Here is a 72089-nt window from a genome sequence, read left to right on the forward strand (position 1 = left end):
AAAAAAAAATATGCACAAAGTGAGAGTTTTGAGTTAAGTTTTATTTGGGGCAAAATGAGGACTGCAGCCCAGGAGACAGCCTTTCCGGTATCTCTGAGAAACTGCTCTGAGGATGCTAGGGGAGGAGCCAGGATATATAGGAGTGTTGCAAAAAAGGACAAGAAGTCGGGAACATCAAAAGATTATTGTTAATTAAAGAAAACCAGATATCTTAAGGAATTTAGCACTTTTCTAAGTATGGGAAGATACGAGAGTCTGGGCTCAATGAAATCCTTCCTTTGATATGCACTTTAGCTATCTGGAGCCAGTATCTGGACACATCCTGGATTTCCTCAAGGCTCACTGCAGGGAGTGGCTGCAGTCTGATGGCTGCTAGCTGGCAGGTATTATTTTCAGCCCTGAGTTTCCGGTGCTCACGTTGGAGGGCTGCAATCATTGATGACTGTGTCATCCTTTGTTTATTGATATGGCAGGAAATATTTCATTTCTCAGTTGTGACTGAATGTTCCCTCTCCTTCCATAGCTTCAACTCCCGTTTTGGCTGTCTCATTGCTTATGTCAATGATCTTTTTCTTACAGCAAAATATTTCAATGTATTGCAAAGACATGTTACTGCATGTGATGTCCTGTAAGAGAAGTTTGGGTGAAGATTTTTAAAAGAGTGAGTCAGAGGTGGAAAGAAAGTTAGAGGACTAAAAAAAGGAAAGGAAAAGAGTGATTAAAGGCATAGAGAAGAGAGGGAATGAATGAGAAAAGGGAATGAAAAGAAGGAAAAGGAAAGAGAGAAAAGTCTTCGAGAGGAGAAAATGCTGAAAGGAAAGAAAACGAATTGGAAATGAATACTGAGAGTGAAACTTGCACATTTCAACATGCTTAGAACTGCCTGGTGAAAAAAAAAAGGTATGCAAATCTATAAGACATGATTAAAATCTTATGCTGTTTTGCCCCAGGGCTGAAACCAAGTCCTAGGCTCATCATCCCCAGGTCTCCACTGACTTAAAGAGAAAAAAAAAAAAATTGTTTTTTAAACTGGCAATAGAACAAAAGTTCTGAATCTCAAAGCAAAAAGTGAAAACACACACACTAACTCTTCAGAGTTTTCCTCTTCCCTAGGGCTCATTTTTTTATTAGAAGGATAAAAAATGTGAGAATTCAGCTGAGATTTGAATTTTCCCCCAACTCTAAAGAGAAGAAGTAGAACATAGCTGGCTCCAAACTTCAAATACAAGGAGACCAAAATGGCACTTCAATAAGTGGAGGAATTCTTGACTATATTCTTTAGTTGCAGAGTTTTATTCTCTAGTCGTCTCTTTATCTCTCCAATGGGTGGTGTTTTAGGTGTCTGTGTGTGTGCACACATGTGTGAGAGAGAGAGGGGTTGAGGGAATTTGTGGTGTGTTGTAGTCTGCTCACACATACTCACACAAGGCAAAGTAACCATGAAAGGAGTATTTACACCATGGAAATAAGCTATGCCAGAAATACAATACATGATTGTTTGTTCTCCAGAGAAATAGTTGCTGTATTATAAGCCCACCCCCAGGAGAGATAGACTATAAAATTTAAAAGACAGGGAAAAAAAGTATGTGAAGAAAGAGAAAAGAAAGAAACTCCAAAGAGAGAGAAAAGAAAAAGGAGTGGATTTGGATTTGGAAGAGGAATTTTAAAAGTTGAGCTGTCCTAAATTCCAGCCCACAGAAGCCTTCCTTTTTGTAAGTAAAGGGGTTTTGTTTGTGTGTTTGGTCTGAAAGTTTTGAGCTCCTCATTTTGTTTTTTTGGGACCAGTAATAGTCAAGTAAGAGTCAAAAAACTAAACATGTGCTTCCTGGGAGGCAGAGGCAGCCTTCTGCTGGCAGAGTGAATCCAGAAGGGTGAAAACCATGGGCAAATGCTCTCCTCCTGATACAGGTTCCTGGTCTGACTGAGCTTTAGAAGCATTTATCCTTCCACCTGAAAGATAAGCAAATCACCCACATCATTTGGTTTCAGAAACACTGGAGCCCAAATTCAGTGGTGTTTATAATAGCACCATGGAAACTTCTATGCTTTAAGGATTTGATCTCTGTGTTTAAAATGCAAAATCTCTGACTCATTAACACTTTAAACATTTACATCTAAGTTTGAATGAGCAGCTGATTTTTTTTAGATATGGAGAAAAGATGACTGAAACATCCAAATGCCAAATTTGCTCATTTTATTTTTTTTCTTGGGTCATTCAGATACCCCCAATTATTAATATCAAAAGATAACAAAATGAGCTAGAGACTCTTTGGTGGGACTAATGGTTGACTCCAGGAGTGCTCACGCCAAGGAGTACTTCCCAGAACTTCTGCTGCCACTGAATTTGTCCCCATGGTGAGCCACAGCCTCCCCCTGTCTCTGCAGGAGACCTTCCACCACTAGCAGAATAATCTTGGACAAGTTTATGTCTCTAAACTTCAATTTCCTTACCTTTAAAATTGGGGTATTAACAATACCTGCTTCAAGATAGCCTCATCCACCAGACGGTAGACAAGCAGAAGCAAGAAGAACTACAGTCTTGCAGCCTGTGGAACAAAAACCACATTCACAGAAAGATAGACAAGATGAAAAGGCAGAGGGCTATGTACCAGATGAAAGAACAAGATAAAATCCCAGAAAAAACAAATAAACGAAGTGGAGATAGGCAACCTTCCAGAAAAAGAATACAGAATAATGATAGTGAAGACGATCCAGGACCTTGGAAAAAGAATGGAGGCAAAGATCAAGAAGATGCAATAAATGTTTGACAAAGGCCTAGAAGGACTAAAGAACAAAAAAACAGAGATGAACAATACAATAACTAAAATGAAAACTACACTAGAAGGAATCAATAGCAGAATAACTGAGGCAGAAAAATGGATAAGTGACCTGGAAGAATGGTGGAATTCACTGTGGTGGAACAGAATAAAGAAAAAATAATGAAAAGACACGAAGACAGACTAAGAGACCTCTGGGACAACATTAAATACAACAACATTCACATTATAGGGGTCCCAGAAGGAGAAGAGAGAGAGAAAGGACCCGAGAAAATATTTGAAGAGATTGTAGTCAAAAACTTCCCTAACATGGGAAAGGAAATAGCCACCCAAGTCCAGGAAGCACAGAGAGTACCATACAGGATAAACGCAAGGGGAAACATGCCAAGACACATAGTAAGCAAATTGGCAAAAATTAAAGACAAAGAAAAATTACTAAAAGCAGCAAGGGAAAAATGACAAATAACATACAAGGGAACTCCCATAAGGTTAACAGCTGATTTTTCAGCAGAAACTCTACAAGCCGGAAGGGAATGGCATGATATATTTAAAGTGATGAAAGGGAAGAACCTGCAACCAAGATTACTCTACCCCGCAAGAATCTCATTCAGATTCGACGGAGAAATCAAAAGATTTACAGAGAAGCAAAAGCTAAGAGAATTCAGCACCACCAAACCAGCTCTACAACAAATGCTAAAGAAACTTCTCTAAGTGGGAAACACAACAGAAGAAAAGGACCTACAAAAACAAACCCAAAACTATTAAGGAAATGGTCATAGGAACATATGTATCGATAATTACCTTAAACGTGAACGGATTAAATGCTCCAACCAAAAGACACAGGCTTGCTGAATGGATACAAAAACAAGACCCATATATATGCTGTCTACAAGAGAGCCACTTCAGACTTAGGGACACATACAGACTGAAAGTACGGGATGGAAAAAGATATTCCATGCACATGGAAATCAAAGGAAAGCTGGAGTAGCTATACTCATATCAGATAAAGTAGGCTTTAAAATAAAGAATGTTACAAGAGACAAGGAAGGACGCTACATAATGATCAAGGGATCAGTCCAAGAAGAAGATATAACAATTCTAAATATATATGCACCCAACATAGGAGCACCTCAATACATAAGACAACTGCTAACAGCTATAAAAGAGGAAATCGACAATAACACAATAATACTGGGGGAATTTAACACCTCACTTACACCAATGGACAGATCATCCAAAATGAAAATAAATAAGGAAACAGAAGCTTTAAATGACACAATAGACCAGATAGAGTTAGTTGATATTTAAAGGACATTCCATCCCAAAACAGCAGATTACACTTTCTTCTGAAGTGTGCACAGAAAATTCTCCAGGATAGATCACATCTTGGGTCACAAATGAAGCATCAGTAAATTTAAGAAAATTGAAATCATATCAAGCATCTTTTCTGACCCCAACACTATGAGGTAAGAAAGAATTACAGGGAAAAAACGTAGGAAAAAAAAAAAAAAAGGCTAAACAATATGTTCTAAATAACCAAGAGATCACTGAAGAAATCAAAGAGGAAATAAAAAAAAAAAAAAACCTAGAGACAAATGACAATGAAAACACGATGACCCAAAACCTATGGGATGCAGCAAAAGCAGTTCTAAGAGGGAGGTTTATAGCTATACAAGCTGACCTCAGGAAACAAGAAAAATCTCAAATAAACAATCTAAACTTACACCTAAAGTAACTAGAGAAACAACAAACAAAACCCAAAGTTAGCAGAAGGAAAGAAATCATAAAGATCAGAGCAGAAATAAATGAAATAGAAATAAAGAAAACATTAACAAAGGTCAATAAAACTAAAAGGTGGTTCTTTGAACAGATAAACAAAATTGATAAACCATTAGCCAGACTCATCAAGAAAAAGAGGGAGAGGACTCAAATCAATAAAATTAAAATGTAAAAGGAGAAGTTACAACAGACATTGCAGAAATACAAAGCATCCTAAGAGACTACTACAAGCAACTCTATGCCAATAAAATGCACAAGCTGGAAAGAATGGACAAATTCTTAGAAAGGTATAACCTTCCAAGACTGAACCAGGAAGAAATAGAAAATATGAACAGACCAATCACAAGTAATGAAATTGAAACTGTGATTAAAAATCTTCCAACAAACAAAAGTCCAGGACCAGATGGCTTCACAGGTGAATTCTACCAAACATTTAGAGAAGAGCTAACACCCATCCTTCTCAAACTCTTCCAAAAACTTGCAAAGTAAGGAACACTCCAAAACTCATTCTATTAGGCCACCATCACCTTTATTCCAAAACCAGACAAAGATACTACAAAAAAAGAAAATTACAGACCAATATCACTGATGAATATAGATACAAAAATCCTCAACAAAATACTAGCAAACAGAATCCAACAGCATATTAAAAGCATCATACACCCTGATCAAGTGGGATTTATCCCTGGAATGCAAGGATTTCTCAATATACACAAATCAATCAATGTGATACACCATACTAACAAATTGAAGAATAAAAACCATATGATCATCTCAATAGACCAGAAAAAGTTTTTGACAAAATTCAACACGCATTTATGATAAAAACTCTCCAGAAATTGGACATAGAGGGAACCTACCTCAACATAATAAAGGCCATATACGACAAACACACAGCAAACATCATTCTCAATGGTGAAAAACTTAAAGCATTTCCTCTAAAATCAGGAACAAGACAAGGATGCTCACTCTCACCACTATTATTCAACACAGTTTTGGAAGTCCTAGCCATGGCAATCAGAGAAGAAAAAGAAATAAAAGGAATACAAATTAGAAAGAATAAGTAAAACTGTCAGTGTTTGCAGATGACATGATACTATATATAGAGAATCTTAAAAATGCCACCAGAAAACTACTAGAGTTAATCAATGAACTTGGGAATGTAGCAGGATACAAAATTAATGCACAGAAATCTCTTGCATTCCTATACACTAATGATGAAAAATTTGAAAGAGAAATTATGGAAACACTCCCATTTACCATTGCAACAAAAAGAATAAAATACCTAGGAATAAACCTACCTAGGGAGACAAAAGACCTGTATGCAGAAAACTATAAGACACTGATGAAAGAAATTAAAGATGACTCAAATAGATGGAGAGATATACCATGTTCTTGTATTGGAAGAATCAACATTGTGAAAATGACTATACTACCCAAAGCAATCTACAGGTTCAATGCAATCCCTATCAAATTACCAATAGCATTTTTTATGGAACTAGAATAAAATATCTTAAAATTTGTATGGAGACAGAAAAGACCCCGAATAGCCAAAGCAGTCTTGAGGGAAAAAAACGAAGCTGGAGCAATCAGGCTCCCTGACTTCAGACTATACTACAAAGCTACAGTAATCAAGACAATATGGTACAGGCACAAAAACAGAAACATACATCAATGGAACAAGATAGAAAGCCCAGAGATAAACCCACGCACCTATGGTCAACTAATCTATGACAAAAGAGGCAAGGATATACAATGGAGAAAAGACAGTCTTTTCAATAAGTGGTGCTGGGAAAACTGGACAGCTACATGTAAAAGAATGAAATTAGAACACTCCCTAACACCATACACAAAAATAAACTCAAAATGGATTATAGACCTAAGTGTAAGACCGGACACTATAAAACTCTTAGAGGAAAACATAGGAAGAACACTCTTTGACATAACTCACAGCAAGATCTTTTTTGATCCACCTCCTAGAGTAATGGAAATAAAAACAAAAATATACAAATGGGACCTAATAAAACTTCCAAGCTTTTGCACAGCAAAGGAAACCATAAACAAGACCAAAAGACAACCCTCAGAATAGGAGAAAATATTTGCAAATGAATCAACGGACAAAGGATTAATCTCCAAAATATATAAACAGCTTATGCAGCTCAATATTAAAGAAACAAACACCCCAATCCAAAAATGGGCAGAAGACCTAAATAGACATTTCTCCAAAGAAGATATACAGATTGCCAAGAAGCACATGAAAAGCTGCTCAGAATCACTAATATTAGAGAAATGCAAATCAAAACTACAATGAGGTATCACCTCACACCAGTTAGAATGGGCATCACCAGGAAATCTACAAACAACAAATGCTGGAGAAGGTGTGGAGAAAAGGGAATCCACTTGCATTATTGGTGGAAATGTAAATTGATCCAGCCACTATGGAGAACAGTATGGAGGTTCCTTAAAAAACTGAAAATAGAATTACCATATGATTGAGCAATCCCACTACTGGGCATATACCCAGAGAAAACCAGAATTCAAAAAGACACATGCACCCCAATGTTCATTTCAGAACTATTTACAATAGCCAGGACATGGAAGCAACCTAAATGCCCATCGACAGATGAATGGTTAAAGAAGTTGTGGTACATATGTACAATGGAATATTACTCAGCCATAAAGAGGAACGAAATTGAGTCATTTGTTGAGATGTGGATGGATCTAGAGACTGTCATACAGAGTGAAGTAAGTCAGAAAGAGAAAAACAAATATCGTATATTAACGCATGTATGTGGAACCTAGAAAAATCGTGCAGATGAACCGGGTTTTAGGGCAGAAGTTGAGATACAGATGTAGAGAACAAACTTATGGATGCCAAGGGGGGAAAACTGCGGGGGGGTGGGGATGGTGGTGTGCTGAATGGGCGATTGGGATTGACATGTATACACTGATGTGTATAAAATTGATGACTAATAAGATCCTGCTGCATATAAAAATAAATAAAATAAAATTCAAAAATTAAAAAAATAATAATAAAAATTTTAAAAAAGATAAAATGAGAGGAAATACAAGTCAACACACAGGAAGGTGTTGATTTTAGTATTAAAATTAAATGAGTAAAAAATAAAGAACAAATTGTAGGTTATTCCTTTATTTTGTTCTGTTCTGTTTTTTCCTCAAACAAGCTGAGGAATTTTATCAAGGCATGTATTTAAGATGGAGAGTAGCCTAACCTTCTCAAGGATGTATATGTTTCCCAAATCCTTTCTAGTTTCTTCTCCTTGAAATCAGAATTTTTTTTTTAATTAATTTATTTATTTATGGCTGTGTTGGGTCTTCATTTCTGTGCGAGGGCTTTCTCTAGTTGCGGCGAGCGGGAGCCACTCTTCATCACAGTGCGCGCAGGCCTCTCACTATCGCGGCCTCTCTTGTTGTGGAGCACAGGCTCCAGATGTGCAGGCTCAGTAATTGTGGCTCACGGGCCCAGTTGCTCCGCGGCATGTGGGATCCTCCCTGACCAGGGCTCAAACCCGTGTCCCCTGCATTGGCAGGCAGATTCTCAACCACTGCACCACCAGGGAAGCCCTTGAAATCAGAATTATTAACAAAGTAAGGAAATTTGAAAATTTCTACAGCCAGATCCCCAGTCTCCAAGGGGGCCAGAAGCCTTCCAGAACTCCCAAATGCAGAGGTTTTTTCTCTACTTTGTAGAACAAGTTGGAAGATGATCCAGGTTCCTAAATGGGTCTGTGTTCCCAGCCTGAGAGGGGAGCACCAAGGAGGCCTGGGTGCTGAAGCTGCACATTTGGGTTAGAACAAAGGATCAGCACACATTGCCAGGAATTCAAATGAGAGGATATAAAGTCTCCAAGCCAAAGAGTACCTCTCTGGTTCTAAGATTCTTACAAAGTGAACTTACCGCAAATCTCAGTTTCAACCCTAGCATTCTGAGTTCTCAAAGGATGCTAAGTCAGAGAAATTGGTGTTTGACGATCTACCAGAAAGTCTGAGGTTGAAAGTTATGGCTGTTTGGTTGCAATGCCTTAGAATTATATGAATGGACTTTGAAAGTCCCATTTCCTTGCCTTCCTGTTAGGGGCAGGTAGGCATCAACCGCTACCCCCCCCAAAAAAAAAGACTTTATATTTTCCTCTTCTAACACATATTGATATTTAGATGTTTAATAACTTCCATATACATTTTTATATTTTCTTTCCTGTTTTTACTTATTAGAGAAGCATAATACTCATGTTTTCCTTGTCATTTGGGAAAGTGTAGGGACCTGGGAATTCTCAATATACATTGGATTTTTTTCTTTCTTTGCTTGTTTTTCAGTGAATGTATATGGAAGAATGGTAAACAACACAAAGCCTAGTATAATACTGGACCCATACTAGACCATTGAACCTGAACCCTTTGTGCTTGGCAGACAGTTGCTCTGCTTGTTTTGATGGTTTCTTGCTCATTCTGAGGTTGGCTGCCACCCTCTACAACTCCCGTCCCTGTCCAGCTCCCTCTGCATAACCTCCTTCCTTATAGGTGCAGACACACAAACAAGCTTGCCTCTCTCAATCTTAACTGTTCCTAAAGGCTCCTTTCAGCCCCCACTCCATAATCGAAGAAACACTGTCCACAGGTATTCTGTCTTCCTGCGAACCTCCCTAGAACTAATTAATTGGGCCCCTATATTATATCTTGAGCTACAATTTGACTCTGTCTCCATGTAGATCCTCATTAATATTATGAGAACCTCAGGAATATACACCACAGTTTATTCATCTTTGTACCCCCAGTCCCTAGCATAACCCTGTGCGCAGAGTAGGTTTGTGATGAAATTTTAATGAAAGAAGAAAGGAAAGAATCCATTCATCAGTCAGATAATCTGGTCTTTAACTAAGAGACAGAGGGTTACTCTCTCAAAGATAAAATAATAATTGTTTTTTACAGAGTCTTTTGTGGAGAGAATATACAATCTCCTTGTGATTAGGGAAGTATTTCTCCCACTTGATTACCTATTTTGAGTGAAATTTACATCATTTCTTGAGGTCTTCTGCTCACATGAGATCAAATTCAATTGGCACTATGATTTACATGCCTATTAGGCTCTTCCTCAGTGCTGGATATTATGTATACAAAGAAAAATGCCAAAGTCTTTACCCTTAATGAACTCAGGTTGTAATGTGGAGGATAGGAAATAAATTATTGCAGTACTACAAAGATGCTTCTAAAAAGGCATGTGAAACAAGCTGTTGGGAACAGAAAAAGGAACACTTCCTAGGCTACACCTTGGACTGGTCAATGGAGGGACTCGGGGAGAAGGGGTTAATCATTTAGTTTATATTATTTCCTTACACATAAATGGCACCTAGAAAAAAAAAAACAATCAATCACTATCAAATAAATAAATGTATTGTTTAATAAAAAGAACAAAAATTCTGTAGTCTTGACAGGTGGTTATCTAATTTTTATTTTTCAGATATGTCACCTAATGTGTAAAGCAGTGAAAGTGAGAATACATTATGAAGGATTAGATTAGGAAGAAAGGACTCTTTCCCCCTCCTTTCCTCTTTTTTTCCTTGACTCTGGAAAGGGATCTAGAAGCACAATTTAAAACCCATTGATCAAACAAAAATGTAGAGTGGATATTTTAAAATTATATTAAATCATGAAGACTAAGTAGTTGAAGTTACAGCATGACCATGTAATAATGAAATACATAATTTTGGAAATAAAATCCCCCTCAGTTGTTATGAGACAAAAATAATTAAAAATTAATAAAATATGTGAAGGAAATTTATTTGATCATTAGGAAACAGGGGGATAAATCTCATAATCCCAAGAAGTGATATGGGGTAAATAGTGAATATCATCAGAAAGGAAGAACTTTTTCTCTACCCTTACAGTTCTTCTGGCTGGTCTAAGAATTAAATTGACACGGGACAGATTAACAGGCAAAAACCAAACCAAAGTTTAATAACATATATATGGTCAGGCCACCCAAGATGGCTGTTCTCTTGCTCTCTGTACATCTCCTGCTGGACCAATCCCTGCTTCACCTACATGCTACTCACATGACTGACCTTCCCTCTGAATCATAGAGCCTAATCAGTAAATACCTATATACTTGCCCCAGCCCCAGCTAGGGATTGTTCTAATCTTTAGATTAGAATGTCTCCAGGGTGATAGTTTATCAAAGGGGTGGTGAGGGGCACATTCCTCTGCTGATTTCCCTAGTAATCAATGAACCAACCTGACTCAATTCCTTCTATAACTGGTAACCTCCTTCTCTCCCCGGGAGTGAAGACTGCTACCCTGTCCTGCTTGTCATCTGCCATCCGTCCACAGGGTAGAGAGTCTCTCCAGGACTCTTTTGCTTCAGACATGTAAGATTCCCCCATCCATTAAGCCACTGATGTCTCTGTCACTGACTCTAGGCTCTTTCTTCAGTCTTGAGGAGGCTTGTAGGCCTGTAGGGTGCAGCCCAAAATATGTAACCATGGGAGAGACCCAGGAAAACAGAGTAACTCACCAAAATAGCTGAAGCCCTCACCTTAAAAACCTTCTTCAGCTAAAGACAAAAGAAGATGTTGGGGTAGTGGTTTGGGACCTCAAAGGAAAGGAAGGCAATTCACATGGAGATGAAAAAGCAGATCTTTGGTAAATAAATATTTTCTGAGTCATGCAGAAATAGTGAGACACAGAGTGGACTTGATCTCTAAGCCCTGAATAGTTTCCCCCACCACACCTAACCCATTTTCTTTGTAGATATCTCTGGGTGAGAATGATATTCCAGGAACAAAACCTCTATGTAAATTATTTTAGGCACTTAGGGGGAAGGTCAAAATTTCTTCCTGGACCTTTTGGGCCTTGATTGTTTTCAGCTTGAAATAATCTACATGCCAAAGAGACATTTTAGAGTGGCAAGTTTTGCTTCCCTACAGTATCCCATAAATGTGAATAGTTTAAGATATCTGCAGATGCTAACAATAAAATGGATCAACAAAGAACACCTCCATAAGAACACACCTCCAAACATTGAGGTTGATGCCAAGAACAAAAATCATTTCCCAAAACAGAGGCATGACATTGATCAGAGTCATAGCCTAAGACTGAATGAACCATGTGGCTGACTTGGGAACATTTTCTCTGTTTCTGATTGTTCACAAATAGATAAATTAATGAGTAGAAACATTGCACAGTTTTTTACCCCCAACTGGTATTTCCTCTTTTTCTACATGCTACTAATTTTAAGTGAAGTTACCTTTTCCTGTTGAGGTTCCTATAAGCATACATCTAATTCACACCTCTGTTTCAGTTCCTATCCCCTCAAACCCTTCCTAGCTCACCACAATTTCAAAGTTTCAGATGAAGAGTCCAAATTGGATTGAGTTGTATACACAGTCCATAAAGCTCAAAAAGAATGAGAGTTGGCCCTGTCCTTTCTTCAAACTGTGAAACTAGTCGTATTCATCTGAAGGAGGTGTGTGTGTGTGTAAGATTATGTTCCATTAGGCTGCAACTAATGACTCAGGAAAAAAGGCAACAAGATATCAGCCTGAAACTGCAAATTACTAGGAACGATGGCTTATTTTGTATTCTGCTGTTTACAATTTTTTTGAGGGGGTGGGGCAGGGAAACAACAACCACCTACAATGGAATCTTGAAAAAAGAAACAGTGAATGAGGAGAGCGTTTTTCTCTGTATTACAGATCTTCCAAAGGCTCTGGAAGAGAAAGGACTTGGATTCTTTTTCTGTTTTGTTTGTTTTTTGTGTTTTTCCCTTTGGGCCATCTGCAAGTGAACCAGTCTAAATTGGTTTAATCAATCAATAGGAATTTGCAATTCTATGCTAAGTGCAATGAAAAATAGTAAGAGACTGTAAAATACAAAGAGGTATTCTGTGAAATTGGGGCATATAAGAGGCAGGTTTCAACTGATCCTTTGATAAAGCTCTCAGATGCCTCCTAAGGGGCTGAAATTCAGACATGTCCCTACTTCCAAATACTCTTTCAACATTAACTGCCAAAGAGGAAAGGTCACACCCCTGGTCAGTTATTATACTCTGGGTCTTTAAACTTATAAAGCTAAATAATAAAGGTCCACATAAAGTGATGAAGGGCCACAAAAGTCATCTGTAATATACAAAAAAAAAGCCATTTTTTAGTAACTAAGAAAGTTGCCCCCACTTAGATCAAGTATCTGGTTTCTTTGCCTTGTGTAAAATAACATCCAGTCACTACAATAACCCTGGTTGAAGCAAGTTATCTTGTGCTGATCAGAAACTTTGTCAAGTATCTACCTATGATCAGTAAAAATGCCAGGAAGCACATTGCTAAATAAAATTATTTAAAACAGCGGGGCATCAGGGAAAAAAATATAGTGTGTGTGTTTATGTCTCTGTGTGCATGTTTGCGTGTGTGTATACCAGAACCATAACCCTAAGTGATTTATCCTCCATATGAAACTCTTCATATTTCCCAAGACTCTCTAGCTCAGATTTGAATTTAAATTATCTACCCTGTCCCAAGTTTGTATTTGTAGTGCTTATCCCTAGATTTAGTATGACTGTTTAATAAAGGTCACTCAGACTCATTTCATAAGAATTTATATAAGTGGATAAAAACATCTATCTGTGAAAATCTATTGAGGAAATAGTTTATTATAAGTGATAATAGTCTATTATATGGCAAATATTAAGATGTTTTTATCTTTTTATCTGGGAGATCATGGGTATCTCACAAATATGAATATTACATTAATATTAACCAACTTTTTTTTTTTTTAAACTGCAAGATGAGCTCTTCTCTACATCCAAGCATCCCTTTACAATGCATGACATCCCAGGTGGTATGGAGCAGAATTCTTGATGGTGTGTAAAACCACAGAGATTTTTCTTAAAGTCTCAATATGTACCATTATTTGATGGAGAATAATTCTATATCAACAAAACAGATTGCTATGAGAGGAAATTAAAATGCACAAAATGTTTGAAATTTCAACACAAGACTTCAAAGAAACTAAATGCTTGTATCTAGCTGCTTAAGTCCAAATTCTTAAATCCCTGAGTACATGTTGCCTCTTTAATGTTAACAAAATAATCAATAGCATTGATTGAATATAATGTATCAGTCACGTGCTTAATCCCTTCGCCCATTCATTATTTTACTTAATTCTCAGAACAGTCCTAGAAGGAAGGTAAAATTACTCCCATTTTTGAGGTATGGAAACTCATAAAAATGTTAAGTAAGTTTCCTAAATTCAGTAGTTATTTATAGTATTGGGATTCAAAACCAGGTTTGTTTGAATCTGAGGTCTTTTTTCTTGGTAAAATAAATTAAAGAAACTGAGAATTACTCTTAACTCATTGCAAAAAGAATTAGATGGTTATATGCCATCTAACTCTTGATTTAGATCTACCATAAACCAATTTTAACATCTTGACCTACTTGTGCCTTGATGGATAACTAGTTGAGGATGTTATACCAGGATAAGCTCCCATTACCAAGTAACAAACAAGAATTCTGGTTGTTAAAATATTTCCTTATAAGTTTGATGAACGTCAATCAATATACCAGGATACACTTAACTATAAACTAAACAAAATGATGAGTTTAATCATGTAAGCCTAGCAACTAAGGACAGGACCTGTATTCATGTTTACACCAGGAGAAATGCCAGAAAGATAACTTTAGGTTTGACTTAACTAACCTGTTTGCATGTTCTCAGGTTGAAGGATCTTGTTGCTTTCATAAGTTATTGCAGATCCCCATCCCTTTCTTATGTACACTCCCCCACCTCTCAATTTCATCTAGTCCAATTTCTTTAAAAAATCTACATAATGTAATTCCTAAATCCAATATTTTATTTTGCCCTCTTTCCAAAACACCAGATATGGGCATCTCACTGCATCCTTGACCTCGCCACATGTAAATCTAATAAGCATCTGTTATGGACCGATTTTTGTTCCTCCCTCCACTCAAATTCATGTTTGATGTGATACTATTTGGAGGTAGGGTCTTTGGGAGTATGGACAAAGCATGTTGCCTGCCATATCAGCAAACAAAAGATATTGCAGCCATCAAGCCATCAGCCACTGCAGCTGCAGTGGGATACAGGATGGATAAAACAGCATACTAGCCTTAGATAGAGTGCATATCAAAGGAGTCATTTCAATAAGCCCAGACACTTGCATCTTCCCTTATGTAGAAAAGTGCTAAATTAATTAACTTGAGATGTCTGCCTTCCTTTAATTAACAGTAATCTTTTGGTCTTCCGACTACCTGTTTTTTTGTTTTTTTGTTTTTTTTCAAAAACTCCTATATATCCTGGCTCCTCCCTTATTTCTTTGGAACAGTCCCTCAGAGCTATCTGACAGGCTGTCTCTCAGGCTTATGTCCTCAGTATGTCTGCCAAATAAAACATAATTTCAACGTATAGGTTGTGCATTATTTTTCCAATTGACAGTAGGTAATTAAGTTTAAATGAAGTCATAAGGGCAGAGCTCCCAAGATAGGATTAGTCTCTTTGTAAGAAGAGAATGGAGCTTGATCTCTCTGACATGTGAGGATAGGGCAAGAAGATAGCCATCTGTAAGCCAAGAAGAGAGTCCTCACCAGAATGCCACCATGCACCCTTATCTCAGACTTCCATCCTCCAGAACGGTGATATAAATTTATTTTGTTCAAATCCCCCAGTCTATGATATTTTGTTATGGCAGCCAAGTTGACTAATAAAGCATCCATGCTTAATGTGGTCAAAACAAGACTCCTGACAATACCTCTCCCCAACCCAACCAAATCTGCTTTCTCCCCAGTCTTCTACAGCTCAGTTCAAACTATTCTAACCCAAGGTGTTTCATCTGTCCAGAATGGTTTTCCTCCTGATATTTGCATAGATGATTTCTTCTTAATACTGTCAAAGAATGTCTCTGAGACAGTTTTAATGTAGTTGAATATTTACTCATATCTGAGGGAGATCAATCCTGTATAGGTTGTCTCCCCAAACAAAGAAAAAGTTTACATTTATAAAAGTAAAAACTACAGACTGTGGAACAGGGTCCTGTGTTTGTAGGTCTGTTTTTGTTTTTGTCCACTTAGATAGTTGATTGAATGAAGGCCATTAACAGAGTAGTTTGCCTTTGAGTAGGCTAAGTTGTCAGGGAAGGAAGATTTTTTTTTTCCTGTGTTTTGTTTTTTTAAGGTGTTCTGAGAAGTCTTGAGATTTTAGGTATTGTGTCACATCTCTGTATGTGCATAACTTCATGTATTCTGGTTGGTACCCACACCTAATTCAGACCAGAACCACTCCATTTTTCTTCAGGATTTATCATCATTAATATGTCACCCTCTCAGACAGTGATTCACAATTAGCAGTGGAACCCACATATTTCATCTCCTTTGCACCCCCTTCCATTTAATTTTCCTCATAGAACATAACTATCTGATTTTAAAATTGTATTTTATCATTAATTTACATAACAAACTCTCTCCCCCCATGAAATACATTTTCCAAGAAAGTTCAGCTGTTTTTCCCCCAAGAACAATGCATGTGATAGAGTTAATATGCACAATAAATATATGTTGAAAAAATGATGAATTACTTGATGAATGAGGATCAGCCATCATCTGCTTTATCTTATTCAATGAGTTTCCAAATTTAATTTCATAACATTACTAAACTTGAGTGCAAATTCCACTCCATTCTGTACCACGACAACATCAACTCCAGCCACCATGCTTCCCTCACTGTTCCCACAATGCTATATAGACATCAAGCCCCAGCTACTTTGTTTAAACTGTCTACCTGGCCTTGTATTATTTTCCTAATAACTATACCAGTAATATATAAATATATTTTATTGTAAAGGTCTTAATGACTAAAGATATACATATATAAAGCAAACTTTGACTTTTCTCACTCAAATACCATATTCATACAGATCTTATCTGAGGAAAACACTATAAACAGCTTGGTTTTCATCCTTCCAGAGTTTTTTCAAGTGAAGGCTTTCTTTTCTCATTGATGTCTAGCCCATGCAAGTCTGTCTTCCCAGGAAAACTTCCTTGATCCCCAGAGCTCAGGACAGTGTGTCCCACACTTAATTGAATCCAGCTTTTCCTCTATGTCATTTTTTTTGTCACTGAATGGGATACAGCCTTGAACCGGAAATTAACTTTTCATCTAAAAAGGTCATCTCTTCCTAGAAGGCATGTGAACTCCACTAGAGGCAGGACAATTTCTTCTACTTTAAATTTCTAGGCATGGTGATTTTTTTATATAAAGGAAGTTGCTGTCTTGGAATGCCTGTGAGACTTTTACAGAGAAAAACTGAACGTGTGAAATAGAGTCTGGAAATCACAAAGAACACATCCAACTAAGTCCACACTTATTATGTGCTTTTATTACCAACAATTGCTTTGCACTCTGTGAGTCACTTTTATCTGAAAAAGCGGTGGTAAAAAAAGTGTTTTCATATCCCCTCCAATATATGTTAATTTAATTTTTTTTTAAAAATGAGACTGAAATAAAAATGAATCTTTTGAAAGCACAAGAATTTTGGTAATCAGACCATTTGTATTCAAACTTTCAGACCAAAAACTTCTGAAAACCTATCTCAGTACAACTTGTATTGCAGACATTGATTTTGTTAATTTACTCTTTTAGAGAAGATCTGGTTAGTTTATCATTGTTGTCTTTTTATTCTATTATTGGCTAAATCATCAAAGAAGATCTGTGAGTACATGAGAGAACTGGAGATTTATTCCATTTAATCAAAGTCTAAATCACTTGTAAGTCTGGGAGGACACACACACATACACACATACTTAAGATTTTATATAGATTTATTCACACATACAGGATGCCATGTATGAAGAGAGGAACCAACCTTTGGAAGTTCTGTTGACTCATTCCAGGGCTGATCTTGTGACCCTGGACAACATCTCTCTCTGAGATTATTACAGATGTAATAAGAGACATAGGAGACCAGTTGACCAGGTAGCTAAGCATAACCATACAACTATTCAGTATAAGTCTATGTACATTTGTATGAATTATCTTGGTTTCTGAAATCACACTTATGGAGAATAGATTTTGATTGAATGTACTATTGTTACCTGACTTTACCGCAAAACCCTAGGCTTGCTAATTATTTTCATATCATTTCCTTCGAAACTAGAAAAATAACATTTTTTCCCTTTGACTCTTGGCATGACTGCTGGCGACAACCCACTGTTGAAGTGTTGAGTAAATAAAGAATAGGAGATTTCTTAAACAAGTGAATTATTTAAATCTGCATATGCAATGAGACTTGTTAGGCAAAATATCTGCTCAGTAAGACCCCCAGGCTCTTAGAAAGATATTTGATATGTAATTTCCTAAACTGCTTACAATAGTTTTGCTATCTTATTGTTTATTTTGCACAAAATCGTATTGTCAGTAGGAAGTTTCCCAGAGAGAGTTTTGATTGAAATATGCTTGGATGAGCATTAGGCTTTATTTTTTTGTGCATGTAATAATATTAAATCTTCAAGTTATTGCAAGTAGGGTATTTGCCAAGATTCAAGTCAAAAAGATTTCTTTTCTCTGTTATGTTTTCATTCTGTTTGGTTCCTTTAAATAATGCACATTTTCTCCTTAGTTAAGCAAAAAAGATGTAAAAGCAAATGAAAGGTACTTAATTAGTAAGCACAAGCATTTCTAACACATGTTTGCTCCATATCTGAAGTAAGATAGGGTCCCTAATTTTCTCTGTCCTTACAGCTTCAGCTTCCTTTGTCTCTGGGTTCTATGGCTCCTGGCTTCAAAGTCAAATAATTTGGGGCCAAAGGAAAGCTAATATTCAAGTCACTAGGTTAGCAGGTACCAAGCACAGGTAAAGGGTCCAGAATTGTGTTTGTCACTATACTGAAGCCAAAAAAACAAAAGACCCTGCTCCTCCTGTGAGCAGAAAAGGTTTTCCCACATGGCATCAGTTTTCAAACACAACTGGCCAATCACACTTGTAAAACCAACACACGTCAGGTGAGATCAAATAGAGAACTAACACAAATACACACACACAGAATGTGCTTCTAAAACATAAGATTTCACCCCCCAAAATGGAAATATTCTAAATATCCTGACTTCCTTCTTCTCAGTTTTTTTTTGGTTGTTTATTTTCTCTTCTCTTCTCCTTTGATTTCCCTCCTATCTTTCTCTCATTATTTCTCTGTCTTTCCATCTCTGTCTCTTCTTTTGCCTCATTTAGGGAAATTTTCAAAAGCCACAGTTTTCTTAAGATTCCAACCAATCTGATGCTTTTTCTACCCAGTTTCTCCATTGACAAGAACTGAATTTTAAATGATGTTCTCCGTATCCCACAAAGGTATAATGTGATAAAATACAGTCCCTGGTGAGATTATCATATAGATGGTTTTCAAGTAGACTGAAAGCTTGGTGCCCAGTTTTGTAAGCTTGCAGGGAGAGTATAAGGAAGAAGGTGGAGAGCAGGATCTTTGCTGTTTTTGCAAAGAATTTCCTTTCAAGTCAAGCTCAATTCTAGTATGTCCAGTTTCTCTGTTCTAATGTAACATACCTCCTGTATGCTTCCCTATTGTTTGATAATCTGTAGCTTATAAATAAACACTTAACTAATCTATGATTTGTCAACTGTCTTAGTCTTGACCAAACCCACCCCTATGATAGAATATGTATTCTTTCAAAAGAATGATACCATGACCAGTTTGGGTAATGACTAAACCACATTTAGAAGCCTAGTAAAAACTCTTTAAATATTTTCTGAGCAATTGAGTTGTTAGTTCACTAATTCTTAATTATGAAAGTTTTTATGATATAGGTAGTATAGGAACAAATAGACTCAATCAAAGTTACTTAATCCTCTGCTATAAAGTCTCAAGTAGAAAAATAATTTCTAAAGAAAACAAAAGCTCCTATCTCTCTGCTCTCATACAATTGCCTCTTTGATCCTCCATCAGGAAGAGATAAAAAGTAATAAGCATATTCATTTTAGCTTGGATCTCCAAGTCCCTCACAGGCACATTTCCTCTCTTACAGTAGGTCAGTTTCTAGATGACTTACAGTAAGAAAAGATGCTTAAACAAAAAACTTGCCTCTACTCTGCTGGGACTGGAGAATTTTGAAAATCATTTGAAGGAAAGTATGTACTCAGTCGTTGCAATGAAAATACTAATAAATAGAATGAATTGTGACAATTTAGAATTGAGCTGATTAGCTTTCGGTTTGGGTATTTCTTAATAAGACTCTTGCCCATTACCTTTGTAATTGAACATTGGCTCTAAATAAAGGTCCAACTGTTCTTCCAAACCAGGAGGGATTAAGTGGTGGTCAATAACCACGTACCTTAGAAAGTATGTGTCTTACTTTTGGAGGACAGGCTGATTTCCTGGAATTAGGAATCCATGGCGATCTTTTGTTATGTGTTTTCCTTTCATTGTGAGTTTTAAGACTGCTCCAGTGAGTTGTTCCAACATTCTCATCCCCTGATCCCTCATTACTTTGAGCCAAAGATTTATTGTTCCCTACTTTGGAGGGTGTTGCTTGTAAGCAATTATGTTTATTTAATTGTAGTTCATTCTTCCTCATATATTGTTGTGTGACCTTGTGCTCACTTTATTGTGGGCTGTTGCTGTCAGGCCTAATCCCTGGAAAGATGTAAGTACATTAGAATTCATTACAAAAAGTAAGAAAAACACAAGTTGGGGTGGAAGAAAGCTCACAAACAGAGAGGCAGCTTAACCTGCTGCTACTGCCTTTAGAGACAGAAAAACAAAAACTCAGGATAAAATGGTCCCCAGCGCAGCCTTAATCCAGGTCTGCAACGCAGTAGTCACTAGTGTAAAGTTCTATCATGGAAAAGACTGAAGTTAAGCTAGGACTAGGCTAGAAAAAAATGGTAATATATGTGTCTTCTTGTAATCTCTCATCCTTTTTTGTTCTTTTGTTTCTGGATTCTTTTTCACACCACCTTACTCCCCTTCCTTCTCATCTCACCCTACCCTTGTCACTCCCAACTCCCAACATTGGAAGCTTTTATTCTAGCCCTTCTCCATGACTGCAAAGTCTGATTTCAAGAAAACACTGGAAACTCATAAACTCTTAGGTTATTACCTGAATCCACAGTATAGGGCGGGTCCCCAGTGGAACTGCCAGGTAGGTCAGTGTTTCTTAAACTTGAGCATGAATTGGAATCACCTAGAAGGATTGTTGAAACATATATTGTTGGGCCCCCATCCCAGAGTTTCTTCTTCAGCCTTCCTGAGGTGGTGCCTGAAGATGTGCATTAATACCAAGTTCTGAAGTAAAGCTGATGCCACTGATCTGGGGACCATACTTTGAGAACCAGTGATCTGCCTGCTGTCTTTAAATGTTAGCCTAAACCACACAAAAAGTCCAGTGGGAGCAAGCTGACCTCACATCAGAGTTTCAGCCAAGCCTGGCCTTTCCTGGCTCTGCCTTTAGTCTGAAGTTGTGGCTGTGCAGGAAGATAGCTCTCTGAACATAATCCACAACCTTGAAGTGACTTCCAGCAGCTTGCTGCTCCTCCTAGAAATATCTAGGTTTCCAAGGGAAGTGACAGTGGTGGGTCCTGATATAGGAAAAGAATGAATGCCTTAGGGAACAATTTAGTGACAGAATAAGATACAGGATACTTTTGGACAGAGAAGACCTCCCACATGACCTTACCATCCTGAGCCTGAACTTTCATACAGTAATGCCTGGGCTTTGGAGGGAAGCTCTTCCTCCCCACTGCCCTATTGCACAGGACAGTGTCTCTACGCTTCAGGAAAGGGCTAGAGTATATTAAGATATGGTTTTGTTTAAAATTTTATTTGATTTTTACTCATTAATACAGGTAGATATAGAGATATGTTTTTTTAAATATAAAATAATATTTTAAATACCTCCCCATTGTATAAAACTACATTCCATGCATATGTTTATCCTGTTGACAATCTCTTATAAGAAGGCCTTTTCTAGTTTGAAAGCTTAGACTAATTACTTCTAATCTATGTGGTCATGTTCTTCCTGTATTTCCATGAACAAGTTAAACTAATGAGGGGAAACTGAAGAAATAGGGCATTGTGGTCTGATTTCAGAGGAGACCGAAGGCCTTGATATCCTCATCCTCCAAACTCACCTTTTTTAATTAATACCTGAAATTCCATTTTGCAATTTATAACTTCTATTGACATGTGACAATAAAGCCTAGTCTAATGTATGGCATGTGGAAGGTATTCAATACATGACTGATTAATACATAAATGAGTTGGTTTATTTATTCCAAGCCTTCAATTCAAGAGAAATTGCCTGGTGTTCTTAAACAGCTGGCACCTAAAGCTGGTTTCACTCACATGTCAGTGTGATGAAGGTTCTGAGAACCAGTTTTCATTTGCAACGGTTCCTTGAGGGGTATTCAAAGGAGGAGAAGGAGGAGAATTGGAGAAGACAGGGACACAAAAGGCACATTTTCAGACCCTAGAGTTTGCCCTCAGCCTTACATCCCCAGTGGTCTCCTGTCATGATACTGCTCTGGTTTCTGCTTCCTCTGTCTTGAACTGTGACTGTGCCAGTTAGCCCTCTGACTCTGTCTAAGGTTGCTGAGAATATGGTCACTAAAACACTGATTAAATGCAAAATAGAAATTATGTATGTGAAATTCAGAGTGCAGCATCTGATCCATAAGTACGCACTCAATACACACTTGATTCACTTGAATCAAGTCATTGTCCTCCTCGGATTATTGCTAATCCTGTTTTTCCGTTTTCCGTTTTTCTCTTTTTCTGCCTTCCTTTTCCCAGCCCTACTCCTGTTATCTCAGGAGCTCAAGTCCCACTCAGATGCATTATTTTAAAAAGCAAGCAAGTAATTTCATTCTTCCCTTTTCCCTTGCCCTGTGTTATGTAAGTTGTCTGACTCATATGTTCCTATATTACAACCAACTTTTTCTCTCATATGGATCATGCACAGACTGTATTCTCTCTCTGTCCACCTTAGTTTACCAGTAGTAGCTCAGCTTTTCCCATCAGACAATCTTCACAACATAAACACATCCACTTCAATTTTATTGTTTCCTCCTCTATTTGCTAAAACTTTTTCTCAGTTAGCACAGTATATATTTTCTCTCCTTATTTTCTTACTCATTAACATTTTTATTCTCACCCTCATTATTGCAATCATGATTTGAACAACGGGCTAATCATAGTTTGAAATTTTAAAGTATTATTAGTGATATACCTTTGTTAAAGCAAGGACATCACACAATTTGAAGTGGCAATTAGGAATAATTAAGATCCTCTGTTGATAACATATAAACCCTTGAAAATACTCATAAGTCCCTTTCAAAATATCTGCAAAATCTCTACCTACCTTTTCATTCTTCTCTAATGGAAAAGGCTTGTCTCAGTATTAGCTTAAAATATACATAACAAACATATGGTTTGAATTTTAGCATTTTGTTCTGTTAAATTACTAGCATTGCAAAGGTGTTACCTTTTATTTTACACTGTTTTATTTTACATTGTTCCATTTTGAACATACAGCCTAATGAGTTAATTAGGCATTGGCAATACTCTCCCAGAAATCTCAATCACTATAATATTGTCCCAATGGAGAAACAGAAAAGATGTTCAAACAACTGATTTATAGAGAAATTTTCAGAAAATAATCTGTTGGTAGTTTTATTCTGCTGAGTAGATAAAGTTAATTTCCTTTATATTTCTTTTGCCTTGATTTGATTGCTGAAAGTTTTTTTTTTTCTTAAAAATAAGATTATAATGTATGTTATAGATACATTAAACGATTTTTGAACAAGTTGAGTATTAAAAAATATAGTAAAAGCAAATACATTATTAAGCAGAAAGTGCCTTTTGACTTCTTAGTTTCAGAAGATAAACTTAGAGTTGGAATTTCTTTTGCATCTAGAAACAGGGAAGACAAATACAGCATCAGTAATGGATATCCAAATGTGTAGAGGAAGATTAAATGTAGGTTTTGAAACCTTTACGGGACAAGCTAGCTCAGAATAAAAACTATGGCACCTGCATCCCAAAATGAAGGCCTCAGAACAGCTGCATAAATATCATTCACCAAATGGTTCCTATCACCTTCAGCTTAAATACGACCACAGAACCTATGTTGTCCAGTGAAGTATAAACGAAAGAGATGAGATGAGTGTCACTTCTGAGTGGAAGGTTTAAGAGCTAGTGAGCAATTTAACACATTCTCCTTTCCTCAGTTCAGGTGAATGGTAACAGTTTTGCCCTGATCCTGGAGAAGAGCCTCTAGCTGACCTATGTTGTATATTTTGTTAAGAAGAAAATCAACTTTGATTGTTCAATGCCCCTAAGATTTGGAGGTTTGTTTGTTATTGCAGTGGAACATAGTCCATCCTGGCTATAGATTTCTGGACCATATTAAACCTCTTGAATCAGAATCTAGAGCAAGTGAAGCCCAGAATTCTTAATTTTTAGCAAGATATTCAATACTAAACTTCCTACATTTTTAGAACCAGTGGTGTATAGAGATGTTAGTTAATAAGAAATGTATATCAGGTCCAGATTATAAAAGGTCTTAAATGCTAGACTCAGGACTTTGGCTGCTTTCCTGAGGACAGTAGAAAGACCTCATATAATTTTTTTTTTTTTTTTTGAACAGCACATATTTTATTCAGGTGCCATCTGAAAGTTTTAAAAATTTGTTGACATAATATCACTGAACTGTCCACTTTAAAATGATAAATTTTCTGTTTTGTGTATTTTACCACAATTTTAAAAAAAATGTGTTGTTTCAAGATTTTTAGGTTTCATAAAGGTATTGTATTAGAAGACCTCATATAATTGAGCAAAAGGCATTTGGGCTCATGAGGTACTATGGAGGAGGGAATTTAGGTACAAAAACAAAACAAAGACACAAACAAACAAAAATAACACCACAATTTGAAGCTATTGTCACAACTCAGGATAGAATATCACTTAGGTAGACATTTTGACTCTGTCCTTGAGTATGAGCTTTTGAATTCAGAAGAACAACCTCTTAGGTATGCATGCATGTCAGAGGTGTGTGAGGTGGAGGATGACCTATTGGCAATTTGACTGAAAATCTAAGGTATAATTTGAAAAAAAAAAAACTCATATAGTGAAATCTGCTACTGAAAATTGCTTAAATTACCAATCACTAGAATTTGGGACATTAGACACTCAGAGACATTGGATTAACTTATTTTTGGCTTTGTATTTAGACTGAGGACTACATTTCCTTAGGATAATAGAGACCAAGTTGTTGAGATATAAAGGGATACATAGATAGATAGATAGATAAATAGATAGATAGGAAATAGATCTAGGTTTATGTGTTTTTCCAAGTATGTATAGTGAAATTAATGTAAATGAATTATAAAATGAGGTATTCCCCTGTATCCACTATGTAGACAGTGCATAATTATGTATAGCCTGTAACAAATCACTTAACTTCTTTCTAAACTTTCCTCTTTTAAACTGTGTTTATGTTTGGATGGAGATATATCCTAATCTCTATCTCATCAATACCATATAGCATTTAACCTGGGTCTGACCAATGACGGTGTTTCATTTCCTTTCCACAATAGTGAGTTCAGATTGGGCATAGACCCTATATGGGTCTCCGTGAGTCACGTCATGACTTTACTAAAGCCATCAAGAAAGAGGAACTATTTTCACTACAGGGTTGATGATGTGTTTTCCCTTTTTCCTAATGCAGTTTTTTTTCTTTGCTGCATTTGGTATTTTTGTCCCCCAGGAAAGGAGAGAATATGACATAGAAGAAATTCATCTCAGAAATGAAAGTGAAATTAAAAATGGCCTTAGATTCTGGGAGGAGGACGTGAAATGAGAAGTGCATGGTTATTGCTTTCCACTCTCAGCTGAGGTTTCAACCAAGGAAGGAAATGCTTTTAAAAATATTATGTAAGATGAGGAGAAAATTCAAAACAGGGAGGGCTTTCCTACCATTTAGAATTGGTGGAGGATAGAGACTCACACAGTGCTTAGGACAAACACTGGGTGGAAGTAGCACAATGGAAGAACATCTCTGGTGAAAGGGAACAGAACCAGATTGTGTGTCTATTTTCCCAGCATGGGTATAATGTGGAGTAAGCCTTGGTAAGTGAGGCATGAGGGATCTGGGAGTCAAGAGCCAATGGCCTTGAAGCAAAGGATATCCCTGAAAGGCCAATGAAAATGGCAGGCAAACCAGCCACATCTACCCATTTCCATGGGATGCATGAGCTTTGCCCATACACAGTCACCATATGTGGTAGGAGGAAATACGTGGGCCAATCTCTGAGTTGGGAGAAATGTTTGAACCTCAAATTTAATCAAATGTTTATCTGCAACACCTTGAAATACCTTGAAATAGATTGGTTTAAAGTGGCAGAGACACAACTATTGAGCCTATGCTCTAGAGCCTGCGAGCCACAACTACTGAGCCCCCATGCCACAACTGCTGAAGCCCATGTGCCTAGAGACTGTGCTCCACCACAATAGAAGCCACCACAATGAGAAGCCCGTGCACCACAACAAAGAGTACCCCCCACTTGCCACAACTGGGGAAAGCCCGCACACAGTGACGAAGACCCAATGCAGCCAAAAATAAATAAATAAATAAATAAATAAATTTATTAAAAAAAATAAAATAAAGTGGCAGAGACTGTGGTATTTTTAATAGGTGTGTGTAGAGTGGAAGAAAATGCCACTTTCAGCATTAATGGAGACTCCAGAACAAAATTAGAGCAGTTATACATGCAATATACTTTTATTTCTTTGCATCTCTGAGGGTATGTAATGTTTACTTCTGCAGATATGTCCTAGGATGCTACAGCCATCTTTGCCATCATGTAGGAAATGTGTTAAGAATGAAGATCACAAAGATGAAAATGTATCAAGGAAAGAGGCTGAATCCCAAAAATGTGTTTGGCATACCGAGAATACATTTGCATTGACTGCTCAGGTTCATGAAATAATAGTACATCCTTCCTTTTTTTTTTTCACTCTTATCCAGTTTGCATTGTATTGCAACTTACTAAGACAGCAGTGTAATTCCATTCACTAGCTGGGTAACCTCGAGCAAATTACTTATATTTCTGAGTCTCAGTTTTCTCACCTGTAGAAACACAGTGTTTTGGTAACACTTAAAAGAGAGAATCCCTGCAAATAATTTAACATATTACCTTACTCAATTTATAGTAGTTTTGTTATTATTAATAACCATTCTTAGTCATTTAGCAAGACAAATCTTACAAAAAGGTATAAGATGCCTTGCATTTTTCTGCCGAACACATATTAGAAATATCCATTGTTTGTTTTCTATACGGTAACAATCAGTCTCTAAATAACTACCTACATGGATGATAAAGATCTGGCTAAAATGTTAATTTTTCTCCCCTATCTTCTAGGTTCACAGGACCTAGTTATCATCCCTGGGATATTCTGTTTGTTTATTTATTTATTTATTTATTTATTTATTTATTTATTTTTTTATTTATGGCTGTGTTGGGTCTTCATTGCTGTACGTGGGCTTTTTCTAGTTGCGGCGAGTGGGGGCTACTCTTCATTGTAGTGTGCGGGCTTCTCATTGTGGTGGCTTCTCTTGTTGTGGAGCATAGGCTCTAGGAGCGTGGGTTTCAATAGTTGTGGCACATGGGCTCAGTAGTTGTGGTGCACAGACTTAGTTGCTCTGCGGCATGTGGGATCTTCCCCAACCAGAGCGTAAACCCATGTCCCCTGCATTGGCAGGAGGATTCTTAACAACTGCTCTACCAGGGAAGTCCCTGGGATATTCTTCTTGGTTAAAGACATTTTTGTTTTCTTGAGAGCTCAATGTTTTCTGTATCACTGAAGTCTGAAGTGCAAGGAAAAAAACAAAACAAAACACAGTTTAAATTATTATTTTTTTGGCTTCTCACTGCAGTAAAACATAAGTTGGCTGAAATAATGAGATTCAATTGCTCATAAGTAAACTGCAGCTTAAACAATGACAGCTGGACAGTATTTGTTGTCAAGCTTCCGCTTCAGAGGCAAGCTTTGTTATTGACTCATTTTTGACATATTTTCTACAGCTTAAGAGCTTGGGGAAAGGGGCCAAGAAAAACTTACCAGAGTGCTAAACTGAATTCTTATGAAGTACAAACTCTTATAGGTTAATTCTGATCTCCTTTTCAAGTACTTAACCTTAACTTACTGACACCAGCTATCAAGTGTTTTTTTTTTTTTTTTTTTGTCATTTATTTTTCAGTTATCCAGATCCTAGACTCAAATATCTTGATTGGCATAAATTCCAATTAAGTCTGATTATGTTTCTTTGGAAGAGTTAATTAAATTATTTCTATTAGTGTTCTGGAAGGAAAATGCCAAGCCATGTGGATTGCAAATGACCTTTAGAACACTTAGAGATTTGCAAACATGTGACGCACCAGTTTACTGACATTCCCATCCCTGCTGAGACATAGAAAGAATAAGTAGATTTCGCCTGAGTGACACTTCTGAGGAAAGATCATTTTCATCATCACCAGCCTCCTTGTGTTAACCCATCTCTATGTTTTTAAATGTCCTGATAATCTTGTCATTTAATAGCTATTTTTCTGGCATGGTTATAAAAGTCAGAATTGAGAGTCTTGATCCATAGCATCTTTTTAGGAAAAAAAAATACAGAAAACTATAAATTGGGGTAGGTAAACAGGGATTAAGAACCAAATCACTATTTAAGTTAGGCCAACATGTAACTGGGTCTTTGGAGTCTTCTCTTGCCTTCCTGACAGGAAAAGTAGACCCTGATTCAGTTTCTTATTGATGTTGTTTGTTGGCATACTTGGTGGTGATGTTTGGTGGTGGGTAGGATTTTACTTCCTTAAGAAGACGCTGGCCTTTATAGGTGAGAGAACTGGACATGTTGCTTAGGAGGCAGAGAGAGGGCCATCCCTTTGGTAGTCTATCCACTTCAGTCTACTCTGACTGTGGCTTCTCTCTTGGCCCTTTCAGACCTCTGCCAAGACAAAGGTCAACTGCCTTTTGTTCTAGTCCCTCAGAAGTCAACTTTTTTTCTAAGTGAAAGTTAACTAGTAGTACCAACTAATACTTTCTGATGAAACAATTTTTAAAATTCAGATAAGAATAGAGGTTAATAATCTGTCTACCCTTCAAAGTCTAGGCAGATTTTATCTTTTCCATTTAACCTCCTTTGACTAGTCCATATAAAGGCATTCCCCCTCCCCCTCCTCTGGACTTCTGTAAGGTTTATTATGTTATACCTCTCCCACATGCTGCTTTGTATTGTTCCTTAATGTTTTTGTGAATGAAATATGCTATGTCACCATTTTCTGTCATATCAGAACTTACACTCTCAAATAATTGTTGTCCATTGGGCAAATATACAATTATTTTAATGATGCTGCTATAGCTCAGACCACTGTTTGATCTCTTCTTTTGGAATTTTCTTCAAAGCTTTTTTTTTTTTTTTTTGTAGTACTTTTTTTAAACACCTCAATAGTGGTAAATCTTCATCTCTTGCAGATGGATTTAATTTTTGGAAATAGTTAAAAGTCATTCAGAACCAAGTCTAGTGAATAAGATGAGTGATCATTCTGGGTAATACAGTTTGTGGTTAAAAACAAGATTTGATTATAACCTAATGAGACTTGTATTCTTGTGTCATAAACTGACACTGTGAGGAATTCCTAAACAGAGGTCTAAAACTGAACCGTGGTAGTTTTCCCTAAATAATTGGTGAGCTTTTGTTGGCAACTAGGCTTTCACTTGATGCACGGAAATTGGAACATAAATCTTTCATTGTATAGATGAGAAAACTGAGACTCAGGAAGGTGAGTTTACTTGCTCAAGTTCATCAGACTAAGAAAATCATGTATAAAAATTGCAATAATGCAATGATGGAATAAGATATCTTTGGAGGTTGTGAATAATCACTTCAGAGTGTATTGATTAAATCAGGAGAGTTCATATATGTTACAGTACATCAGGTAGCTTTATTTTTAATAACTAATGGGAATGTTAAGACTTTGGCTGAGATGTAATTTGAAGAGCTCCAAAACCATTCTGTACCTAAAAATCATGGAGCTGGCATCTAGCTCCAAATGTCACCTTAAGTGTAGAAGAATCTCAACAGAATTCATTAAACCTCAAGAAAGTACCATGGAGTTCATTTGGCTCAACTACTCACCTAAGGATTGATCTACTGCAGTATTGAGGATCACATTAATATTTGCTTTGTTTTTAACTTTCTAGGGATGGACAACTCAATATATCCAATTGCAGCTCCATTTATTGTCTTTCTTATATTAAGTTGAAGTTGCTGTATTGCCCAGGTATTGTTTCCACTTCTGACTGCTCTGTGACCACTAGATACATTCAGAATAAATCTAATCACTTTCCTATATATTTGAAGAAAACTATCAAAAAATCCCTAATCTTTTCTTCTTGAAGTTAAATATTCCACTATCCTCAAACATCCTTCATATTAAGCAATTTCAAAAACTCATTCCCATACGAGTGGCTTTTATAACTTGAAATTCTTCTGTGAGTTTGATATATTAAGCTTGTTTTTGCCCTCCTCAGAGCAAACAGTTTCTCCCTTTGTCTCTTGAAATGTGGGATCCTGAAATATGCAGACTATAAGAGAAATTGGGATACCTTAAGTGAAACGGGACTGGATTTTCCTTCAGTGGGGATTGGAACCTCTATCAGTACAGAGCATTCCGAAATAACCTAATGAACTAGAGTCTTTCTGAGAATTTTGCTTTATGTTTCAGGGTTTTGTGTTTGATAATATGAAGGCCAACTAAATCTTGATTCTGACCTTTATTTCATAATAGTTTCTTTGGATTCATATTGCCTCTTTTCTCAAGCACTTTATATTATTTTCAAAAGACTTCATACTTCTAAAAATCTTTCATTTACAATTTTATTGGATTATATTGCCTTAAAAAGTCAAGCATTATTATCTTTTCTTTTGTCGGTAAACTATCCAAGAGTTGTGGAAGTGGAAGCCAGCTATCAGGGGTTGAATAAATTGTACGTTACTATGCATGTTGTATAGTAGGCATTACTTTCAAAAAGAAGGCAGGTTTAAATTGTAAAGCTTTTTTTTTAAATGTTGTCCTCAGAACTTTGTTTTGATACTGCATTGGAAATCTCTGAGTGGAATAAAGTTATGAAGAACCTGGTTTGAAAATACTATTCTAAAAACTATTTTAGCTGTATGTACCATATAGCAAAACAGTTCTTTCTATTGTTGATTGCTCTGAAGTTTTACAGTTACCTTTCCATCAAATCAACCTATAGGAAGTTACTTAGCCCCTGTGGACTGCAATTACCTCACCTCCAAAAGAAGTGTTTGAGAATTAGCTCTGTTTCGGCCTGGATTTGTATGGACCGATGTTGTGTACCTTGCAGTTGGCTGGTTGGAGATAATTTTTTCAAAGGCACAACTTTACATTTTTCCACAAAGTCATCTCTTTATCAATTTACAGGTTTAGAGCATAAACCTTTACACAAAATGGCATGAAAATATCTCACTGGACTCCAAACTTCAAATTCCTATACACTAGTTGAATGTTACATGTTTGCTATGTTCCAGATAATACTCCAGATCCTGGACATACATCAGTGAAGGAGACACACATGAGGTGCCTACTGCCCCCAAGGAACTTGTATTTCTCTGAGTCAGACTGTATGCATTGTGTGGGTCAGTGATATTTGCTATAATATAAATAAAAGAGCCTCATGGGACCCAAAGGAATTGGGATACACCTTTTTATTGGGGAGCAAGAAGACTTCTCTGAAGGGGTGACATTTAGTCTGAAACATAAATGGTAAGAAAGAGCCAGCAATGCTAAGGCTTGGAAGAAATACAGTTAAATATGTAATACTTAAAAAATGCAAAGGGATAAAGAGAATTTGTTTAACTTATTTTATTTATTGTCTGATTGCCTTTCATCTGCCCATTAGCTCCCTATATATTTATTTCTAAGAACACATTGAATAGAAAGAGAAGGAAGGTATCCATGTCTAGTCACGCATGCTGAAATTTAATATTCAGGCATTGAAAAAGGCTCTGTTTTCAATGATGCAGGTATCTCCTCTCTAAAGAAAAATAAGTTCTAAATAATATTTGGCTGAAGAAATGAAGTTTCATTTTCTTTCCCTATCCTTGTAGAGAGTACGTTCCTATGAATATTCCTGGCATTTAACAAAACCACAAAGTATGTATGGTATCTCTCGACTCTCCCATTATTTATGATTTCACCAAATTCAACAATTGCTTCCTGTTACTTGAGGCTGTGATTATTATTCTTATGTGTCAACTTATCTGGGTGACAGTACCCAGATATGTGGTCAAACATTATCCTGGTGTTTTTATCTTTAATTTGTATTTAAATCAGTGGACTTTGAGTAAAGCAGATTGCTCTCCATAATGTGGGTGGGCCTCATCCAGTCATCTGAAGACCTGAAAAAAGAAATGACCATTTCAAGAAAGAGGAAATTCTCCAGTAGACTACTTTTTGGATTTTATCTGCAACATTGGCTCTTCCTGGTTCTACAGCTGACTGCCTTTGGACTCAAACTGCTACTCTTTCTTGACTATCCGGCCTGACCACTTCCTCCATCAGATTTTGGATTCACCAAGCCTCTACAGTTGCATGAGCCAGTTCTTTAAAATGAACTAATTCTATTGATTCTGTTTCTCTGGGAAACCCTTATTAATATAGGGCCATTCAAACTTTAGTGCCCAACCCAGACCTCTTATCCTCATTTGTTCTTTCTACTGACTCAAGTTAATCCACATTTGGATAGATAAACTCTTGATATGAACTTTACCGTGTTACCATTCTCAACAGTATTTTTATTGCGAACTCCTTGGTAGGAAGGCCTAAGCCCTGTAGAAAAGTCATACAACAGTGACAGAGCCAATGGGGCCCATATTCCATGGTCATTTTGTTTTGTTTTGGTTTTGATTTTGTTTCTAAATACACTTTACTATTTTAGAGTAGTTGTAGGTTCACAACAATATTGAGCAGAAGATACAGAGATTTCTCTTATACTTCCTGTCCCACACATGCTTAGCATCCCCCATTATTGACATCCCCCACCAGAGAGGTACATATGTTACAATTGATTAAATACACTGACACATCATCATCACACAAAGACAATAGTTTACCCTTAGAGTTCACTCAGTGTTGTACATTCTATGGATTTGGATAAATGCATAATGACATACATCCATCATATAGTATCATACAGGGTAGTTTCACAACCCTAAAATTCTTCTGTGCTCTACATATTCATCCCTCCCTTGCTCCCTCCTAACGCTTGGCAAATATTGATGTTTTTACTGTCTCCATAGTTTTGCCTTTTCCAGAATGTCATGTAGTTGGATTAATACAGTATATAACATTTCCAGATTGTCTTCTTTCACTTAGTAATATTCATTTAAGTTTCCTCTATGTCTTTTCATAGCTTGACAGCTCTTTTCGTTTTGTCACTGAGTAATATTCTGTTTTCTGAATATACCACAGTTTATTTATCCAGTCTCCTATTGAAGGACATCTTGGTGGCTTCCAAGTTTGGGCCATTATGAATAAAGATGTTATAAACTTCTGTGTGCAGGGTTTGTGTGAACATAAGTTTTCAACTCATTTGGGTAAATACTAAGAAGCATGATTGCTTAATTGTATGGTACAAGTATGTTTAGTTTTGTATGAAACTGCCAAACTGTCTTCCAAAGTGGCTATTCCATTTTGCATTCTTTCCAGCAAGGAATGAGAGTTCCTGTTGATCCACCTCCTTACCAGCATTTGGGGTTTTCTGCATTCTGGATTTTGACAGTTCTAATAGGTGTGTAGTAGTATCTCATTGCTGGTGACATATAATGTGAAGCATCTTTTCATATGTTCAACTGTCATTTGTACATCTTCTTTGGTGAAGTATCTGTTAATGTCTTTGGCCTATTTGTTAATTGGGTTGTTTATTTTCTTACTGTTGAGTTTTTACTGTTCTTTTTATTTTGGATAATAGTCCTTTATCAGCTATGACTTTTGCAAATACTTTCTCCAAGGCAATGCCTGGTCTTTTCATTCTCTTGACAGTATCTTTTGCACAATAGAAATTTTTAATTTTAATGAAGTCCAGCTTATAAATTTTTTTTCTCATGGATCTTGCTTTTAGTGTTGTATCTAAAAATCATCACCAAATCCAAGGTCATCTGGGTTTCTCCTATGTCATCTTCTAGAAATTTTGTAGTTCTGTGTTTTGCATCTAGGTCCGTGATCCATTTTGTGTTATTTTTTGTGAAGGGTCTGTGTTTTTTGCATGTGGCTGTCCAGGTTTTCCAGCCCCATTTGTTGAGAAGACTATCTTTTCTCTATTGTATTGCCTTTGTTCATTTGTCAAAGATTATTTGGCTATATTTGTGTGTCTATTTTTGGGCCCTCTGTTCTGTTCCATTGATCTATTTGTCTGTTCTTTCACTGATACCATACTGTCTTGATTACTGTATCTTTATAGTAAGCTTTGAACTTAGGTAGTGTCAATCCACCAATTTTGTCCTTGTCCTTCAATATTGAGTTGGCCAAAATTTGCTTTTTAATCATAGCTTATAAGCCAATGTTTATCAAACTGAAGCCAGCCTGGCCATAAAATTTTTATGCATAAAAAAAAGACTAGTAATAAAAGTACAATACCCTTACAAATTTAGGAAAATGATATGTTTTTAAATGAGATTTAATATTATATAAATCTAGATATATATTTAATGCCTGAGAACTTTGGCCTGCACTTCTTTCCTATTTGGTTACATTGCTTAAGAATGGGAGTTTAAAGTTTCTCTCTGTGGGAAGAGGAGGGAAGGAGAGACCTACTGATACCTCAAGGAACTGAGAGTCATAGAGGATGAATGACTTGCTCAAGATAGCTGAGGTAATGCCAGAGCCAAAATTCAGGTGTTAGCTGCCCTCACTTTCTCTTTGGAATTCTTATCATTTCCCATGGAAAACCCTGGACGTCTGGAGCATAACAAGTCAGCTTAAAGTATGTTCAATCAGAAGGCAACACATTTTTTAAAAGACCTATTCTCAAAGGGTGAGTAGAATGCAGCCCATGCTGTTTCCAGACTAGCAGACTCATTTAAGTCTTTCAGGGCATATATCAAGAACCTTGTGGCTTTGGATGGTAACAGTGTTTAAAGCTATTTGATGGGCAATTCCCCACAACTGACTTCACCTACCAAAAGAGAATCTGCTTATAGTCACTTCTCCAATCAGCCTTTGCTGATCCCCCTGCACTATCTACTCCATCTACACGCAAGTTTTCAAAAGGGCTAAATGAAGACAATGCTTCAAGTGGAAACATTGCTTATGTGAATTCCATTTGTTTCCTTAAGGATAAGTGTTGAATGTGAGATTGCATAATATTCAGAATCTAGCAAATGGGCTTAACTGAGCAGAGAAGGCATTTTTCTCCCCAGAGAGGTAAAACTAAAGATAAAAAATGCAAGCTGAACTCTGGAGAATATTCTTTCCAGTTATATACCAATCTGTGATACTGAATCACAAAACTGTAGAATGCAGAGATTTTCCAGCTCGGCCCCATCACTTCATGGTAATGATTGGTATCATGTGTGAAATATATACAATGTGCTCCTCACTGTGCTAATTTTTATATCGTTATCTCATGTAGTCTTCACAAAAAACCTAAGAAATTGGAATTCTCATTTTATTTTCCTTACTCTCATTTCCCAACTTCCTGCTAATTATCCCTTTCCTTTGACTACAGATAAAGATTTCTTCCTTGAACGTCCAATACCTGGCACATGATAGGTACTCTAAAACTAATGAATGGATAAATGAATAGCTAACCTTTGAACTTGGTGATATCAGTATGTTCATTGAATTATTAGAGGAGTGCTCTGATATTTGGTTTGGTCCACAGAAATGTCAGATTCTCTTCATGGTTCAACTAGCCAAATATCTCAAAATACAGGGTGACCACATTCTCTATTCTTTTAGAATATTAGCCTCTCATGGGTATGATATGAAGATACAATTGGACCTGGGAAGGTCCAATCCTAATGGACCCTAACATGGATGGAAGATAGGTGTTTTATACTGTTTAACAATCATTGACTAAATAAATGCTTCCTCTGTTAAGTAACTTAAGAGATGTGAGAGAAAAGATGGCAAGGGACTGGCATTTAAAGGGTTTACAAATAAATTGGAAGATCAGGTTTATTCACTTAAAACTATGAGATAATTCTAATGTAAGAAAGAACAAAAGCGTGACAAATATATTTTGTAATTAAGGGATGGTTCTAAGGTATATCAAGACTATCAACCCAAATCTTACCCATCATTCAAGCCCTTAAGTCTCATCTAGTTCATCAAGACATTTTGGGTTTTTTTTTTGTTTTTTTGTTTTTTTGTTTTTTTGTTTTTAAACATCTTTATTGAAGTATAATTGCCTTAAAATGGTGTGTTAGCTTCTGCTTTATAACAAAGTTAATCAGTTATACATATACAATATGTTCCCATATCTCTTCCCTCTTGCATCTCCCTCCCTCCCACCCTCCCCATCCCACCCCTCTAGGTGGTCACAAAGCACCGAGCTGATCTCCCTGTGCTATGCGGCTGCTTCCCACTAGCTATCTATTTTACATTTGGTAGTGTATATATGTCCATGACACTCTCTTACCCTGTCACATCTCACCCCACCCCCTCCCCATATTCTCTAGTAGGTCTGTGTCTTTATTCCCGTCTTGCCACTAGGTTCTTCATGGCCTTTTTTTTTTTTTTTTTTCCCTTAGATTCCGTATATATGTGTTAGCATACTGTATTTGTTTTTCTCTTTCTGACTTACTTCACTCTGTATGACAGACTCTAACTCCATCCACCTCATTACAAATACCTCCATTTCATTTCTTTTTATGGCTGAGTAACATTCCATTGTATATATGTGCCACATCTTCTTTATCCATTCATCTGTCGATGGACATTTAGGTTGCTTCCATGTCCTGGCTATTGTAAATAGAGCTGCAATGAACATTGTGGTACATGACTCTTTTTGAACTATGGTTTTCTCAGGGTATATGCCCAGTAGTGGGATTGCTGGGTCGTATGGTAGTTCTATTTGTAGTTTTTTAAGGAACCTCCATACTGTTCTCCATAGTGGCTGTATCAATTTACATTCCCACCAACAGTGCAAGAGTGTTCCCTTTCCTCCACACCCTCTCCAGCATTTATTGTTTCTAGATTTTCTGATGATGGCCATTCTGACCGGTGTGAGATGATATCTCATTGTAGTTTTGATTTGCATTTCTCTAATGATTAATGATGTTGAGCATTCTTTCATGTGTCTGTAGGCCATCTGTATATCTTCTTTGGAGAAATGTCTATTTAGGTCTTCTGCCCATTTTTGGATTGGGTTGTTCGTTTTTTTGTTATTGAGCTGCATGAGCTGCTTGTAAATCTTGGAGATTAATCCTTTGTCAGTTGCTTCATTTGCAAATATTTTCTCCCATTCTGAGGGTTGTCTTTTGGTCTTGTTTATGGTTTCCTTTGCTGTGCAAAAGCTTTTAAGTTTCATTAGGTCCCATTTGTTTATTTGTGTTCTTATTTCCATTTCTCTGGGAGCTGGGTCAAAAAGAATCTTGCTGTGATGTATGTCATAGAGTGTTCTGCCTATGTTTTCCTCTAAGCATCAAGACATTTTGAACTAATTTCATCAAATAAGATATCTTTGCACTGTGATGTTCATCTTCAATAGTTTATCACTAGATGAATAAAGAAAACCCATATGAATAAATTTCTTTTTTTTTTTTTTTTTTTGGCTGAGCAGCATGTGGGATCTTATTTCCCCGACCAGGGATTGAACCCGTGCCCTCTGCAGTGGAAGCATGGAGTCTTAACCACTGGACCACCAGGGAAGTCCCTCAAATGTTAATGAAATGACTTAGAGTGCTTAAAAATAAAACTGAAGAGATTACCACACATTAAAAAATCAACCACTGGACTGAGGGCAGAAGTTTAACTTTTCCCTGAAAACTCTGAAGATAAATGACGGCTCATGAAGAATCCATGTTTAACTCATGGCTTTCTGTGTTCCCCTAGAGCACACAAATTCCTGTTCAGATTTTTAATTTAAGAGTGTAAATTTCTGAAATTGACCTATCTCTGGCAACATTAGCCAGCCACATAAATTGTGTGAAAACTGAGCTTTTGTGTTTTGGTCTGCTTCTGAAATCAAGTATTTTGGTCAGTCTCTGAAGTCAAGTGCATCACAAGAGTTTTGTGAATTGTCCTGAGCTTTTCTTTTCAAACTAGAAATGGCAAATAACATTATATTTCATAAATCTTGTGAATTAACATTTACTGAGCTTCTAATATACCTTATTAGATCCCATAGCTAAGGGATTACAAAAAACAATATAATCAGTAACCTTTGACAAGTTCATATCACTGTACATTAAAAAAAGAACTTACACTTTGGGGCAGTAAGTGCTATAATAGAGATATTGACAGGGGCTCATGAGAACCCAGAAGACAAAATGACTGAAAGTTAGGAGAGCTATGTAAAATCTCAACAAATGTGTAGAAGCATATTATGATGACTTTAAGCCCCAGTGGTTCTCTTTAGGAGTGTTTCACCATATCCAGTGGTATATAAGTTCTGTTTTTTATGTAATCAACACAAATATATTAGCTATTCACTGTGTAACAGGCCCAGGGCCAGACATCAGGGATAGAGAGGTTCCAGGCAAATAATATCACTGATCTCTTCAACCTAACAACCTGTGTCAGATGTTTTAAGTACACATTATTTAACAAGAACTGTAATGGTTGTTTAATAAAAAAGAAGTAACAATGTGAAGCTGACTCAGTCTAGAGCATTAGTAAAGTCCTCCTTGTGTACTGGAGGCAATGATGGTTGAGCTGGATACTGAAGCTGAATAGGAATTACCTGGTGAAAGTCACATTCATTGGGAAGAAAGTAAGGGGGTTGTAGTGAGAGAGCCTGGTAGAGAAGGATCATTCCAAAAAGAGAGAATAACTTGAGGGGAAAGATGATCCAACTCCTCACTAACTCTTAGCATAAGTTTGTCTCAATTGTCATTTACCCACCACATTGTCTCTGTTCTTCCAAGTACTCTACCTTGAAAATGGGTGATGGCTTAGATGGGCAAGGAAGGTACAGTGAAGTTATTTACTTATCAACCCATGCAAATATGAAAGAGGAGGTAGATGTTCACAAAATATGACATGACAGACCCATGTTGGTGTCCCGAGTTACCCACAGGTATTTTCCCAATAATACACAGTGACTTCATAGAATCATAGATGCTAGGATCAGAAAGGAATCTTATAAAGGAAAAATTATATTAATTTATTATGAAAAAAATAGGACAGCTTGGGTGAACTTAGATTTATTCAACTTCAAGGCAGAGTTCAAACTAGCAGCCAAGTTTCTTACACTTTTAATTATATAGTAAACTTCACCCACTGTACAATATACCTTCTGAGGTGATGGAAATGTTCCATATCTTCACTGTCCAAGAGGGTAGCCTTCACCACCAGCCATGATTGGCCATTAATCACTTAAAATATGACTGATGTGACTGAGAACTAATTTTTAAAATTTTCTTAAAACTTTAATTAAGTTAAATTTAAATAGCCAAATGTAGCTAGTGGCTATTATATTGGATAGTGCAGCTATAGTACATTCATCTTATTTAAGCAAAATTTAAAATAGGAGAGTTCTTTCTATTTTAAAGTAAATGAAAAAAATCAGATTCATTCAAAAGACTATCATAAGACTGAAGGGAAACAGAAAATATGCAAGGATTGCCACACAGGTTCACATTATTTTTAAGTAATATCAACATACACCGCAAAAATAGCTATTTATGGAACCTACTTTTAGCCACATAAACAGTAAATTTCAATCACAGTATTTAATTGGCACAAGATAAACTGTATATATATTTAAACTACTGATTTTTAACATATCGTGTATATGCATGAAACCATCATCACAATCAAGATAATAAATAAAATATGCATCACTCAAGAAAGTTTTCAGATGCCCTTTTGTAATTTCTCCCTTCTGCCAGTTTTTATCTCTCCCCCCACCCCTCCAACACCCAGATGGCCACTTATCTGTTTTCTGTTACTATAGATCAGTATGAATTTAGTAGAAACTTACATAAATAGAATCACACAGTAGGTTCTCTTTCTAGTCTGGCTTATTTGGCACAGAATAATTATTTTGAGATTCATCCATGTTTTGGTAAGTTGTAATAGTTCATTCATTTTAATTAGTTGTTTACCATTATATAAATATATCCCAATTTGTTTATCTATTCATCAGCTGATGAACATTTGGGTTCTTTCTAGATCTTGGCTATTAAAAATAAAACTGCTATAAAATTTTTTGTGTAGGTCTTAGCATAGATTTGTATATTTCTCTTTGTGATTGTATCAGTTTTTGCTTCCTGTATTTTGAGGCTTTTTTATTAAGAGGGTAAATATTTATAATTGTTTTTTTTCTCCTAATGAATGAAGTCAATATAATGAAATGACTATATTTGATAATGACTATTTTTAACATTATGTTTAAATATGTTTAAACATAACCATATGTTTATGTTTAAACATATTTTTTAAACATAAAAATGTTTAAAAAACATTGTGTGATATGTTTTTATTCACTTTTACTTTTAACATATTTGTCTTTATATTTAAAGTGCATTTCTTTTAGGTAGCCCATAGTTTTGTCTTGCTTTTTATCCAACTAACAATCTCTGACTTTTAATCAGGATGCTTAGACTATTTCTATTTACTATGATTATTGATATGATTGGGTTTAATTCTACCATATTGCTTCTTATTTTCTATTTGGACAAATGATTTTTGTTCTCCTTTTCTCTTTTTCAGCCTTCTTTTAGAATAATTGAGTATTTTTTATAATTCTATTTTATCTCTTTTGTGTCTCATTTGGTATAACACTTTGTATTGTGACTTTAGTGGGTGTTTAAAGTTTATCTTTAGGATTTCTTCAACTTATAGTAGTCTTTCTTTCCGTGATATTATGCCATTCATTGTATAAGAATATTTCAGTTGTATAATTCTACATCTTTCCTTGTGAACTTTAAATTATTTTTGGCATGTATATGACTTTTATATGTGTTTTAACCCTAAAGCATATTATTATATGTATATGATATATATATATATATAATTAATATATATATATTGTTTTTATTATTTTTATAGTATCGTATTTTTTTTTTCTCTGTATAGATCTAGTTTTTTCTTCTGCATGTAGGGTTTCCTTAATCACTTCATATAGTGCATGTATGCTGTTGATGAGTTCTTCCAGCTTTTATTTTTCTTTCATTTATGAAGGATGTTTTCACTGGATAAAGATTTCTAGGTTTAGTTTTCTCTTGCTATCTACTTTTAAGATTTTTCTCTTAATTAATTGTTTTGAACAATTACTAGCTTTACTGAGTTTTGGGGGACTGAATGTCATTGTAAATTTTGAATTATGATGTTTTGGTTTTCATCAAATTTGGAAAACATACGGCCATTATTTCTCCAAGTATTTGCTTTGTTTTGTTTTGTTTTTCTGACTCCTTCAAGGATTCTAATTATACCTCACTTATTTCCACTACCCCTCCCAGGTGTAGTTCTGTCTCTTTCTGTCTCTCTGTCTCTCTTTCTCTTTCATTGTTTCATTTTGGAAAGTTTCTATTGCAATGACTTTAAATTCACTTTCTTCTGCAATATTTAATCTGCTATTAAATATTAAATATAAATATTAAATATTCTGCAATATTTAATCTGCTATTAATACCATCCAGTATATTTTTCATGGTGGACTTTGTGATTTGCATCTCTACTAGTTTCATTTACATTCATGTCTCTGCTTAACATGTTCAATATTTCCTCCCACTTCTTGAACATATGAGGCACAATTATAATAACTGTTTTAGTGTCCTATTCTACTAATTCTATCATCTGTGTAATTTCTGTGTCAGTTTCCCTTGATTGATTTTTCTCTTCATTATGAATTTTATTTTCTTGCCTCTTTGTATGTTTGGTAGTTTTGATCATATACCAGACTGTAGATTTTAACTTGTTGAGTGCTGAATATTTTTGTATTCCTATATTCTATAAATTTTATTGAGTTTTGTTCTGGGATACAGTTAAGTCACTTGGAAACATTTTGATCCTTTCAGGTCTTTCTATAAAGCTTTGTTAGGTAGGATAAAAACAACATTTGGTCTAGGATTAATTTACCTTTACTACTAAGGCAAAGCCCTTCTTTATCTGATGCTCCATGAATTATGAGGAATTTCACTCTGGCTGGTGGATGCACAAAATCTCTCTGTCCGTGTGAGCTCTATATGTTGTTCCCTCTCATCCTTTGGAGTAGTTTTTCTCCAGTTTTAGGAAGTGTCCTCACATTCATGTGCTGATCAGTACCCTCTGCAGAATCCAAGTTGTCTCCCTGGGTAGCTCTACCCTGTCTGCTCTCTGCCCTGCACACTTTAGCCACCTGGCTTCCCTGCACTTCCAACTCCATCTCCTCAACTCAAGAAGTCCAGTGAACACCTTCTGGGCTCTCAGTTACTGCCTGCAACCTGGAAATTCTCTCTTCTCAGTAAGCAGGGACAATCAAAGGGCTCATGTCATTTGATTCTTATGTACAGGAATTACTGTCCTTTATAAGTTGATGCTCAGCATCTTGAAAGCCACTGTTTCATACATTCTGTCTATATTTTAAGTTGTTTCAGGTAGAAAGGTAAATCTGGTTGCTATTATTCCATCTTGGCTAGAAGGGAAACTGCCCAAATCACTGTATTTTTTGATATGAATTCTTGATAACCCTCACTCTACTCGACCCACAAATAAAATCAATAGAATATTTATTTGATTTTCTAGTAAGTTGCTGTATTTGCCAACAATTATTTAAAGTTTTTCTTGGGAGTCTACTAGATACTGAGACTGCTCTCTGTTAACAAAGAGCTTTCTTTTTTTCTCCTCCCTTCCTTCCTTTCTTCCTTTATTTACTAGACAAAACTTGAACATAAGGTCAATGCAAATAATAATAATAATAATGTTTCATTATCCAATGAAAAGATAATGTTAATATTCTAGGAAAATGAAGAAATTGGTCAGAGAAGTGCACATTTTAGAGATGAAGGGGAAATATGATTGGAGAGTTTAGATAGTGAGAGGCCTAGGGAAGTGGGAAAGATGAACTCCTTATGGCACAGTGTGAATGACCAACTTCAATCCTCCTACCTACACAAAACTTGGAACTTGACCTACATTATTAAAAAATGTGTAGCACAGTGAAATATTTTATAAGAAGACTTACCCCATGTATTTCACATTTCCCAAGTCTCAAGCTCCTATAGAGTATGATTGGAATCCAAAAAAGGGAGCTTATTAAATTGGTTTGACCTTTGTTGGGGGTTCTTTTCAAACTTAAAATGTCTCCAAAGTAATAACTCTCCTGTTCTTTGTTAAAACAGTGCCTTTAAAGATAGGAAAGAGATGAATCACTCACCCTTGGCCCACTGTTCTTAGGAGGTTTAAAGAAGTTGCTAGTCTTTATTCCTTCTGTCTTTTGCATCATGCCATCCCAAAGCACTCCTTGTCCTAACATTGCTCTCACCCATAACAGTATTGTGTACCTTTTGTGGTTATCAGGATATGCATTCAAATACAGTGGGAGAAGATGTGTCTATATGATGTATCATGTGGTCCAATATTTCTCATCTTGGCTTGGCTGAACAACTGCCTTGGGCAAGCTGAGGATCATTGCCCTCAACGTGGTTTACTGGGCTCCCTGGAGTGTTGTTATTGTGTCCCCAATAGGTGAGAGTCCTGAGATGAGCTGGGGGTAGAAATGGAAATCATGGCAGTTTATTGTATTCCATTCATCATGTCTTGCTTGTTAGCATGCTGTTTTATAGCCACATTGCTCCACAGTAGAACCATTTTAGTTTGCAAACTCCATATTTTGACTTTAATTTGAAACAGATATGATATAAAGATAAACGAGTTTATGTTTCTCATTCACCAACAGGAATTGTCCCTGGTAGTTTACAGGTGATCAGTCAAGATGGGACAGGAAGCCTCCCCAATGTATATTAAATATCATATTCATAAAGGGGGAAATAAGCAAGCACTATTAACAAATGTTCAATTTCACTCGACTTTCTAATTTCCAGAGACATGGCTGAAAAGGCATGGACAGATACTGATACTTCAAAGAACAATCACTGTCTGGTTTCTTGGACAGACAATGAGAATGGAGCACTCCACTTTCCAAAAGGTGCCTTCTGTGTCATATGCTTCCTGTTCAAGGTACAGCTGAAACCTTTCTATGCTTTTCCTAAAGGGTTTTATATTTTTATAAATTTCAAGCACATTGATACTGACAGATCAATCCTTTTCACCCATATATTTTTTTAAACATGAAGAAAGAGGACAGCTTAGGCATCTGCTGTTCACCTTTGCAATACTTTCAAAACCATTACATCAATCAAAAACTTATTTATTGAGTAGCTGAAATGTGCACATTCCAGTAGTATAGGTGATGTAAACTAAAAGTGAAGTAATATACCTTTTGACTCTGATCTTAAGCAATATTAAAATTAAAAACAGTGAAATGCTTTTGGTAATGAGTAACAATGATGACAATTTATTGAATACATATCACTGGCAGACATTATTAGATATCTTAAAATTTATCTCTAATCCTCATAATAAGTTTTACAGTATGTATAACAGTCTTTATCTTATAAATGAAGAAATTAATTAGCAGAGTTGGTTAAGTAACTTGCCCAGGCACACAGACATTGAGTAGAGGAACTGGAATGCACACTCCCATCTGTCTTTTGCTCAAGGATAAATTCCACTGCAACACACTAACTCTTTGTATTAGTTTCCTAGGGTTGCTGTAACAAGGTACGAAAACTTGGTGGCAAAAAACAATAGAAATTTATTTTCTCACACTTTTAGAGTCTAGAAGTCTGAAATCAAGGTGTCAGCAGGGTTGATTCTCACTAGAAGCTCTGAGGGAGAATCTATTCCATGCTTTGCCAGCTTCTGGTGGTTGCAGATAATCCTTGGTGTCCCCTGCCTTCCAGAGGTATAACTCCAATTGCTGCCTCTGTCTTCACATGGCATTCTCTTCTCTTCTCACGAGGACATCAGTCATATAGGATTCGGACTTACTTTAACCCAGTATGACTTCATCTTAACTTGAGTACATCTACAAAGACCAAATGTTTCCAAATATGGTCACATTTATAGATACTGGGGATTAAAATTGCAACATATCTCCCTCTTTGAGGCCCAATTTAACCCATAACATTCTTCAAATTTGTTCTATGTTGTATTATTCAAATTCGTGATTAGGTTGAAAATGTGTTAGTTCTTTAAAACCCAGAATCTTACACATAATAGGTGCTCAATAAATTCATGATGAATATCATTATCCCCATTAATATAACAAATTCATTCAATAAAAGCTGAAGTTAGTCCCAACATATCTCCTGAATTTATGACTGGAAAGAGAGATGACAGGGTTTTCCTTTGAGGAAAAAAATTAGCTCATACCCCTGAGATTTAATACCATTATATTGCATTAATAATTAAAAAAATAAAAAAAAAATTTCAGACTAGACTCTGACTGTATGAAACTTATAGAGAGACCCTAAATAAATAGGTGTACCTACAATTGTACTATTAAGAGAGTGACAAATATTATAAAGAAGAAATGCATTGCACTGGTTATAATGAATTAAAGTGCTGAGGCCCATATTTTTATATAATTGAAGAATTAACTTTTGGCATGAGAGAATACAAGGATTATATATATATATATGGATTTGAAAGTGTTTTCTATAGAATACCTTACCTCAGAAGAGTTTATTATTATATTGATAATTAAATGCATCTTATGAAATGCATCTCCTGACATACTTTTGATGATTTGTAACAAACTGAACCATTATCACCTCACCGAAGCCTGTATTTGTTGATTTCTCATGTAATTAAACATCCATCGAAGAGTTTCGTTTTTCCCTCTAAAGATTGATTGTGTCTTCAAATAGAATGTGATAGTTAGCAATGTGGATATAAGTCCATGTTGAATTTTTTGACACCTGAAATTTAGCAAAATAAAGAGAAAAGACAGAAAGTAAGGGTTTGGATAATATCTATTGTTAAATAGAAGAGACTCTGGATTGAAAGTAATATGTAGTGATACCAAAATCACTTTGATCTTATTATGTGACTTTAAAATTAAGGTGATTGAAACAGATAATCACTAAGGATTTTTTTCAGCTTAAATATTCAATGATTAAAGTTTAATTGGTTTAATTAAAGTGCATGCTATTTCTCTCATTGATATTATTTTTATGCTGTTGTTGTTGAGAGACCAAGGGAGAGTGGAAAGAGTCAACGGTTAGAATATGGAAAGTCTTCAAACTGAAAGGGAAAGGAAAGAGCCATCATCGCCAGACAAGAGAAGGCAGAGCACTTGGAGGTCTCAGTCTAGTTAAGCACCAAAAAGGCAGGCTCTACCTCAAGTAATACAGAAAAACTTTGTTGTTGTGATTTTGTTTTAAACATACTACACAACAGATGTTCCATTACACTTTTCTGTCACAATGTCTAAATAAACAGAATGGATTTTGCTTTTTGCTTTGTTATCTCAATTTCAGAAATGTTACTTAGGGCATTCGAATAGGTTATTTTCTGTGTTTGAGATGGAATTCTCATGAAACAATTCCCAGAGGTCCTCAGCCTCACTCCAGCTGCTAAGGAGCACTTGCACCCAGTACACACTCGACTGTGACACAAAGGACATCATCTCATTCCCTGGCAGGGGAAGGCTCAAGCCAGCAGGTTTTGTCTGAATAGTTTGTCATTTTCCTGAACGTCTCTGAAATCTCTGGCCATGTGTATGATCAGTCTGATTTTGTATCCACAAAACTGAGAAACGTAATATGAAAAGTTGTTCCTTCCAGGTTTTAGTCTGACTGTGATTGGTTTACATTGCATTCACTTCATAGATATAGTTAAAAAGCAGAACACAATGAGCAATTCCAATCCCAGAAATGTTTAATTCAAAGTCTATGCTCTTATCTCATTACATGATGAGTTGTGTGAATGGCCCAGAGTAACAAATAAGGTAGGAATTTGTGCCAGTAACTTAGCCACTTCAAGTCTGTGCTTTCCATTTATAATATGCAGAGACTCAAATGATAATGCTGTGAAACCTGTCTCAGGAATAGAGAGCTATTCAATAAAGCTAGTTCTCCCAGGTCTATTCCAGTTATTCCTTATTCTACCACATGGTACCATAAATATGGAATGTTTTAGCCATTGTTCTTATACTGTGGAGATGATGGAATCTGTATGATTATAATCATCGGTGTGTCACAGTTTTCCAGCAATTCATCTTTGTTGTTTACAACACTCAATTTATTTTCTGCCAATGCTGATTGGATGATACTACATGTTTCACAGACTATAGTTTTTAGAATACATAACTTTGTCTATGGATTCAAAAAAGGATATACTAGTTTTGTACTTTCTAAGAGGAGTCACACCCCTGCACCCTGATACCTAGTGTTGTCAAATTTCAAACACATATTTATCTTCAGGAATAAGAAAAAGTAAATAAAAATTTCCAGGAATCCTCAGAAATTCCTACAATCATAAGATATCCTATATTTTTATAATAATTTATTTACATATTTTAGTGAACCACTATAATAATACACAGGAAATTATTTTTCTATGAAAGAGCTATATACAGCTTTAGAGGATTTTGTGTGAAAAAAAGGAAAAGATACAATAATCAAGGCATAGTTTTGTATTATTATGAACAAGTATATTGTGACAAAATAATGTATTTCAGTAATACATAAAAATGATGTCTACCTGATATTGTCATTTGATAATAGAAATCATTAAGAAGCAACTATTTACACAAAATAAAGTTTAAATAAAACAATTTAAAATATTGAAAGACATACCATAAATACTTAAAAGCTACTCTTAAAATAAAAAATTAAAAACATGTGAAGGGTTAATCTCCCTGTTCCATATTCTTGATCTTTCCATCGTGGCAAATATTGTTGATGAGAAAAATTTTCTTTCATTTTTCAGTGATATTGTGGTTGGATTATTAAGAGTGAATCCAAAAGCATCTTCATAGTGCTGTTTCATACAAACTTTTCATTAGTTTCCTATTGCTGCTGCAACAAATTACCGCAAAATTACTGGCTAAAGACAAAACAAATTTATTATCTTACATTTGTAGGTCAGACGTATCATTGGGCTAAAATCAAGGTGTCAGCAGAGCTGCATTCTTCCTGGAGATTCTAGAGGAACAGTCATTTCTTTGCCTTTTTCCCCTTCTAGAGGCACCTGTATTCCTTGGCTAGTGGCTCCTTTCAGCATCTTCAAAGTCAACAGTGTAGCACTTTCAAATCCTTTTCTCTCTAACCTTCTGCCTCCCTCTTCTATTGTTTGATGTCTGTGATTGGACCCACTTGTATAATTCAGGATAATCTCCCCTTCTCAAGATTTTTAACCTAATCACATTTGCAGAGTCCCATTTGCCATATAAGAATATTCACAGATACCCGGGATTAAGAGGCAAGCATCTTTGGGGCCCATTATGCTATATACCACAAGCTCATTCCCTTTTCAGTGATGGAAGTGTTGCATCTGCTTTACAAAGAACTATAGTTTATAGCAAATATTCAAACTCCAGCATTCATCATTGGGCAACATTTGATAATGTAACATACAGATCTCCTAGCATCATTCATAATACATACAAACTCACCTGTTGAAATTGCCAATTTGAGGACTTATTTTGCTTCCAACTTTATTTTTTGGAATATCACCCGTACAAATGTATAATGCATGTGATACATCTAAGTTTACTAACATATGAATTATTGGCAAGGACAACTCACTGTTTATAGCAGACAGGGCCACAAACACGTAATATGGTATCAGTTACGATACAAGAAGGTTAATTGTACTGTGACCACTTTTCTCCTGTGTTCCTGTCCTGACTCCCAGAAATGTCTCCGTTTCTTGCTCTTGCTTGGACTTAACATTAGCAGTTTCCTTTAAATTAGTCTCAATGCTGATTGTCACGTTTTAAATTTCACAAAATTATAATACTTTTCCCGATTTCCCCAACTTCTTAACTGATGTTTTCTCAGAATACAGAAAGTCATATAAATTTTCTAAGAAATGCCAGCCTGGAACTCCTACAAAAAAACCCTGATTACCAGAGCAACTAAATTCCTGGGTTGACTGGTTACATAGAAGTTTCTAGGCATTTATGGTCTACAGTAAATTGTCAGTTCCTTTGTAAGAGATCTTACATCATTTGAGCTAAATATTTGGATATCCCTCCTCTGTTAAAGTTCCAGGGCCATGGGGAAGTGTTTTGAATCAATTAGAAATGGGTTCAAGTCACCTGTCTGCCAATTAATGGAAATAGCTTTTTTAAAAAAATATCTACTGAAATAGTTTAACCATTTGACACATAATATTTAAGAGCATAGGATGAAGCCAGATAGCCTTAGTTCAAATTCTTGCTTTATCCCTAGTTACTTGTGCAATCACAGGACAGTTACTTCACTCCTCTGTACATTAGTTTCCTCATCTGTAAAAAGAAGGTCATACTATTATTTGCTTCCTAGAGATTTTATTTTTCGCATCTATTTTCTGAGTAATAAAATAGAATAGCTATATTTAGTTCCTTCCTCTGAGGCAATCACTGTCATAAAATTGTTGCACAAACTTCCTAAGCATTTTCTTCATATGTTTACTATGAGTTGAAGTCACAAAAGACATAATTGGTATCTTTTAAAAATATTATGTATTATCTTGTTTTAGTTTTCATTCTGCAGCTTGCTTTTTCTACTCAAAATTATTATTTTTTATATTTGTCAAACTTGACAAAGTAGATCTCATTTATTCTTTTTAGTTGCTGTATAGTATTTCCTTGTTTGGTTATAATCCAACTCCTACATTATCTCTGGTGTACATATGCAAATATTTCTCCAGGATATAGACTAGAAATCTAGTTGCTGGTTGTTAAGTATATTTTCTTCACACTTACCATGTATTCGTGAATTGCTCGTGGCTTTTCATTTACACATGTTGTCACTGATGCTTGATATGTACTTTAAATTTTTTTTTCAACCTGATGGGTATGAAATGGCATCTCATTGCTGTCTTAATTTTCAGCACCTGATTACTTGCCGTGTTACACAGTTTTTCATAGTTTTTTTTTGCTGATTCAAGTTTCCTCCTTAGGGATTATTTATAGACTTAAGGCAATTTTTCTATTTTTCTTCTTAATTTTATGTAGGAATTCTTTTTTTTTACATAGAGATACGCTGAAGTTTAACTTTGGCTTCAGTATTCATAAAAAATATGATACCTGGTTTCATTAGACATTGAAAGAAAAAGTAACCTGTTTGATTTCTGACACACTGGTCATCTACCTGCTCAGTGGGGGCATGGCCACACACATTCCCATCATCTCTAATCAGCACAGTGATGTCAAGAATATGAACAAGGTGTGGACCCAGAATTGATGTTAACATCTGAATATTCATTGATATTCATTTTTAAATTTAGATAGGCATTCTAGATGCAACTTGAGTTGAAAACCTCCATGGGCTTCTTCAGGCAGTTGAAATATAAGCATATTTATTTATTACAATAATAAAATCTTAAGATAATTAATGCTGATTTTGAAAGCTGTTAATTTGTTGTACAAAAATTATTAAGAACTTTCAAATAGTTGAACAATATTAGCAGTTATTATGAATAGCAGAGAGTGCATTAGATAGACAACATTAACAAGAACATAATATCCATTTTGAGCCAGCAAATGTTTATAAAAATTTAAATGCTAATAAAAAGGCAGGATAATAGAAATTAGATTATCACAATGCTAATCTTTAGAAGCATTAAGAGCTATATTTAATTTTTAGTTAGTTAATTCAGATTAGGCCAAGAGTTTTTCAAGAAAAAAAGTCCCATTTGAGAAGTCTTCTTATCCCATGAGGATGAATTAAAAGCAGAATTTCAACTTTGCCACCTCTAAATGTCATGAGGAGGAAAAACTGCGAAACCGTGTGCAACAATATCCACGATAAATCATTTTTGATCTCAACATAGTGAAGAATGTAAAGAGTATAAATCCTAGAAGAAAGAGTGGAAGGGAAATAAAATAGCTCAAACAATTTTTTTTTTTTCTCATTTATCCAACTTGAAAATCACACCCTTTAAAAGTACACCTTAAGAACACAATTTCTCATCCCTTTGAGTCTGGACGCCCAAACTTTTGGCATGATTGAAATACATTTTAGAGACTGCTAACCATTTTCAGTATCTAAAGTTGAAGGATTTTTGAGATATGCTCAAAACTTAAAAAAAGAGTGTTCTAGAAATGTTACTGACTTTTCCCACTTGAATTACAATTTGGTGCATGTAAATATATTAGTGATGTATGGCATATCTGCTACAAGTGAACTTCACTCTCAGTGCATCAGTGGGAGTGTTGAAGCTATTAGTACTTAATAGTGCAGAGAAATGATTGATCCTGTACCATGACGTCAGACTTTTAAATTTAACCATTCAAATTCTCAATAACTAAATTGTCACACTTATTTATGTTTGCAAAAATTCAGATTTAATTTTGTACCAGGAAATTGATTCTATAATATTTACATTCAAAGCTGGCCAAATATTTGTTACTCAGTGACAATAGGTATTTGGTAAAGGTCAACCCAGTAGATATTACTCTATTATTTATTTGCTTTTCAAATATATATTTTTTCAGCCTGTTACTTTACTTTAAGATTTTGTTTATGGTATCTTTTGCATAAACTGCAGCACTTTGATGATTCAATTCCATTGTCCTCCTTGCTTTTTATAGCTACAGAGACTTTGGTTGTCATTTAATTCCATTATACGTAATCCAGAATAAGTCCAGAGTCAGGTCTTACATTGGTAACTCAGTGTTCCTGCATCCTAGATATATTGTGGTGTAATGAAAGTCGGTCATCTTGTTCAGGTTTTCTTTTTCATTATTCATCCAGGAGACCAGCATTCTCTTACCATTCCCAGGATTCTCAGGTCCCTCAGTGTGGTACTTCTGTTACTGTGTAAGTCCATTTTGCTGACCCTTGTGCACACCATGACAGGAACACAGCTTCAGTCTGCAATGTTCTGGGTACAAATGTTGTCCATTGCAAAGGTGAATAAGAAAAGAGCACTGCCCTCCACACCATGTGTCCCCATGGAGGAATAGATATGTAAGAAATAGTTACAAATAAGCATGTTATCCACTAAAGTAAATGTAAATGTATGTAATTAAATAATTATGATAATTTTTCTATGTATGTAAATACAGACTCTGATACTTAATTGAGAAAAATAGCCATTTTTGTTACTCAGTATAATTCATAAATACCGACCTTGGAAAGATTATAAAAATCTCTCTGAGAATTTCAGATTTTGAGGATGCTGGGAGTCAGTGTCAGACTGCTCATTTCATCCTTTAAAACTGAATACATCCTAGCCCACTGTCCCTGTGAAATCACCAAGCCTGCAGCCAAGGTCTTCTAAAGAATCCTACTCCAGGGAACTTGCTCTTTGATACCCACTCTCAAGTAGCAAACTCTGGGATTGTTTCATACTACTCCATTGCACTTGGTGAGCAGGGTCTCCCTGACAGAGTTTCTACAGAACCCAGGGAGTAGGGGATGGAGCTTCAAAACCCATGTTTGAAAGTAACAAGGGTGAACTTCTTGCCCCTGACTTATTTCTCACTAACTGCAGTGGTAGCAACAGCAGCTCAGTGCCCTTATGGGGAATGTTAGGGCTCCTAGAAAGCTTATTCTTCCCTGAAAGTCTGCTCCTACTTTGAGTTACCTTCCCCATATCCTTTAACGTGTCCTGTTGGTGTCTTCCCATCAGTCATGTCAGTGTCCCGTTTCAACAACAATAAAAAACTTAGCTAAATATAAGTTATCTAATATGGTACCTAGAAGATAATAGATTCTCAATAAGTATTATGGAAATAAATATACAATGAAAACATGCATAATCAAATCATCTTTATTAAATATGGAAAAAAACCCAGATATGATGCAATAAAATTCCAACTGAACAAGGTCATTTACTTGAGAACTCTTCCGCCCAAAGCAGCACATTTTAATTTTGAACAGTTTTTACTGTTAGAACATTGTCATTATTTAGCCAAAATCTGCCTCCTTACCATTCTGTCACCAAGTCTCATTTTGCCCTGTGTATATTTTCAGAGTAACTCTAACCTTTTTCCTATATGAGTCCTTCAAGTATTGAAATATAATCATCTTTATCCCTTCTTCTCTTTTTCTTTTGTCATTTTTCATTACAGTACTAAATTTTCAGCCTTTTAATTCCAAGTGGCCTCCTTCAGAGTACACCATAATCTCTTAATTCTTTTCATATATGTTAATTACAGCCTAACAACATCCCTCTTCTGGTCTGACTGCCTGAGGACTGTGGGATTACAATCTCCCTTGATCTTTCCAGACACTATGCATCCTGGAATCAGCCTCAGTTTGCATGGACCCCTTATTCACCATAATTTGCCTATTGATCAGTAATACTGAGGTTTTGCTTTCACTTAGCATTTTGAACATACCTCTGTTTTCTGTTTCTCATACTGTACACCAGTCCCTAGTTTTCACAGTAACTTTCAAGATTTTTGAGGGGAAAGGCAGCTCATTTTTCACCTATAAGTTCCTCATACCCGGTTCAAAGTGAGGTATCTCTCAAGTCATCAAAAATACTTAATGAGTGTATAAAAATAAATGAACAAATGAAAGACCTAATTCCTATTTTTATGTAAACAGTTTTTAATATGTGTACTACTATTCTCTATATGTGTCTCCGTTTTTGCTCCTAAGTATGGAATTCTATTATTTTATTATTTTTTAATGAACAAAATGCACAGAATTGAATTAATTTTGCTCTGCAGTTCATGGCACAATTTTGTTATTGGCCAAAGTCAGACTTTTAATTTGTTCCTATGAAACTTCAGCGAGGTATCTTGTATCCATTACTCCTGCCTATTGTAACTTGTATTTTCTGTCATTAGCTATCTCACACAGCTCTGTATCATTTGCAATTTGTTCAGCAGAGTAAGAGGATTAAGAGAGCAGAAACAACAACAAAGAATAGATGATAGATTAAGTGCTGAATTTTAGAGCTGGAGACTTTAAATGCTCCAGGAATTTGGCAGAGACGTAGAGCTTGAGCATGTGAACCAGATAAGCAAACAGTAGAACCATGGAGAGGTGAGCTGGGTTAAAAAGGCTCAGTGGGATTAGAAAAGAGAGAAACCTGTGAGCAAAAGGAAACTAAGAACCCTGTAGTCGCCAGACAAAGAGGGGTAGGCTGTCTAAAGAAAAGTGGTAGGATACTCATTTGGAGAGTTTGAATCAGGATTCCTCTTCCTTCTTACCCTTTCTCTATTAAGGCAGATGAAGTAAGAGACATTGTTGAGAAGCATCTTGCATTTTCTCGGAGTCTTTCTGTAGGCATTACTTTGGAATTTGGGGATTTGTATTAGAAAGAATACAAAGAGAAAAAACAGAAGGCAGGTAGCATGTAGAGCTGTAGTGAGTAGTAGTAATGATCTCTGGGTCTCTTGTCACCACTAACCTCTCTTCTTCCATTCCAGGCAGAACCAGCTTTTAAGAGACCTCCTTCCTACTTTTTATTTAATTCATACTTCACCCTCCCATAGGCCTGAGGACTTTCCTACTGGCTGCCAATAGAGAAGTCACTCAGATGGCTACTGTCTAGCAATCTGTGGAATCTTGGAAATCCCATTTTTAGCTGGGAGTGTGGAGACCTCATTACTTAATATTTTGGATCTTTTCTTATCAACCACTGTGATGCTGATGGGCCTCTTAGATGCTGGACCTCTATCAGCTCTCCTTCTAACACTATGAATTGTGTATGTAACATGGTTTTTGTTTTTCACTTCACACTGACTGATAAAATATATACAGCCAGATATTTTCCTGTTTATTGCTAATATTGATATCATCATGTAATTCACTATTTAGATTTATTGCCTACATTTATTGAACCTCACTCTCATTTTATTTTATTCCATTATTATGTCACAGTACAATCCTCCAATCTACCTCCACATCCTGGACATCCTATCTGAAAACAATTGGTCTAAGAAAGTTTGTCTAAAATATAGACATCAATCTAATCATAAAATTTAACTTGTGGCTAAGATAAATAATAATTGACTAATCAAGCTGCAGACGTTAAACTTTTACTAACATCAAGTTTTAGTTTTAAAGCTCTGTTTTCTTTATTGCATTGTATCACAATTTGTGAATAATTTGCAAATGATACGTTAATAAAGTTACTGTAGAGCTTCTGCCTGGATTTATGAATACATATGGAAATATTCTCAAGTACTAAAACAATAAAGATAAGAAAGGACTTGACATATATGTTTCTTTGCATCTTATCATACTTCCTTGACTACAATCAAGAGCAGGATTCAGGAGTTTAGTTCATGAATTATGTGATGGTGACATAAACAGAACCCATATGGTTTCAGAAGTGGATGAGTCACATCCAGATTCCTGAATCTCCCACGGTGCTGTTGAAGACATTTGATAATGAAAAAACATTGTGAAAGCTGGTTTTCTTCCATCAAAAAATACCATGCAGATTTTAGATACACACAGTCTATTTAGTCCAATATACAATGAGGACAGAAGTGGACTTTTAGAGGATGTCTTGTTGAACATGAAATAAAACACAAATGATAAAAACATTCCTAATGTCTATATATTTTCTTGACATCTGAAGTAGCTATTCAACATTAGGGACTATTCAAAATACCACTCAATAGTTTGATTGTTTCCAGGTAGTACAAATTCTACCTTCCCAGTACCTAATTCTAGTAAAAAAAATAAAGCTACATTTCCTTGCAGCTGGGGTAAAGATATGTTTAGGTTTTACCAGTCAGATGCTCCTTGACAAAACTGATTTGTAACTGAATTATGTGGGAAAAGGTGAAGTGTGCAGAGAACCCATTTTACAAGGGCAAATCAAAGCAGAGCTGATGGGAAGCAGCATTAATCCAGGCTTCTTGATTCAGTAACTACTGCCCATAGCAAAAGTAAAGTGACCCTAACATGATTGTGAAAGTTCAACTTAGAGTCTCTTTCTACCTAAACTAGAAAAAGTAAATTCTGTTGTCTGTAACAAGAACCCCGCCCATTATAAGCAACTACCACTGATCTATCACACATTAATTTATCTGAAACAATCTTAAATGTGTGTCTGTTTTACCTGCTTTGGGATTTAATTTATTATGTTTCCTACTAGACATGTAAATACATGCCTGTTTTATCTCCATAATGTCATCAGAACTTAATGAGACATACAGAATAATTTATACATTTAGACACATCAATATGGACTAAATTAAAGAATTTAAAGAAAAACATTTGGAAAATACTTTCAGTATATGTATAATTTTGCTTCCATTACCCTAAAATTACAACCTAATCTTTACATTTAAAATTTTAAAATATGACCACTTATTACATGCATAAGTGAACACAGTTATATGAGATAATTAGACTATATTAAAGCAATCTATAAATTAATCAATAATCATTTAAGGACCACCATTGTGCGACAATCTTGGCTAGGTACAAGTAGCCCAATACATTGTCCACTTTACATTCCAACTGGAAGATTCAATATACATAAAACCATATGTTCTAAAATGGCTTTTTCCCAAATTACTCACCTGCAGACACTTCAAACTGCAGTTCCAGCTTAATCCATTTTTTGAGCCAATCTTGACCCCCCAAATTGAGACCATTAGAGCATCATCATGAAGACACAGTGGGAAGCATGATTGTCCTCAACTACCAATGACCCAGTACTAGATGTATGCAGGGTGAACCTCAGACATCTGTTTGTTTACCAAGCCATGACCTTCCTGTAAGCTCTATTGTATTCACTTGGATTCCTATTTGGCATTTCATTACCCTGGGTGTGGGACCCCATCACCTCCATTTCCAACCATGGATGTGACCTTCTGCCAAAAGACCATCTGTAACCACAGTACTATCAGCCACCTGACTGTCCTCATTGCCTCTGCCTGAAGCCTCCTGCTATGTGCCCCAGCAGGCAGGGCTGGATACCCTCGGATATGGACATTGGCCTAAATCAAGCCTGAGATAATGACAAATCCTAGAGCACGGCAGTGGATGCTGCTAGTTGTACTCTTCTGGGGTCAACCCAATAAAACAGCTAATATTAATTAAGTACTTCCTATGTGCCAAACACTGTTTTAAGTACTTTGTGTACACTACTTCACTTAATCGTTATAACAATCACTGAATTATATACCATAATCCTTATATTTTATATATAACTAAATCTGACCAAGCATGCTTAGGTAATTTACCCAAAATGTGGTAAAGGCCTAAATGCAAGATCTTAATGACTAAGCCATGTTAATACCACTCTTCTGACCTGTGCGGTCGTGGCTTCAGCCACACTCTTCACCAAGAGCTGGTGGCAGAGATTTTAGCATTCCATTCATGATCTGAAAGATATTAATTACCATTACAATAGTATTGAACAAGGTAATAACATGTATACAATACAATACAAATAATCATTAAAAAATTTTAAACCAGTATTTTTTTTAAAGGATTTCAGCCATGTGAGTTGTTTAGATAACTAAGATTTACTTTTTTAAACATCAAAATATTTTGAATCATTTTGGTTTGAAAATTTTCTAAAATGTTCCATGAACTTTCCAAAGTAGAAAATGGAAGGATGAACATAATACATTATTTTCTGAATTCTAGTCAATTATTTAAATAGGCCTGAGTGAAGGAAGGTGCCTTTTGAGGGCATGAGATTTTAGATATTTACAGTGTGTTGGTTATTGGTTGTCCTGACTGTTGTCCTTGTTCTTGGTTCTATTCTAAGGATTGAGGTGTCACATTAAGTAGGAGAGTCATCAGTGGCCATACCAGTACCCAGTGAGTACCGTGAGGGGAATGTTATATGGGTCTGAATAAGGCTGTTGGAGGAGGAAGAAACCCTACCCTTCTAGATTCCTATGATTGGTCTAAGAATTAAATTGGCGTGAGACAGATTAACTGAAGAAAATCAAACTAAAGTTTAATAACATGTAAACATGGGAGAGACCCAGGAAAACTTAGTAACTCACCAAAATGGCTGAAGCTCTTGCCTTAAATACCATATTTAGCTAAAGACAAAAGAAGATGTTGGGGTTAGTGGTTTAGGACTTCAAAGGGGAGGAAGGCAATTCACATGGAGATGGAAAAGCAATGTTTGCTGGTTCTAAGCAGAGACAGTGAGACACAGAGAGGACTCTGATCTCTAAGCTCTGCAGAGTCTCCCCCACCACACCTAGGCCATATCTTTGTCAATATCTCTGGTAGCTCTAGTCCAGGAACAGACTCCTTATCTAAATTCTTCATGCAGTTAGGGGGAAGGTCAAAGTTTCTTTCTGAGTATTTTGAGCCATGAATGTTTTTAGATCAAAATAATCTGCATGTCAAAGAGACATTTGGGGATGGCAAATTTTGTGCCCCTACAGAACAGGATGTTTCTCTATTCTCTCTTCCTTTCCCCCTCATCTACAGACCTTTCCCTCCTAAACTATTTACACATCCAGCCTTTTATTGTAAGAGAAAGATACTGATATGCATTAGCAATTAAATTAACCTTTAAGTGTCCCAAATAATCATATTCAATTAAACATTTTAATGGGAAGAATAAGGCGAATATGAACAGAATCAGAGAAGAGCAAATTCTCATTCCATCTGTAATTCTTTGTGCATTGTGTTTTTATTATACAATATTCTCCTTCTTTCTTTAATCCTATGACATGAGTGCAGTACAATGGATCCTGGGGTATCTTTCATGTTAGGTTACCCTTGACCTTTCGATGTCAAATGGAACAAAGGGATAGGGGTTTCTTTGGACTGGGGCATTCAGTAAACCCTTAGGCCTATATTTATTTTAGTTGAGAAGGAAATGATGACCTTGAGGGCCAACATGGTACAAGAGAATAGAAGTTTAACTTGAATTTGAAGGCTAATATCCCAGCTAATAATAATATATGACTGCCTTAAGTGTTCTTTTTCACATATCTCTCCTAAAATAAAAAGATGGATTTCAAAAGGACATAGGCAGCCTGGGATTCAAATTCTGGTCATCTTTCCACTTTGTAAAAAAAAAAAAAAAAATTGTATTTAATACATACCAGTGCTACAGGCTTACTACAGACTCATGTAGCTGTAGGATGACCCCTGGAATCTTGATAAATTTCAAAAAACAAACAAAAAAAATTAAACAATAGACCCGACAGTAATGTGTCATGAAACTGACAGGCACATTGGAACATGAATGTGAACCAGAAGATCATTCTACTAGGGAAAATTTAAATTCAGTACAAGCAGCATTAGCTAACAGTCTAAACCAAGTTTATAATCCAAACTGATGAAACAAGATTAAAGTAAAAGAAGCAAAAGAGAGGAACAAGAGACAGAGATGTTATGGATCTTGACAGTCAGACAGGAAAGTAGGGAGTTCCAAGGGCATCTGACTCTGTGTGGATCCAGCTACATAAGGGTTCAGAAAAAAATAATAATAATAATAATAATAATGTTTTCTCAGCAGACTGTTTCTGATGTGCCCCTACCCTCATACCACCATGGAAATTAGAGAGTCCCTTATTGTCTCATAACCTCCCACATTATTTTAAATCTTGCCTTTACTTATCTGTCTGCCTAATTAGACAACTCTGGGTGAGAAATATGTCTTTGTATCTTTACTTTCTGTATGTGTGGCACTATTCTCATGCCTGGAATAGGGTAGATACTCAATGAATCTTTGAGTGAAAAAGAAATTGAAGTCTTAAGGTCCAAAGAGTGTTGATTCCTTGAGCCAGTGGGGATTTTCCCCTTTCTAATTTCTCCTGGAGCACAAGTGGCCTCAGAATCAGGGACAGGGTTAAAAACTATAGGTGTGGGCAATGATTCCCACTGTAAAGTTTCAGAGTTCCAGACAGCCTTCCTTCCCTCCATGGAGAAACACAAGAAACAATTAGAAAACAACTACACTAAAATAAATGCCGTCTGGATTTGTAAAATTCAGCCTTTAATACTTAGCCCTTATAAATATTTGCTAAATGAGTGAATGAACCTGTCCAAAGGGGTTAAGTTATTGAGTGGCAGAGGAGAACACAGCAGACTCTTGAAGAAGAGACAGGATTCCAACATGTGGGAAGGAAGTTGTGGGGGACGGTAGGCAGGATCAACACCAAGCTTCTTGAGTTCAGTATGGCGTAACATTTACCATGCATGCCTTCTGTGCCAAGAGGCATATTACCATATGGGAATTTAGTTCTGATAACTTTTTCCAAAACTTCTCTGTCACCTCATATTGAAGCTCTTTTCTAACTGTTTTCTATGTCCATACTGTAGGACTGCCTTAAAGATAAGATTGTCTTATTAAAATTCTGCTTCAGACTTTGGAACTTTTACATCCTTGGATGGGGATCTAAATAAGACCTGAACTAATCATAAAGAAATATGACTACTTTTCTTCCATTTTTTTAACAAAGAAAATATTCTTGTTAGTGGTGCTCTTTGACAAACAAGGAGGTTAAACTTGCTCCCAATAAGGAATTTGAAAGCAAATCTTTTGAGGCAGGCAATAAAGACTGTTTCTAGACACACCTCACTTAAACTTTTTCTGCCTTTCAGCATTCCACCCAAACAAAACTTTCTGCATTGAACCATTAGTTGCCACTCCTGCCAAAAAACAACCATTCTCTCCTCCTGATATTGTGGTACATTGTAACAGAGGAAGTACATTCTTAAAATAAGACAGAAGCAGAACTTGACTAATGTGAAACAACATGGGTCCTAAGAAACATGTAGAGGTAACTTGCATAAGGCTTTGAACAACAACAACAAAATATTGTAATTCACTAGGTGTTGCCATGTATATTGCTTTTTGGCAAAGCCTTGATATGACATGGAAGATGAAGAATCTATTTTTAAAAAGAAAGTTCTAATCATCTGATCTAGGTACCCTTTGCTACACATTTTCCTAACACACTTGCCTCTGAGAAGTTTGCAAACAAAGGCGAAGACAGACAAAGAACATATACTAAATTGATCATTATTGTGTCTGAATATTCACTATTTCAGAGAAAAGAAATGGTTCCATCTGATCTGGGGTATGATTATACTGTAGTCCAAATTGAAGTGTCTGTGGAACTGGATTGGGCAAGCTTCTCGGTTGCCAGTCATATCACTTACTCCGAGCAGAGTGAGATGAGAGCACTCATGGGAGACAGTGGAAGTGGTTCCTGTACACCTAGATGGATGGATGTTTCCCTTGCGTGCCTGGAGTGCAGACAGAGCCTCTCCAACGCTGCCAGTGCTAACTCATGCAGAGCCCTAGGGCACCTCCAAGAGCTCAGATGCTGGGTCATGTGTTCTTCTCCAATCAAACCAGCAAAAGTGTGTCTGAAATCACTGGGCTTGATTGGTGAGGTTTTGTCCATGACACAGCAATACAGTGAGAGAGGTTGGATGTAAACATATGAAAATTTAAATAATGAAAGATTCATGTTGTTGTTTCAGGCAACAAAAAAAAGACAAAGTAAATATTTCCTGTATCGAAAGAGGAAGAATTCTTGTGATGAATGACATTTCTGAAATTGATCCTCATCACTTACCAAAAACAATTTAAATCATATCTATCAGTTTTAGCAAGGGAGGTAAGGACATAGTTAGGTTTGCTCTCAGGGAAGCTGATGAAAGATTCGTTCTTGCTTCTCCTGTCCCACCTGTTTCAGTCAATGTTCTCCAGAGAAACAGAATCAATAGGAGATAATAGATGATAGGTAGTAGATAGATAGATAGATAGATAGATATCTTTTAAGGAATTAACTCAAGCCCTTGTGGGGACTGGCAAGGTTGAAGTCTGGAGGGCAGGCCAGAAACTCAGGAGGATTTCTATTTTACAGTCTTAAAGCAGATTTCCTTTTCTCTGGGAAACCTCAGTTTTGTTTTTATTTTTATTTATTTTTTATTCTTAAGGCATTCAACTGATTGGATGAGACCCACACCATTATTGAGGGTAATTTCCTTTATATAAAGTCAACTGATTGTAAATGTTAATCACATCTACAAAATACTGTCAACAGCGATATCTAGACTACTGTTTCATGGAACAATGGGGCATTGTAGTCTAGCTAAGTAGAAATGTATAAGTAACCATCAAAGCACCCTTAGGGGACTCCTGTACACACACACACACACACACACACACACACACACACACACACGTACGGTCTCCTATGATGTAGTGCAATTCCCTTAAAACATATTTCTGCTCTAATTGACCCCAGCTTTTCTTTCTTCATACCATTCTTAACATTATTATTATTTGCCTTTGTTAAATATTTACAAATCAGCTCCACCTTTTTCATCATACTATTTTCTTTCATAACTAGTGGCAGGTCCCCAATCCCTTTCTTTATAATATTCTCAGGTTCCCTACAGTCTGAGCACACCCAGTCTCTCAGTCTCACTGGCTGGCATCCTTCAAACCAAGCTTTGGCTGCTGTCCATTGGTCCACTCCTTGGAGCCCTCTGACTGAGGCTCTTTCTTGCTTTGCTTTTTGGGGTTCCTTCACTCAGGGAACCTTCATTTTGTTTTCAACTATTGACATTTTCTCCACAGATTCTTTGTTGATTTGCTAAGTACAGACTTATTGCTCTCTGAAGCCCTGGTAAGTGGCTTTCTAATTATTTTTAAGGTGCCTTGGCATCTGATGACTGGCATATAATTATTCATGCATCTACCCATTTCCTCATTTTTTTTGAGCACAAAACAGCATGAAGCTTGAGTAGCTTTCCATCTTTCAGTGTATCTCACTCAGATGCCAATGTGTGGTAGGTCTTTAGGATGTACTTTTACTATAAATTTTAAAAAAGGAAGGAAGAAAAAAAGAAGAAAGGAAAGAAAAGAGGAAGGAAGGAAGGAGAGAGGGAGGAAGGAAGGAAAATAAGAATTAAATTAGCTGGAGAGAGAGAAAATATGAAATCATGAAATTTCAGAATTTTAATAATGAAAATATCTTTAATGATCTTCTGGGTTTGTTCCATCTTTTAATAAGGAAGGAAAATGAGACCCAGAAGTTTTAAATGACTTGTCTAGAAAAAAGACAAATGACCTGGGTAAAGTTAGCAGAAGTAGAATATACTTGTGCTTTCCATGACACCATGCTGCCAACACATGTATGACTCATGTCAGTGGACCGCTCAATTACCTCCTCTAATGACCCTCCACATCTGCAGACATTTCATCATTACCTGACCCATCACAGGGTGTGGTATGATAGCCACAGATTGGTTCTCAAGTTCTCCAGCCCCCCCCCTCCTTCCTGATGATGGAAGAGCCGCACTCCCTGCCTGCTCTGGATTTGGGCTGAGCCAGGGACCTGCTTTGGCCTGGTAAATGGAAGAGAAAATGGTTGCCAGGAACCACTTTGGTGGCTTCTCTTTCCTCCACAGGAGCACTTCTCAGTGTTTCTGACAATGGAGATTCTATAAATCTGGTTTTGAGTCACTATCACATAGATCAAAGCCTCAAGCTGGTCTATGAAGGGACACATACAGAGATCAAGAAATAAACCTTTTGTGTTTCAAATATTGAGAGTTTGAATTTACTTATTTCAGTGTAACTTAGCCCATCCTCTCAGATACTGTGGGCGTGCTAAAGGTGAGTATATTAATTTGTTATGACTGCCATAACAAAATATCACAGACTGGGTGGCTTAAACAACAGAAATGAACTTTCTTCCAGTTCTGAAGGCTGGAAATCCAAGTTCAAGGTATTGGTGTGATTGGTTTCTTCTGAGGTCTTTCTCCTTGGCTTGCAGATGACTACCTTTTTGCTGCCTCTTCACATAATCTTTCCTTTGTGTGCACATACCCTTAGTGTTTCTTTGTATGTTCAATTTCCTCTTCCTAAAAGGGCACTAATCAGACTGGATTAGGGTCCATTCCACTCATTTTAGCTTAATCACATCTTTAAAGACCCTATGTCAAAATATAGTCACATTCTGAGGTACTAGGGTTTAGGGCTTCAACATATAAATTTGGGGCAAACACATTTTAAGCAATAAAGGTGAGAAATATCATAATCTGTTTAAGATGTTGAGAAACACATTATCTAGTGAAGGGAATGCAAGCAATAAATTGATTTGATTGCCTGCCCCAGCCTCCACTCGAAAATATAGCTACAAGTGGGCAAATTTTATTTTGATTTATAGGATTAGTTTTAGTGTTACTTCCTGCCCAGCTCTGTTTTAGAAGAAGCTGGAGATAAAGAGTGAGGAATGGATAGTCACTGCTCACTCAATGTTTGTGAATTCTCCAGCATTTCCTAGCTTCCTTATTAGATGCAGCCATGTTCTAATAGCCAAAGAACTGTAAATGAAAATGATAAATCTCCCTTCCTGGTCAAAGCGTTTTAGAACTGGGAGGCCACCCTGCAGTTTGTCTTCCCCTTTGGTGTGACTGTGGAGCCTGTGTTTTGGGATGTCAGGAAAAAAGATGGAACAACCCAGGTTGCTAAGTTACCACCTGGAAGATAGCTGCCTTGTGGAGCTGCTGGTCTTATGTCAGATTTGGGTGAGCAAGAAATAAATTTTTATGTATTAAGCCACGGAGATCTGGAGTTGTTTGTTACTACAGCAAACGCCTATCTTATCCTTACCCTTAAAAGGAGCATAGGGTACATACAGAATAGTTGGGGTGTGTATGCCCATAACAACTATGGGCAACAGAAATAAACAAAGGCAATGATGCATTAGCAGGGTGAGCTTTCTTTATTTTTGTTTTTTTTCTTTTTCATTAAAGATGGAAAGATACCAAAGATAAAAATCGTCATCTGCTTCACTATTTTACCTCGTGCTGGCCTCAAATACCAACCTAACAGAACCAACTTTTCTCCCTGGACAATTTGTACTTCAGAAAAGCATTTGGAGCTAAGTTTTCATAAGGGCAAAAGTAATTTAATGTTGAAAAGGTAGAGCCAACCATACATGAATAAATGCATATCCATTGCATATTAATAATGCAATATAATCATCTACCTTCTCACTTCTAGAAGACACCTCTGAGCCCTTTCCCAATGTTAAGGTAACTCTGAGCTCCAGGCCAATTCTGACTTTTTTCTCCTTGTTTCTACTAAGTGTTCAGGAGAGTTATGAGTAGACTCCAGGAAATCCATTTGAAATGGAACACTGACAAAGTTCTCCTAGCCTAGAGAATGATGAACCAAAATGTGTGTAACTATGTCACCTGAAATAATAAAATGAACAGTGATGATTTATTCTAGATAAGAAAGAACTTAGAAAGAGCATGGTTTTAATATTTTAAATGGTGTCTTGTATTTGATTGTAATGCAGAAATTACAAAATAATTTGGTTGTATGGTTTGTTTTGAAGCAATAGCAACCCTTATATTGTCAGGAATTAAAGTAAAGGAGAAATGACTTTCAGGGCTAATGGAGAAGAAATTTCTCTATTGGAAACTATGTGTTCAGTTTAATCAGAGTTGCCCTTTACAATCTATAGGATCTATTCATTATTCATCTAGAAAACAAATTATTAGTATTGGGTTCAGTGATGTGTTTATAAAGATCACATAGGTTATACTCCCTGACCTCAAATAGCTCATATTCTAGTAGGGGAAACAGATGGATGACAGAAAATTCTATAATGGAGGGAGAGACAATGGATACCCACACATAAACAGAGAATCATACATTCTCCTGGCGGTTGCTGGAGGGTTTTTGAGAAGGTAACAATTTGGCTGAGACTTGTAAAAAGACAAGGGCAGGAACAGACCATTACAGGTAAAGGAAACAGCTTACGTAATGGCTCAGAATATTAAAAACTGTGCGTTCTACATGTTATGATCAGGGAAATGTAAGAAACGGTGCACAGCTAGAGCCTTTCATGGTGTGAGATGAAGATGGGATAGTAGAGAAGCCAGGATGTGGAAGCCTAGGGTTTCTTTAGATTTTATTTTATAAGCAATGGGAAACCATGGGAATATCTGAAACTCATGAGACGATTAGCCACTTTTGTACAATCTCATCCTTTTCCAAAGTTCCATTATTACAAGAAATAATGGACTTTTACTTTCTTTTCACTTCCACAGTCCTTTCTGTATATATCTTAATAGTATTTATCTTTTTCCTACTATAATAGCCTTTATTTTTATCTTTGAATATCCTTCTTTTTCTTCCATTTTGATTATTTCAACAGCACCTAAGTGTCTTTAGTACAAGACTTGTGACCTCTTTGTCTTGATATATCTTATGGTGACAGGTATATAGGCTTGCCTATAATAGATGCTCAACAAAGTGCTATGGCTGAGATTCTATGATTTAGGCCTTGTAGAGATCTCCTTATGCCATGGAGAGAATGCCAGATAAAAGTTATAGCAAAGTCTGAGGGGCAGCAAGAATTTAATGAGCATGCCATTAAAGTTAGAATACCCGAGATCAAGAGCAAGCCATGCCCCGTACCACATGAATTATTAACACATCTGAGACTCAGTTCCCTCATGTGTAAAAGTGTACTATAACTGTTATTTATCTCACAAGGCTTTTGTGTGGATCAGGGAAGATGATGTGAATGAAAGTTTTGCAAGAATTGCAAAATAATATAAAATCACTAGCAGTGTTGAAGATGATAATAATGTCAATAATGAAGATAATGACAATTAATTTGCAGGTATCCAGACATACAGAAATACTGTATACTCGTATAATTCAGGTATAAACTTTAGAAATGAGAATATCTTTCTCCATCACATTAAGCCAAGAGATATTTATTATCTAAATAATAATTAGATAATAAATACCTGATTTATTTGTCTGAATTTGGCCAGTGGTCCTCCCTCCTGTGATAGCTTCTTTTTGGAAAGTCGTATCATATATTGAAGAAAACAGAATGGGGATTCAGAATTGCTAGGTGCTGGTTCTGGCTCTATCAGTAGCCATCTTTTTGACTTTCACATCCATGGAATGGATAGTTATTCACTTTTGACCACCTCCACTGGATTAAATTTTTGGTCAAATTAAAGAATGTCAAAATGCACCCCATTATTTATGCAAAGAAATATGCTATTCCTATGAATGTAATACTGCGTGGTGCAATATCAAACACATTCAGTAATTTCTGTGGACCTACTTAGGCCAAGAATGGTGAAGCTGGGGAACTCACAGTTATGACCATCAACTACATCATCAACATCTACCTACTCTAAGCTGCACTTGTACACGCAGAAACTTTATGCATAGAAATGGTCTTCCCAATCTCCAAGACTGTAGGAGCAAGGTTATTGCAACTGTATGGGCACATAAAACAACAACAACAACAACAACAAAAAAACAGGAAATGAAATGTCAACAGCAAGTGTAATACCTTTCTAATATATGTCCTTCACTTATTGATAGAGTTACCAGGCAGTTCTTGAAAGAAGAATTATTTGTTTATAAACTAGCTACATTATTCCAGCTCTTTAGAGGAAGAAAAAAACATCTTCATCATATTTTCTTTCCCCATATCATCCAATAATATATTTTCTACATTTTTTTGAATACACATTAATTTATTCATTCTTTCACAACTAATTTCTGGGCAACTACTATGTGCTAGTTACATTTGAGAGAGTCGAAGCTGATGGAGTTGTCCTTGCTCTCAAGCACCTTTCAATTTAGTAGGGAAAACCAGTCATGTAAACAAATCAGAGCAAAAAAACATTACAGTTGTTACGATAGAAGTATTTGTAGCATACACAGGGAGACACAAAAGGGAATGTTTAATTCTGCCTTGGGAGAAAGAAAAGATTTTATGAAGAAGGTGGAGTTGATTTTGTTCTTAAAATATGAGTGATTTTACAGGCAGACAACAGGGAGAATATTTTCCTTAGCCAAAGAGAATGGGAAACTAAAAGTATCTCTGTGTAGAATGGGCCAGAGGATGGATGATCAGCTTGCTGAGTAAATTATGAAGCCAGAGTGCACAGGGGAGATCATAGATGACTTTTGGAGTCAGGTGGAGGAATTTAGAATTTATAATCTGATCAATGACAAAGCCATTGGAGATTTTAAGCCAGGGAGCAACCTCCCATTTTAGAAAGAGAGTGTGGCGGTTGATGAGATAAAAAATGAGATTAGGCACTAGGACACCAGTTAAGAGACCCTTGCCAGGTCCATATAAGTAAGGATGGCCAGCCTCCAGGTCCAAGGCAGTGTGAATTGGGTGAGTGCCAACATCCCACTGGATTATTCCCTCTCATTCCTACATCTCTAGTCTCTGCCCTCGTCCTAACCTATCAGCATTTAAAGATGTTTAAGGGTCTTTCATCTTAAAAACAAAACAAACTTTTGGCTCTCCACACCGTTTTATCTTCCCCATTGCTAAACTTTGTCAAGTGTTATATTTTTTAAAAATCTTCATCTCCAATTAACCTCTCCAGTTGAATTGAAGCCCTCAGTAGTCCTCTGGCTTCTGGGAAGTAATGCAATAGTAGTTAAGAGTTCGGGCTCTGTATCAAAGCCTCAGGTGTAGTTCCTGGTTCTACCACATTGAACTTTACAACTGGGAATAACAAGAGAAATTTTAGTCTCTCTGTGCCTCAGTTTTCCCATCTGTAAATTGGGGATAATAATGGTACCTTTTAGTGGATTTTTGTGATTCTTAAAAGTGCAGATACATTAAAAGTATTTAGAATAACACTTGGCACTTGGTAAGTCCTCAATAAATGTTTGCTAATTTGGAGACTGGTCCCCAAGAAAAGCAATCAACAGAATAAATTTGTGTATATCCAGAAAAAGAAAGAATAGGGTGATCTACTGTTGTCTTTAAAGGTTTCATAGAAGAAGTGAGACTAAAATAGTCCATTAAGTCATAAGGAAGCTATTTGGAAAGATAGGAAAACCAGGTCCAATGTACGAAATCAGCCTAACATTGATGGAATAAAAATGTATAGAATATTACCTACATTAATAGCACTGTGCTAGGCCCTGTGGGAAATGGAAAGATGATTCAGACAGAGTATGCTATCCACAGAATATAGCTCATCCAGGAAGATAAATAATATTAAAAATAATTTTTAAACAAGTTAAAAAGGCATACATGAAAGTAAAGCCATGGTCAAATATCTAGATATGGGATAGAGCATGTAGGAATGTTTGCCATAATTATCCACCTCTGACTCTGGTGCTGAGCACTGAGGACAGATGTCAGTCCCCCAGACTACAGGCACATTCCCCAGTTGTGTAATTGGCAAACAGTATCTTAGTTAATTCAGTCATTAGATGTGCTTCTGTGTACTTCAGTTGTAAGCATCTTGGCCGCAAGCATTTTTTGCCACAAACATTCTCACCACATAACTAATTGGCTGTAAGGCAATTTAGCCGTGAAAGAAAATAGCTTGTTGACAGTTTGATTTGACATATACAATACAAAAATATTGCCAGCTGACAATGATTTGCCCCAAGAGTTGGTTTCTTATTTTGAAACACTCTATATTGGAGGAGAAAGAGTCCAAGGGCCTCAAAGGTGGAGAGTTGAACCCATATTTCCCATAGAACTTTGGAACAACAATCAACAGACATGAGACAGTATGCTAAGAGCAACAACATTGTAGAAGGCTGTCACAATGCAACACAAAGCTCAGTTACAAATATGCATCTAGTATTTGGAAATTGATACTTCTCTTAATGAAGGAAAAAAAAATTAGTGAAAAAGAAAAGGAGGGAGACCTTCAAGATGGCAGAGGAGTAAGACATGGAGATCACCTTCCTCCCCACAAATACATCAGGAATACATCTACATGAGGAACAACTCCTACAGAACACCTACTGAACACTGACAGAAGACCTCAGACTTCACAAAAGGCAAGAAAATCCCCATGTACCTGGGTAAGGCAAAGGAAGAAAGAAAAAGCAGAGACAAAAGAATAAGGGTGGGACTTGCACCTCTGGGAGCGAGCTGTGAAGGGGGAAAAGTTTCCACATATTAAGAAGCCCTCTCACTGGCGGAGACGGGGGTGGTGAGAGGGGAAGATACAGAACCACAGAGGAGAGCACAGCAACAGGGGTGCAGAGGGCAAAGTGGAGAGACTCCTGCACAGAAGATCAGTGCCGACCAGCACTCACCAGTCTGAGAGGTTTGTCTGCTCACCCACAGGGGTGGGTGGGGGCTGGGAGCTGAGGCTCCAGCTTCGGAGGTCAGATCCCAGGGAGAGGACTGGGGTTGGCTGTGTGAACACAGCCTGAAGGGGGCTAGTGCACCACAGCTAGCTGGGAAGGACTCCGGGAAAAAGTCTGGACCTGCTGAAGAGGCAACAGACCATTGTTTCAGGGGGCACGAGGAGAGGCGATTCCTTCCCTGTCTGTCCAAAGAAGACAGAGCACTGCCTGAACAAGCTTCAGAGATGGGTGTGAGCCATGGCTATCAGCTCAGACCCCAGAGATGGGCATGGAACGCTAATGCTGCTGCTGTAGCCACCAAGAATCTTGTGTGCAAGCACAGGTCACTATCCACAATCCCCTGGGAGCATGAGCAGCACACCACTGCCAGGGTCCCATGATCCAGGGACAAGTTCCCTGGGAGAACACACAGTGCGCCTCAGGCTGCTGCAACGTCACACTGGTCTCTGCTGCTGCAGGCTAGCCTGCATTCTAATTATAGCTACCATACCCTTCCCACCACGGGGTATGAGAGAGCCAGAGCCCCCTAATCAGCTGCTCCTTTAACCCCATCCTGTCTGGGCTGGAACAGATGCCTGAGGGCGACCTACATGCAGAGGTGGGGCCAAAAACAAAAGTGAACTGCAAGAGCTGTGTAAACAAGGAAGAGAAAGGGAAATTTCTCAGTGCAGCCTCAGGAGCAGTGGATTAAATCTCCACCATCAACTTAATGTACCCTGAATCAGTGGAATACCTGAATAGACAATGAATCATCCCACAATTGAGGCAGTGAATTTTGGGGGCAACTGTAGACTTGGGGTCTGCTGTGTACGACTGCTTTGTTTTTGATTTTTATGTTTATCTTAGAAGAGTTTTCAGTGCTTATTATCATTGGTGGATTTGTTTATTGGTTTGATTGCTCTCTTCTTTTTTTTAATATTATTATTATTTTTTTTATTTTAATAATTTTTTTTTCATTTTTTCTCCTTTTCCTCCTGAGTCTTGTGGCTGACAGGGTCTTGGTGATCCAGCCTGGTGTCAAGCCTGACACTCTGAGGTGGGAGAACCGAGTTCAGGAAACTGGACAACCAGAGAGGTCCCAGCCCCATGTAATACCAATTGGTGAGAGATCTCCCAGAGATCTCCATCTCAACTCTAAGACCCACCTCCACTTGACAACCAGCAAGCTACAGTGCTGGAGGCCCCATGCCAAACAACTAGCAAGACAGGAACACAACTACTGCCATTAGCAGAGAGGCTGCCTAAAATCATACTAAGTTCACAGACACCCCAAAACACACTACCAGATGTGGTCCTTCCCACCAGAAAGACAAGATCCAGCCTCACCCACCAGAAAACAGGCACCAGTCCTCTCCACCAGGAAGCCTACACAAGCCACTCAACCAACCTCACCAGCTGGGGGCAGACACCAGAAAAAATGGGAACTATGAACTTGCAGCCAGTGGAAAGGAGACCCCAAACACAGTAAGTTAAGCAAAATGAGAAGGCAGAGAAAAACACAGCAGATGAAGGAGCAAGGTAAAAACCCACCAGACCAAACAACTGAAGAGGAAATAGGAAATATACCTATAAAAGAATTCAGAATAAGTATATTAAAAATGATCCAAATTCTTGGAAATTGAATGGAGAAAATAGAAGAAAAGTTTAATAAGGACCACAGAGCAGAATAAAGGAAAAAGAATGAGAAGAACTGAGGACAGTCTCAGAGACTTCTGGGACAACATTAAATACACCAACATTTGATTTTTAGGGGTCCAAGAAGAAGAAGAGAAAAAGAAAGGGTCTGAGGAAATATTTGAAGAGATTATAGTTGAAAACTTCCCTAATATGGGAAAGGAAATAGTCAATCAAGTCCAGGAAGCACAGAGAGTCCATACAGGAAAAATCCAAGGAGAAACATGCCAAGACACATATTAATGAAACTATCAAAAATTAAATACAAATAAAAAATATTAAAAGCAGCAAAGGAATAACAAAAAATAATGTACAAGAGAATCCCC

This window comes from Balaenoptera ricei, chromosome 14 (assembly GCF_028023285.1).
Source record: "Balaenoptera ricei isolate mBalRic1 chromosome 14, mBalRic1.hap2, whole genome shotgun sequence".
Taxonomy (NCBI): Eukaryota; Metazoa; Chordata; class Mammalia; order Artiodactyla; family Balaenopteridae; genus Balaenoptera; species Balaenoptera ricei.